This window comes from Vulpes lagopus, chromosome 8 (assembly GCF_018345385.1).
Source record: "Vulpes lagopus strain Blue_001 chromosome 8, ASM1834538v1, whole genome shotgun sequence".
NCBI lineage: Eukaryota > Metazoa > Chordata > Mammalia > Carnivora > Canidae > Vulpes > Vulpes lagopus.
This window is the reverse complement of record NC_054831.1, coordinates 113,704,054-113,773,497: the sequence shown is the minus strand read 5'-3', so window position 1 is coordinate 113,773,497 and position 69,444 is coordinate 113,704,054. Positions and strand designations below refer to the sequence as shown.

Sequence of the window (69,444 nt, the reverse complement as noted above, 5' to 3'; positions counted from 1 at the left end):
ATCCCTCGTATCAACTACTTGTCTTCTCTGCTTAGCTGTAAACTACTTTAAGGCACAAATGAGATGAGGTGACAGGGCTTAAAATAAAGGTGTGGAAATGAAGTTGCAACAGAGGGAGAGAAGTGTCGAGATGCTTCAAATCTATAGAAGCTGGAGTAGGGTTTTAGCAGCCTAGCTGGGCTGGGGGACCCATGGAGCTGGGTTGAGGAAGCAGCCCGTTTCTTGCTCTGGGTCATCCGTGATGCCACGGTGCCCAAATCCCCCTGGAGGCAAAGCACTGCCCATTTAATCCTCATGGTGACTTTGTGGGGTAGCCTTTCTATCATGTCCATTTTACAGATGAGGAAGGTAAGGCTCTCTACCCCCCACCCTCACCCACCCTGGTTTAAATCCAATTCCAGAGGACCTAGGATCCAGCTTGACCAGGGCCCCGTGGCTTCCCGTCTCATGGTGGAATGTGGCATGGTGGGGTGGGGTGTCGAGATGGCCAGAGGACAGGCAGGCCTTCCCCTAGCTGGGCAGCCAAGCCTCATGTGCCACCCGCCACCCGGGAGGCTTCAGATGCAAGGATTATGGAAAGCGAGAATACAATTTCCTGATAAAATAGAAGAGGCGATTAAGTTAATGAAGGATCATTTTGCTGGTTTGAAAACTATAATTAATAGGCATTAATTGTATATTTAGAAGTTTAGCGTGGCGTGGGCTTGGGAGCCGTCTCAAACACAATGACACTGTAAGCGCTGCATAATAAAGACAGGGCCCAGATGGTCCTCAAAGCCCCTAACGAGAGCTTGGCGAGGGGCTGCTGTAATGATAAAAGATGCCACTCGCTGTTCTGCTCTTCCTTTAACGACATCCTTTCTGAGATGATGCTTATCATTGGTACTTTCATCTTCAGTTAAATAGCATATGGCCCCGGCTGATTAAAACCCCCTCCTGGTTTTAATCAGCGGCGCGGGATCAGGTTTCTAATGGTGGCAGTGGTGGCCTTGCTGGTCCCGTGGTAAGCTTTTCAACTACATCTAAGTCTGGAGAAAGGGTGGTGGGCGGTGAGGAGCTGGGAGCGGGCCCTGTCCGCATCCAGAGCGGCCCTTCTGGAATGACCCAAGCCAGGAGCCTGTTCCAAGGATGCCTGGGAGATCAGGCTGGGCTGGCTCAAGTTGTCTTCAGGAGATGAGGCTGGCTGGAGGCCAGGCCTGGTTAATGTTGGCTGTGACAGGGAAGCTGGCTGTCAGATCCCCACATTCTCAGAGAAAGCTTAAAAGGCTTAGGGGCACCTGGGTGGCTCGGTTGGTTAAGCGCCTGACTCTTGATTTCAGCTTGGGTCTTGATCTCAGGATTGTGAGTTCAGACCCCTTGTTGGGCTCCCCACTGGGCATGGAGCCTACTTAAAAAGAAGAAAAAAAGTTTGAAGGAAATTCTGTAGGGACTGCTCACCCAGGTAGGAAGAGGAAGGGCCACTTAGGGGACTGGAAGATGGGAATCAGACAGATGGCATTTGAATCCTGGCCCTAATGCCCTGGGCTGTGAGGGAGAGCTCACCAATCTGAGATTCTTCTCATTTTTTAAAAAAAGATTTTATTTATTTATGAGAGAGAGAGGCAGAGACACAGGCAGAGGGAGAAGCAGGCTCACTGTGGACAGCCCCATGTGGGACTCGACCCTGGGATTCCAGAATCACGCCCTGGGCCAAAGGCAGATGCTTAACCACTTTGCCACCCAGGCGTCCCTTTCACACTTCTCATTATTATTGGTTGATTAGTTTATTATCCCCAAGGGGTGAAAGCTGATTAAATGTAGTTGGCGAGTCAGGAAGGAGGGTGGCACAGAAACGCAGGTCCAGGGAACATTGAGGAGGATCTGCCCAATCTTCCAGCTCTCCACCCTCCATCCATCATCTCCTGAAGGACTGGGGCCGTGTCTGTCCTGTTTATGCCCATCCACATCCCATGCTGTGCCCAGTGCCCAGCTGTCAGTCCTCGTTGGGTGTTTTTGAGGAAACGAGGGATGCCACAGGAGGTGACAGAGTGGGCTGTGGCTGGGGGTGTCCAACAGGTAGGTAGCAGAGATTTCTGTCGATCACCAACTCTTCCTGTGTGTCCCAGGCCCCCTTGAAGCTGGTTGGGGCCAAAGGCTAGTTTTGGCCAGTGGACAACAAGGGTGCAAATGTTTAGCGTCTATGCAGGTCGTCTGTGTGGGTCTTTCCAGTTCCCTCTGCCCCAGAAGGCTTGGACTGAGCACACCCGCAAGAGCAAAGCAGCCTGGTCTGCTGAGACATTGCATTGTCCCAAAAGTCTCACAACTTGCTCTGGGTTTTGTGAGAACAGGAAAGTTACGAGTCATACGTTAAGCCACTGAGATGTTAGATTCGTTTGTTACTGCCACAAAACCCAGCCTTATCCTGACTACCTCGAGGCGGAGTTACTGAACTTGAGTCAGGGACAGAGCTGCAGTCAGGGATCTGACTGGCATATGATCCTAGCGTGTCACAGTAAAGTCCACCTGGTGGACCTCTGCCCACCACTCACGCCCCTTGGGCCGTGCCTCCTCTCTGTGCCCATCCTGGCAGGCTGCTGCCCGGGGTCCTCAGAAGGGGACTGAGGCAGATGAGCCCCGAGGAACTTAGCAGTGGTGGTGGCTACCCCTAGCCTTGCTCTCTGGCTCGGTGCGAGCCCATGGGAGAGGCGTGGAGGTCCCGTACCAGCCTCCGTAGCTGCTGAAGGTCCCTAGGACACTTGTGAGCAGGAAAGATTAGTAGCTGGGTGCTGGGCTCCCCACATCTTTTCTTGATAGTAAATACCTTCCTCTCTTCACCGAGTATAGTTACTTTTTCTAAATGTCCAAACCAGTGGTGCTAAAGCTTTGTGCAGCATCAGAATCACCTGGAGGACTTACGAAAATAAGAATGCTGGCCCTACACCCAGGTTCTGATTCCGTAGGTCTGAGGCAGAGCCTGAGAAGATGCATTTCTAACAAATTACCAGGTGACCCTGATGCTGGCCCACAGACCACACTTTGAGAAACATTGGTCTGGGGTATCTATGGCCCTAGTTCCTAGAAGGCCAGGCCCTCTTCAGGGGCACCTTGTCCTGGCATTTGTGCCCATCCCGTGCATGCTGGTTTTTTTTTTTTTTACCATGTCTCCACATTGCCAGTCTCCCCTCCCACTGCTTCTAGGGGCTCTGACCCACCTGGATAACTGGGGAAGTCCATGGAATGCCTGAACTTTCCATGACAGGTCTTTTTCCTGCCTCTGGGGCTAGGTGGGTACAGTTGTTCCTTTTGTCCCATATACATGGCCCCTCAGAGATTTGAATGCAGCTATATAATCAGGGCTCTTTGGGTTGTGACAAAATCCTGAAATAAATCCTTTTTTTAAAAAAAGATTTTATTTATTCACAAGAGACAGAGAGGCAGAGACATAGGCAGAGGGAGAAGCAGGCTTCTCACAGGGAGCCCAATGCAGGACTCAATCCCAGAACCCTGGAGCCAAAGACAGATGCTCAACTGCTGAGCCACCCAGGTGTCCCCTGAGATAAATCTTGAAGGAGGATTTATTAGCTCTTGAAATTCCAAGAGGTAGATCTAAGGCCTTCAGGCATGGCTGGATCCAGGATCACAATCAATGTTATGAGTGGTCAGTCTCCCTCTCTCCTAGCTAGAAGTGCTGAGTGTGTGTCAGGATAAGGAGATGAGAGTATCACATGTTCCTTGTCCCTGCTGCCTCAGTCTCTGAAACTATAAAATGGGATTGTTAAATTCTGGGAGAGTGATTATAGGTTATAGGAGTCACAAGGCTGTGAGGACTTTTGATCCATTCCTCTAGGCTGTCTCCTGGGTGGGAAGATACCCAGGCAGAGACAGCTCCAGGGGTGGGACTTACCCTAGAACTCTCTGTCTATATAACCCACTTGAGTGAGCCTCAGTTTCCCCAACTGAACTTGTGCCTTCCAAAAGAAGCACAGCAAAGTGTTGGTGTGTGATGAGTGTGAATGGAGCTGAAATTGTCTTTAGAAATGTGATGGAAGAGGGGTGCCTGGGTGGCTCAGCGGTTGAGCATCTGCCTTCATTCAGCTCAGGACGTGATTCCACGGTCCCAGAATCGAGTCCCACGTCGGGCTCCCTGCACGGAGCCTGCGTCTCCCTCTGCCTGTGTCTCTGCCTCTCTGTCTCTGTCTCTCATGAATCAATAAATAAAGTCTTAAAAAAAGAAATGTGATGGAAGAAATTATATCTGTCAGATCCTTGGGGATAGGGAGGGGTCACGGTAGGGAGCAAGGCACCTGAAGGCACATGTTCAGATGATGAAAGATGATCATGAAATGGCCGTCTTTTGTAACAATGAAAGAAAAAACTCAGCAGTTGAAGCAAAAAAAGGCGTTTCCTGTGTTTGTATTCAGGTGTGGTTTGATCTAGGAGCTTAAGCTCTTCATGACTCAGTGGGCCATTTCTCTCTCCAGTTTTGGGCTCTATGTCCTTAGTTCCTCTTGGGCAAACTCCCCGGCAGCTCCAGGCTTACATCCCCATCTCACCAAGACCGGTCACAAGTGCTGTCCTCCCTCCTAGCCCTCGGTCCCCTTGGAGCCCCACGATTCCCTCTCCATGGTTCTGATTGGTTCACATCCCCACTACGGGGCCAAATGAATAGAAGACTCCAGTGGGCCAGGTCTGAGTCACATACACAGTCCATAGCTCCGTGGAGCTGGGGCTGGAGCCATGCCTCCTGAACCAGATCATGGTGGAGGCAGGGTGGTTATTCTAAAGCGAAATTGGGATGCTCTGCCCAGAAGGGGAAACTCATGCTTGGGAGGCCCACCCAACTGATGTCAATCCCTGGCGCCAAATTATCAGCCTGCCTGAGGCCCCCTCCTCCATCCCTGCCCTAGCCTCTGCCCTTATCTCTCCCCTGCTTAAATCCTCAACGCCACCCAGCTCAAGAAGCTCTGCCCTGTGATCCTCCTTCTTCCGGGAGAGAGGAAGGGGGGCGGCAACCACATTCTCTCATTAGTCTTTCTGACATCTTTTGTCACCTATCAGGGGAACAAGCAGGTCCTTTGATCACAGCAAAAGGAGAAAGAGTATTTAAAACACGGCCTGTGAAGATTTGCTGAGCAGAAGGTGGGAAAGGCAGTCAGTGGCAGTTTTCAAAGCAGGAACATGATTTCCAGTCTCCAGACCTGCTTGTCTGAGGATTGCTAAGGAGGATGTGCCTGCAGCCTGGGTTTTTTAATGGGCCAAGGAGCCCTGATGTAAGGGGAGAGGGGTCCCTGAGGGACTTGGTGAAAGGGGGTTTCTGGGAGGAAAGTGACAGCCCAGCCTTTGATTCACCATGAGTCACAGGCGTTATGAGTGGTCAACTGGAGTCACCGAAGGCCCTCTGTGGGACTCCAGACACATCCCCACCCTGCTCTGAGCCTCAATGTCCCTTCTGTATGAGAGCCGGGACCAGAGTTCGGAAGTGTCCCTTTTCTCTCCAGAATCCCCTACAACTTCCGCCATAGCCACTGCCACCTTGCTACCATTTCCCTTTTCCTAACTTAAATGCTTTCAACTGAATAAGAAATATTTATGTCACCAATGTAAATGGGGAAAAAACCAAAACAATAGCAGGTCCATAGTAAGAAAAAATAACCACGAAAAGAAATACAGTGACAAGCAACATGTCATCAAATCCTAGCTGGATCATGCTGCCCGCCGGAAGCAGCAAGAGCACAGCAGCTCCTGCTCTTAAAAATCAGAGCTTGGCAAGAGGGAAGTGGGTTTCGGGGAGGGTTGCTCCTGGCCATGATTAGAAGGAGAGAAAGGGGCTGACATCTCTCTCTGGGGTTCAGGTATTTTAAAGAATGAGTGGGCTGCACCCCCACTTAGGGATACTAGACCCAGTGAGCTAGTGGCCCCTCCTACTGCTGGTGGGTGGCACAGGTGCACAAGTGTGCAGGCCTGCACCTGGCCATCCAGGTGTGCCCTGCACAATGAGTGAGCTCATCATGTGGGTGCCTGAGGGGCCAGGGGAAAGTCAGGGGGGTTCCTGCAGCCCGTCTCCTCCTCCCCCTGCCCCACAGCCCTTCCTGGTTGCAGGGCACTGTTATTGCTATTTCTGAGGTGTCTTCAGGGATCCAGGGGCAGAGGCTGGAGATTCAGGTGGGCTTTTTGTCCTACCCTGCTCTCTACCCCACCCTCCCCAACAATCTCCCCATTTCTGCTTCTCTGCTTAATTAAGATTGGATAGGATCTAGGCCTAGTCTCTAAGAAGGAGATTGGAGGTGGGGGTGGGGTAGGGGAGGGCAAGACACAAAGTCTTCCCCCCACCAAGGACTCCATTCAGTCATTATCTCCTGAGCACTTTCTATCTACCAGACACCAGGACAGGCTACATGATTTAAAAGGCCTGGTGCAAAATGAAAATATGGGACCCTCATTCAAAAAATGTTGAGGGGATCCCTGGGTGGCGCAGTGGTTTGGCGCCTGCCTTTGGCCCAGGGCGCGATCCTGGAGACCCGGGATCGAATCCCACGTCGGGCTCCCGGTGCATGGAGCCTGCTTCTCCCTCTGCCTGTGTCTCTGCCTCTCTATCTCTCTGTGACTATCATAAAAAAAAAAAAAAAAAATGTTGAGAATTCTGACAGTGACAGAGGAGCCTTATACCAAGCCTGGGGCCCTTCTAGGTAGGGGTCACATGGGACTATAGAGGTTGACCACTTATGACACCAGCCCTGCCACGTGCTCCTCTAGATACTGAGGGCCAATGTCTGGTGGGCTGTGCCCCAGAGGGACTCCCTCACAGTAGGGAGAGACAGCAGACCCCAGGGTGATTTCACGGGGATACAGGCTGTTAAAGAAATAAACGGGAGATTAGTAGGGTCTCAAGACAGAGAGGTGGACTTTGAGCCGGGGAGTGAGATGATCCATTTCTGTTTGGAAAGTTCTCTGTGATGACAGGAGGTGCCAGAACAGCTAAGGGGTGTTGGGGCCAGGCGGGAATTGTGGGGCAGAGAAGGGGTAGGGTCCAGGGCATATTTGGAGGGCAAACCGAAAGGATTCCTAGATGGATTCAAGGCTTCTTGTCCACTCGCTCACCCCCCCCCCCAGAGTGGCCCCAGGTGCCCAGGGTGAGATAAGGAAGAGACAGACCCATCCCCATCAAGAGACTAGCACAAAGGACTAGAAACCTGCTTTTAGGGGGAGCCCACGTGGGTGCTGTGGGGTCCCCCGTGGTAGACCTAGTGGGGATGAAGCTGGTAAACTGTCATTTGGTTGGGTTTATTTCACATTCATTTCACAAAAATCCCAGGAGGCCACTACCTAGTATGCACATAACTCATTTATGTTGGGGGGTTGAACTGCATCCCCTGGAAAGATATGTTCAAGTCCTAACCCCTGGCCCTTCTGAACATGCCCTTGTTTGGAAATTGGGTCTTGGTGGGTATGATCAAGATGATATCTTACTGGACTGGGATGAGCCCTGATCCAATGAGCGGTGTCCTCCTAAGAGGAGGGGAATCTGGACATGGACACACACGGGAGGGACAAGGCCATATGAAGATGGATGCAGAGGTTGGAGTGATGTATGTATAAACCGAGGAAGCCCAAGGATTGCCAGAAGTCCAGGGACAGGCACTGCCCTGGTTCCTCAGCACTTCAGAGGGAGTGTGGCCCTGCTGACACGTCGATTTCAGACTTCTGGCCTCCAGTACTGTGAAAGAAGAGATTGCTGTGGTTTTAGCCATCCAGGTCATGGTGATTTGTTACAGCAGCCCTAGGCAATGAATACAACTTAGCAGCAGACCTGGTCCTCTCTGGCTCCCTCTGGACCTGGGGAACACTCCGGAGCATCTTCTCTCATCTGCAGACACCTGCAGCCTGTCCACCCCCCTAGGAGGTAGAGGAGGTCGTGAAGGCACCAGAGCAAAGCTGCTCACATGGGTAGCTGCTCTGCAGGGAGCTAGCTACACACAAGGACTGCACAGCAGAGTGGGAGGGTAAGGGTCAAGGGAGATGATCCCAGGGAAAAGAGGGCAGGGTCCCAGGGGACCCCTAGCTAAACACAACAAATTGATAAAACAGGGTCTTGAAATTTCATGACTGAAACAATTCTGTCCTAGTGATGAGGTGAGAAGCCAAGTGCGCCATTTTGAAAAATGGATGTTAAAAAACATCTGGTTTATGCCTTTCTTTTTGGAATTTTTTTTTTTTTTTTTTAATTCCTGAATGCTTGGAACAGAAGAGCAAGCCCAGGGATGGGAGGCAGGGAATCTGAGTTCAAGTCTTGGCTCTTCTATGCTAGTGCTCTATGACCTTTAGATTCTTACCCATCAGCACAATGACCTGACTGGCTCCCCAAAGTGGTTCTCAAATAGCTCTCCGTAGAACCCCAGGGGTACCCCCAGGTCTGAAGTAGAGCGCCCTGGCCTCCCAGCATGAAGAGCTTGGCTTTGGTCTTCTTCATATATTGGGTTTCTGTATCAAATTTCATTTGAAAAAGACTCTATGGCTTTAAAAAAGACTCTGAAAGTTGAACTGGATTAGCTCTGAAGTCCCTTCCAAGCCAAATATTCCAAGATTCTCTGTCAGAATGACAAACTCTCTTTCCATAAACTTCAGCCTGTTTAGGAGTTATTGCAAAGTGTCCTTTATGCTGTTTCCTATAAATTGGCATCTTGTTTACCCATAGGAACCATATTCTCCTGGGACATGATTGCTACTGAGCACAATCTTCATGCTAAGGTGTCCTGAAATTGGGAAAGTGCTCTTAGGGGCACAGGTTGGGATGGGCAGGAGGATAGCACAGGTGAAGAAAGCACAGGCTCTGATGTCAGATTACAGCTCTCCCTTATGAGCCATATGACCTGGGGCTGGCCAACTAACCACTTGTTCTCAGCCTTCTTACCGTAAAGCAGGGGTGGTAACAGCACCTACCTACCTCGTAGGGCTGTTGCAAGAGTTAAGTGGGTTAGGAGTGTACAATGCTAAATCAAGGGCCTGGCAAGAGTACTCTTTGCATACCAGGCATCAGTAGCCTCAGTGGTGATGATGAGGTGAAGGCTGCTTGGAGCCTGGAAGGGAATTCAGCAAAGGTGGGGGTGTTGGGCAGACTGGCACGGATCACTTCCCAGCCTGGGCATCTCCTTTCAGGACCCTCTTCCAGACCCCACAGCTATCTACAGACAGAGTATCAGTTAGCTATTTCTACATAACAAACAGCGCCCAAATTCAGTACTTTAGAACAATTTATTATTCAAGTTCACAAATCACACGGATGAGGGTTGGCTGATCTTGACTGAGTTTGCCCACATATCTGGGAGTAGCTGGCTCTCCTTTGGTCTCAGCTGCCCTCAGCTCTGCATCTGGAATCCCTCATCCTCCAATAAGATAACGCAGGGCATGTTCTTCTCATGACAATGGCAGAAGCTCAGGAGCACGAACGAAGAACACCAGGTCTCTTGGGGCCAAGGCTTGGACCTGGCCTGCTGTCCCCTGTGTCACATCATACCGGCCAAAGCAAGTGTCCGAGGCTCAAGGGGTGGGGAAACTGACCCTGCGTCTGTACTGGGAGGAGCTGCAGTGTCATATAGTAACGGCATAGAGTCGGGGAGGGGAGATGAACGGGGCCATCCCCCCAGTTGACCACACACTATTATTTTAGTGAGGCACCTGTAGAGATCTCTCCAACCCACTGGCGGAGTTGTTGCTATTCCTGAGTGTCTACCTTTCTCGATTCCTCCCTGCGGCTTAGGGTGAGTGTAGATTAAAGTCAGAGCACCCCACTAGCTGAGTGGGTGTGAAGGGTCTTAGTCTGTGCTGTTCATTAGTCTAAAGTCTGAAGTTCTCGTAATCACCCCACCCTCACCCCGTGCCCAGTGGTTTAGCACAGGCTGGGGGTGGAAGCCTTGGGTTCAAATGCCAGCCCTATGTGCTACCATATTTGGTACCTAATAAATACCGAATCCATATTTGCTGCATCCATCCATTCTTTTATTGAAATATTTTTATTGTGAAATATAATGCAAATGGAAAGCCCATAAATATAAGTGCACAGCTTAGCAAATTATTACAAAAAAAATCCTTATAACCAGCATATAAGACTAAGAACAGAACACGACCCACAGGCTGAGATCCTCACTGTCCACCCCCATCCTCACCCCTGGAAGTAATAACCACTATCTTGACTTTCATATTAACCCCTTCTGCTTTTTTTTTTCTTTTAGGAGTTTTGTGATCTAACGAAGCATCCCTTTTTTTTTTTATCTTACTTATTTATTCATGAGAGACACAGAGGCAGAGATGCAGGCATGGGGAAGAGCAGGCTCCACGTGGGCAGGGAGCCCAGCTTGGGACTCCACCCCAGGACTGCGGGATCACACCCTGCGCCAAAGGCAGATGCTCAACTACTGAGCCACCGAGGCATCCCTAAGTAAGCATCCTTAACCATCATTTAGTTTGTCTTCTTCTTGAACTTCATCCAGTGGAGTCATACAGGCTGTATTCTTTTGTGTCTGGCTGCTCATACTTGGCCCTGCTTGTGACATTCTGCTGCTTCATGGTATATAAGTGCTATTTGTTTTCATGGGTATGTAATAGTCCAGCTTACAAATATAAATATAAATATAAATACACCACCATCTACTGAACTATTTCACTGTTCGTGGACATTTGGGTTGTTTCTGGTTCAGGGATATCCCTGGGAGTAGTCCTGCTGGGAGATTCTGGTTCATGCTTGTGGTGAACTTGCTTTCCTCTCTTATCTGTAGGGCATGCCCCTGAGAGCCTAATCGATAGATCCTCATGCAATAGTTTATGGTCAGCTTCAATCGATGGTCTTTCTTAGTGGTTGTACCCATTGCCACTCTAACAAGCAAGGTAGATTTCTCTTTTCTTTTTGCTCCCATTCTGTCTCCCTCTTCCTTCCCTTACTTATCCATCCAAGTCATTGCATTACCCACCACGTCTGGTCCGGGCCCTGGGTAGGTATCTAATGCTAAAAAGAAGTCTGAGTGCCTGGCTCCTCTTCTCTCCCCTAGTTCAATAAGCAGATGGATGAGAACCCCTCCGCAGCCCAGCCCCCAGGTCTCCAGAGGTCAGAGGTGGCAACCAACCCTTCTCTCCTGGGAAGCCATGTGGCAAGGCTTCTGGGAGGGGCCCCCTGCACCCCCTCCCCTGATACTGGAGAAAGGGCCCTGCCCCTATACCAAGGGAGGCAGCCCCCTCCCTCAGGAGCCAGCAGGTTAAACCTCTGACCACAGGGGGTGCATTCCTGGCCCCCCCCCTTGCTCCTGGAGCTTCTGCATGCTGCCCTGTATTTCTAGGTAGCAGGTGCATTTTCACTGGTTTCCTTCTGATAGCCCCTGGAGGTGGGGGGCGGCCGCAGGAGGCCTCCTTCCGCGCCTTTGGGTCTGTGTACTGCGGGAAGAGGATGCGGGAGCACTAAAGGGAACCCCAAGTGGGGATCCGCCGGGGGACCCCCAACCAACAGTGGCACGGGGGCTAGAGGAGCGGGGAGACAGGTGGCCACAGTAAAGAAGGCGGCGAAACGTCAGAGCCTTCCCAGCAAAACTTTCTTCTTAGTATTACTTCAAACCGCTTCAAACAGTTTTTTTCTAAGTCTTTTTTATTTTTTATTTTTTATTATTTTTTTTTTTGAGAAATGCTCTCAATTTTCTCCTCTTGGCGCTGCGCTGAAGCTGTGTGGAGCGGCCTGTGTGGCAGCGCCATCTGCTGGCCGCCTCTTAAATTGCGGCCTGAGATCCCGCCTAGATCCTGCTTCTCCCCCCGCCCCGCAAGTGCCTGATGCAAGGGGCGGGGGACCGAAGAGGTCAGTGCCCTTCGGTACAGGAGTGACCAATAAGACTCTGGCCCATGTTCATTCTTACTAAGAACAGTGGAAGGTACTTTAAGCCGTGGACACCACGTCTGCTCTTTCCCACTGGCAGTCGTTTCAAAGTGTTAACATCCCGGGGATACAGGAGGTTCCCAGAAATGGGCATCTCTGTGCTCAGCTGGGAGAGGAGGGACTTAGCTCTCCTGGAGAGAATTCAATAACATCAAAACCATGCAAAGTGTTTATGAATCCGGAACACCACAGTTAGTAATTGCCTCGAGGGTGTACACATACAAAAAGACACAGGATCCACGTTTGCAACAGCGCCGCCTGGAATGGGAAAAATGTGGAATGTTAGAAGATGGTTAAGAGAAATTAAAAACAATGTGGAAAAATATTATATATTATAGGGAAGTGCTCATGACATAAAGACAAAATTGAATCATACTCCAGTCATACTTTAATTTTATTATACGCAGTATGACACTATCACGGTGGATACATGTCAAAGGGGGTTACATTCAGCCAAAGCCATAGGAAGCACACCACGGTGAGGGAGCTGTAACGTCAGCTGTGGGCCCCGGGTGATGGTGATGGGACTGCGCAAGTTCATCAGTTGTAACATGTATCAGGCTGGTGAAGGATGTGATCGTGGGGGAAGCTATGTGCATGTGGGGACAGGGGCTATGTGGGAAATCTTGATTCTCTCCACTCCGTTTTGCTGTGAACTGAAAACTGATCTAAAAATAAAAGTCTATTTTAAAATTTGAAAAGCAGATTACAAAACAATATGTTAAGACTTATTTCTGTTGAAGGCTTGGGCAAGCTAAGTATGGTCGCCACACTTGGGGGGCAGGATGTGCCCTGCTGGCCCCTCAGGAAAGGCCCTGGGGGTGTTTCCTACATATCCTGCAGATGAGGGGCTTCACGAGGCCCTGGGGAGGGGGGAGCCACTGGGGTTGCCAAGAAGGGCGCTTGCTCTGAGCCCAGTGTTGCTACAGCCATCTTGTCACCAGGAGGAGGGCTTGTCGGGAGGAAGCTGCGAAGCCAGGAAGCAGAACGGAGAAAGAAAGTGTAAGTGAGCGAGGGACCAGATGACAAGGTTTGATTCTTTGGATCCAAGTTGGCTTGCAGCTCGTCTATTCCTAGACTTTTCAGATAATAAATTCCTCCCCTGGGTTTCTGTTGCTTGTAACCAAAAGGGTCTGTGCTCCCTAAACACAGGCTCCCCGCTTGCTCACTTTGCGATGAGCCAGTCCCTGGAGATGGAGGATGACACACAGATGGCTGGCCGGGCATATCTGGCAGCCCTTGGAACCCTTTCTCACAGGGCAGCCCCGCCAGGGTGGCACATCGGGGAAGGGAGCTCCCTGGGCCTGCCCCCTTTCTGGGCCCGGGGCCTCAACTAAGGGTCCCCAGAGATGGAGGAGGCTCCTGCCACAGGAGAGCTTCTACTTTACCTCGGCCTAAAACTCTCACCTCCCCACGCTCCAGTGACTTCCCCCTTGGCCTCTGCTGTGGCTCCTTTAAACACCTCCTCCTCTGAGGAGCCTTCCCTGATTATCTGGCTGAGTGAAACCAATCTGTCTCAGCTTCCTTTTACTCTGCTCTATGAATGACTCCCTTCTAACCTCAATGAGGTTAGCACTGGGGCTGTGCCATTGCATTGCTGTGTTCTCAGCAGGGTCTGACAAATAGAGTGTTATCAATTGCTGTTTACCAATAAGATGAGACTAGGCACAGATTGATGGATAAGGATGATGGTAAGAGCCTATTCTGGGTGCAGGGCCTCTTTGGAGCAGCAGTATTTTCTTGCTCATACCAGGGGGAGCATGTTGACACCAACCAGAGGACATGCTGAAGGTTCGGATTTTGACTGAGCTAGAATTTTCCTTCTAATTGAGGGTCTGACCTGAAATCGAGAATGAAGCCAGGAGCTGAAGCCTAGGTACTGCCTCCCCAGTGTGGTGTGGAGATCTGAGGATGTCAACCAAAGTCAAAACCAGGCCCCCCACTGAGGAGCTGGAAAGCCAGCAGGGCTAAACACAGGGCTGAGGGTGGGAGACCAGGGCCACTGGCCAAGCAGCAGGGAGCAAGACCCCAGAGGGTAGGGGCAAATGCACAGACAACATTGAATGATCCGGTCCACGTGGTCAGAAACTTCTTTCCTTTCCTCCTGAGTCCGTCAAAGAGAAGGCTCAACTTGGGGATAACGCGTCCCAAACATCCATCTCTCTGTCTCTTTTCGCAAAGAACCTCTGGCAGCCTCACATTCAAGGCCTGCCTCAGACCAAGGCCTGTGAGGTGTACTAACAGCAATAGGTTTCATTGTGTTGATTTTTATAGCGATCTTTCTAACTATAGCAAGTGACTGTGAGTTTCCATTTAGAGTGGTAATCAGTAATCGGAAGAGTCTTTTTCAAATAAATTTACATAAGTGCAAGGGGGACTGCTACCAGGAAAGTAGCAAGTGGATGACAGCACAGGTGGCAGCATTGTGGGCCCCCAAAGGGTGGGGGTATGTGGCTGAGTGGGGAGGATGCTGGGAAGGCAGCTCTTTGCTGTTGCTGCAGGAGGGACAGGAAGCATCTGGAAAGCTCCTGAGCAAGTACCCATCCCCCACTGGCAGGTGGGCTTGGAACTGGTTTTGTAGCTCCAGGGCAGAGTTACAGCCAAGGGAACATCCAGAGGGAAGGGCATGCTGGCCCAGCCCACCGGAACTGAGCCTCCTGGCTCACTGGCCCTGGCCCCAGCCTTGAGATTGACCCCTTGCCTCCAGGTCCAGTGGGGTGTCCTCCCCCACCAATGGCCTCTTGGAAACCCAGCCCGGGATCATTCTGTCTGCCCTTCCTGGAGCTGTCTCTGTCTCACTGCCTGTTTCCCACCTAGAAACAGAGAGGAGTGAAATGATCTCTAAGGGCCCTTTAAGGATGAGAGGATCAGGGACATATATCCCTACCCCCACCTCTCCCCTCTCCCCTCCAGAGTCAGGCTCAGGGAGGAAGACACAGGCTTGGGGTCATCACACAGGCCTGAGTTTAATTTCCTGCTCTCCACATTGTTAGTTGTGGGACCTTGGACAAATCACTTCACCTATCAGGGGTCTGTGTCCTCACTTGTAAAATGGGATGAGTATCTGCTGAACAGAGCCAGACAGGCAGTGATGAGGAGAGCACTGGACACACAGTTGGGCTCCAGAAATGCTGAGGGACCTCTGGGTTTTTGTGCATGGGCAGCCACTGGCAGTGCTGTCTTCCCATCCTGGCTTGGGGTAGGGTGAGAGACCTGCATCCCAGGCACAGAGGCTCCTCAGGTCACCTGATCTCAGCTGACGGGAGGCCTTGCATGGAACAAGCCCCCTCCACTTAGGGCCCGAGTGCCCAGAGTGGGGTTCCTGGGTTTGGGTGAGGCTGGCATAGTGCTCTCACTCGGAGATCCCTGGGTCCTGGGCTGGGGGGCACGTGGACAGGAAGAGGCCTGGGAAGGGAGAAGACAGGTGAGGCTTATGATCTCATAGACTCCTTCTATCCCATATTATAGGCTTTATTTTTTAAGATGTCATTTATTTGAGAGATAGCAAGAGAGTACAAATGGGGAGCAACAGAGGGAGAGGGAGAAGCAGACTCCCCACTGAGCAGGGAGCCCGTTGTAGGGCTCAATCCCAGGACCCCAGGATCACTCCCTGAGCCAAATGCCGATGCTTCACTGACCGAGCCACCCAGGTGCCCCCATATTTTAGGCTTTTAAAAAACTTCTATGTTCTACACACATACCAGGTATATGTGATCTTGAGACACATGCTCCCCCCATCCCACCCTGTTGTACCTCTGGAGTCAATGACTTTCTCCCTCAGTTGGCCTGAATCCATGTTGACTTCCCTCAGAGAGAACCTGTTTTTGAGGTGCCAGGTACAAGGAACACCTGTACTGGAGACCACTATACCATGACCTCTCTGCTTGAAGTACTTTGGGCCACACTGTGTGTGTTCAGATGCCAAGCCTTATAGTTCAAATCCTAGGAGGAAAGTCCCACCCCCTGCCTTGCACCAAATCTGATTTCCTCCATTTCCTGATTGTCCCTTTCTCTGTTTCTGGTTTCTTCCACATTGACCCTTACATTGGGAGCTGCCTCTTTTCTCTCCCAGCTTCTGACTGGAAATCCCTAGGAAACTTCCTGTGATGGGCATTTTTTCCCCTTCTGAGGGCATATTTGGGGCACCTGATAGTTGATGGTGTTTTTCCATTTGATGAAATGACTTACGAAATCAGCAAGGTCTCCTTCACCATCAGAAATAGAGTCACGGCCTTTTATATTTCCACTGAACACTTTAATTTTCTCTATGCCCAGAGGTCCAGCATTTCCCATTCAAAGTGTCTTCCTCCCTGAGCAAATTGAGAGACCCCAGGCTTTCTTTGTCACAAGTGTCAGGCTGTTTCTTGCCTCCAGGGCCGAGCCTGATTGCCACACAGCTGCTGCCACACAGTGTCGCTATTGAACACATTCTGGTGCAGTTTGGTGACTGCCCAGTCACTGCTACAGCAATCTCCTTGCTGAGCTGGATCCCTGTACAGGCCAAACTGGTGCCCCATTGCTAAGATGTCAAGTTACAGGCTCTTTATTTCACTCATAAGCTCAGCCAGATGGTTTAGGTCTTTAGGGACTTCCAGGCTCAAACACATATTGCCCCAAACCAGTCTGTACCATTAGCTCCAGTGTTGAACCTAGGTTATAGGTCCAGGCTCCTGGTATCCTTTCCTGACAGTGGACTTCAGTCAAGGGCAACCCAACCCATCAGAGAGGTTCCAAGAACATTGCCCCTCAAATGGGGAGGCATTAAACATTCAGTCTCTGTTCTGTCCAGAGGCTCCACTGGGTATCATCTCCCACCTCCCTCCGGGGCTCTGTCTACATAACTCAAGGAGCCCCTTCAAGGGCCAGTTGCCTTATAATTGAAAACACACCTGGACAATGACTTATGGCATCCTAGCCAGAGAATTGTTGGCAACTTCCTTTCCTCAAAATGCCTGTTTCACAGACTCTCATAACAGGATGCTGTTCTGGCCCAGCATCTTTCTACCCTTTCAAGGGTGACATACCTCCCATCCCAGGGATGAAGCTGGCTTTGAGGAGCAGTGGGTGAGCTTCTGCTTCGCTGAGCCAGGTCCACAGGCTAAGAGGAAGAGCTGGAATAGTTAGGATAATGATGGGGATCTTTGCAGGCAATGTCAAGGAAGGAGGAACAGAGAGGAAAGACAGGACAGCTGGAGAGAGCCATCTGTAGGAAGGGGGTTAAACTTTGTCCATGGCGTGCAGTGTAAACCTTCCCTCCAGCTACCCACAAAAGCATCAGAAAGCTGGAGCTTACTCTCCAGCGTTTTGCCAGCTGGGTTTGTGGTTTTGCGGTGAAGTGAGCTTGGTATCAAAGGGACACAGGACACAAGCAGAGGCTTCTAAGCCCCCCACACCCCCCTGGGAGGGGCACTTCTGTTCAACACAGATGGGGACATGGAGGACCAGGGGAGGGACTGGGCCAAGGTGACTCAGCAAGTTAGAGCCAAGCGGCTCCTCCCACCAAACATGAACCCCCAAACAGCCCGCTGAGCCATGGTGAGCCCCAATCTCCAGCCTGCCTTCCCAAGGGGCTCAGTACAGATATTCCCGCACGGTGAGTTCCTTCAGGGTGAAGCCCCAGGGGCTGGGCTTGCGGAGCTGGCACTCCTGCAGCTTCTTCTGCAGCGATACGAAGTCCTTGCCCAGCCCATAGGCCAGGAGGATCATGGCCTCCAGCAGGGGGGCGTAGTAGCGGTGGCCCTCCCGGGCCTGCAGGCACTGCAGCGCCCTCTCCCCCGCCGCCAAGGCCTCGGCTGGCCGCTCAAGGTCGCGGTGGCACACCAGCATGGCGCAGAGGGCCGGGACCACCATCACGGGGCAGTGGGCCGTCAGCTTCTCCTGCAGGGGCACGACGCGCACCAGGATGTCCAGGGCGCGGCCGTACTGGCCCCCGCGCAGGCAGCCGAAGGCCTCCCGGAGCTCGGGCCGCGTCAGGAAGTCGATGAACTCGCGGGAGCGCCGGACACAGCGGATGGCGTAGAGCAGGCTCAGGTACTCCTTGAAGGCCAGCTTGCGCTCGGAGATCATCTCCGCCGTGAAGTTGCCCATCAGATGCTTCTTGGGGAAGACGATGTCTTCCATCTCTTCCCGGAACGTCTTGAGGAGGTTTTTCTGGAGCATCTCAAAGTCTGAATAGCGCCGTTCCAGCACAGCTTTGTTGCTGTCAAAACTCCCTGTCTGGATGACGACGATTTGGTACATCTGCGGTGCAGAGAGAGAGAGAGAGAGAGAGAGAGAATTTGACTACATCCTAATAGAAGGTTGTAACTGACAGAGTGAGCCCCGGCAAATAAAACTAATGATGATGATCATTTAAAGCAGATCGGAAAACAGGTTATCGTTACTTGCGATTCTGTTTTAAATTGCCACCAGCTGCTGCTGAGCTATAACTGCAGCTGGTGACAAGAGGCCGCCCGAGAATAACAAACAGGGCAGCATGGAGGCGTCTCAGGGGACCAAGACCACAGGAATAGGTGGTGCCGGGGGCCTGGGGGTGCTCCCGGCTTTCCATCATCAAAACTGGACCTCGGGTTCCTGCACCGGGGAGCTTAGGTTAGATCTGCATTTCCCGAGTGTGTGACACTTGAGGGGTGGTTTTAGGTGGTATGTTGGTGGTGATGTCCCATGGTAAGAAAATGATTGCTTTTTCAGATCTCTTCCAGTTAGAGAATACTGGTTAAGGGCACAGGCTCTTTGGGTTATAATTCCAGTCCTGCCGCAGTCTAGCTGTGTGGTCTTAGGTACGTTAGCCACTATGGGCCTCGGTTTTTGCATCCATGAAATAGAGATAGTAACAATACCTCACTCCTCGGGGTGAGGATGCCATTATAGTTAATGCACTGCAACCACAGGGGTGAGGGGGGCTCTGTTCAACACGCAGTCGGCACCCAGTGTCAGCTGTTGTTATTTCAGTCCCAGTTGAGGGAGCAATGCACAGAGAAGGGTTGAGCGTGGCTCCTACTTGGATGTGAATGCCTTGCCCCAGCACAGGTGGAAATTCTGTTTTAATGAAGAGAGTAGCCCCTAAGCCCAGCGCTTGCCACCAGCCGTGGCCTAACCAGCTGGAATCTAATGACAGCACTTGGCTTTCCTCACATTTACTCTAACGATGACCTTCTCTTTATGCTATGAGATACCGGTTTCCCCTCAAAAGATACTTATTTCATGTTTTTAAAAGGTGATCTGATTTAAAGAAAAATAGGCTAATGATTATTATCTATCATTATGTTAAATAATATGTAATTATTAATAATATCAGTGATTGGTGGTATCAACTATTGTGTTGAAGGGACACATAGATGGCTAGTTCTGGATGACATGGAATTCATCTGGGTTAGTTCCTTCTCAGGATTAGGGACCGTGACTCACACATCTCTGATTGCCAGTACTTCACACAATGCCCAGTGCAAAATCTTGCTTTTTGAAGCCTGTCTCTGTTAGAACTCTGTGGGTCCAAGGGCGTTGGGCCCATGTCACAGTGGGGAAGGCTGAGGCTCCACCGACTCGCCCAGGGTTGGGAGGGAGGTGGTGCAAGGCACACCATCCCCGCCTGATCTTACCACAAACTTGGAGACTTTTCTCTCCTCGATGCGGGCGGACGCGACCTCGAAGAGCAGCTTGACGCGCCTCCAGCAGCGCTTCTCCTTTCGCCAATACTCCTGCAGCTCCCCGGTGGTCATGCTGGAGTTGGGGCTGGGGCTGCTGTGGGCATCTGCAGAGGACAGCACCCTTTAGGCACTTGCACCAGGTCAGTGCATTTTGGGGACTGTCTGGGATGGGGGTGTCCAAATCTGGAAGAGCCATCCTACCCCCTCCCCCACCCCGTCCCTGCCTGCCCAGACTACTGCGCCCACCCAGCTGCAGCACAACCTGATAGCCCATCCTCTCCCCCCCCCCCCTGGATTCTCCATTGAGAGATGCGGTACGTTTCTGTTGCACCATCCACTTCCGGCCTGCATATTGGCCCCCCGTGAGACCCACGCTCCGACACCCAACACCCAAGGATGGAGGTTTGTTGCTTTCCCTCGGCTTTGCTCCCTATGACACTGACACGGTGTGGCCAGTGTGGCCGCTGGACTCCTGAGCACACATCAGCGACCAGTGGAGGGAGCTAGTGAGGATGATGGGCTCCAGTCCCCCCCCCACCCCACCCCCAACTCCCAACTCCCAGTGGGATCCTCCCTACTCTCCTTACCTTCTCGCCACCCCATGCTGTGCTCTTGCTTGCACCTGCTATTCCTTCTGCCTTTAATGCAACCTTCCTATTTGCTGACCTGGAAAACTGTGTTCCTTAGACCTCACTTGGCCATGTGCCACTCTGATCATCTTGGGAAAGATTAGAGTCCTTCCCCAGCGAAATGCACAGATCATTGTGCATTTTATTTTCAGGGAAATGGGGCCCAGGGGCCCTTCTCCACTGTGTCCTTCAAAACACAGCCCAGGGGCCCTTCTCCACTGTGTCCTTCAAAACACAGCCCTATGTCACTTTAACCCCTCGTTTCAGAGTCAGGGCCTCCCACCTTGTCCCTACAACTGGTTTTGTGACATCTCTAATCATTTCTCACAGAGCTGTTTCCCCACCACACCGAAGGGCAGCAGCATTGGATTTGTTTCCGTTTCCCCAGGGCCAAGGACAGAGCAGGTGTTCCGCAGGCACCTACTGAAGGGCTGCATGAATGAGTACATCAATCTGCTCCAGGAGATGACGCTACTGTGGACACTGTCAGCGCTGGGCCATGCTGCTTGGCACTCACTGCTCTGAAATGTCCCACTGGCTTCCTTCCATAACTCTCACTCAGAGGGCCTTCTCCAGCCAAAGCAGCCTGTTCTGGAGCTTCCCTTGGAGGATGAAGGATGGGACTGGTGGGTAGTAGTAGTCTGGCCTCCTTGCCTCTTGGATGGGACACCCTGAGATATGTTTCACACGTCTTGCAAAGGACCCCTGTGGGGACTGAGTCCAGTCACCCCACAGCAGTAATCAACACCTTGTCCTGGCCTCCTCCCCTTCTTTTCCTCAATTTACCACTCCCCTGCTATGATGCCTGGGACCATCTCCCAGAAAAATAATTGGCACCGAATTCTCGTGTCGTTAAGAAAGCTGCTCCCTCACCTGTGGCACCTCTCAAAATGCCCACATTTGTATTTCAAACATCTTCAAACCTCTATCTCTGACCAAGCCCCGAGCCTCAAGCCCACCTAAGTGCCCTTCAGGTCCTGGACACGGGAGGTCTTGGCCAGTGGCTGATGCTTCCTGCTTGGCCCCCACAGTGCACTTGGCTATGGGTCCTGTCCGTTCAGGGCTCCCGGGGTGCTCAGGACTTGCCATGCTCCAAGGCTGCCAGGGAGACAAGAGACAACAGTGAGTTCCCAGTCACGTTGGGGTTCCTGAGGGGCCCTGGGGTGCTAGGGTCTGTATCATAGTCCCTACTACCAAGCCCTCCACTGCCACACTTAGCAGTCCACCCAGCTGCCACACACGAGGCCTGGGTCTGCCCCTATGCTGGACTGATTAGCCCAAGGCCTTCTCTTCTTGTTACGATGCTTCTATCATCAAGTTTTCTGAATCTTAAATGTGGTGATTTCAAGCAAAGGTAGTGGCTTTAGGGATTACTCGGGAGAAAGCTGCCAGCTTGTCCTGAAGAGCATCCCAACACTCCATTTTATGTTCAGGTGTAGATAAAATCTCAGTGCCCATAGCAATGGTACCAGGATGTATCCTTCCCATCTCCCTCTCCCTCTCTAAGCACACCCTTTCTGACGGCTTGTTGCACACACTTCATATTGCACCCAGGTTCTTCATATCCACTTATTTCACACCCACAAAAATCTGTCGTGACTCCTAATCACAGAAGAGGAAACTGAGGTTTAGTTGGCCCCAGGTGACACTGCTGATGAGCGTGTCCCACAAGCAGAGCCGAATGTCTGTGATGTGTCAGCTCGTGCGCTCAGCACTCAACACCCACTCTCTCACTTAACTGACTCTGTGTGCAGAAGGACTTTTATCTCCATCTTATGATAAAGTAACGGAGACTTGGAGCCACCCACGATCCGACAGCTAGGAGGTGGTGGGCAGGACGCAGAGGGAACCATCCTCGGGGTCAGGGGGAGGGCAGCCAGCAGGAGTGCTGGGGCTAGTTTATGCAGGAGCTCTGTCTGTGACCCAGATCCGTGAACGGGATGACCTGGTGCTTGCACTTGAGTGTGCCTCAGTTTTCTATTAAGGTGGGTACAAGAACGGAACCTGCCTTCACGGGGCTGGCGTGAGGGCTAAGTCGGGGAGACCACGCAAAGTAGCAGCAGCTCAGCGCTCCGCACGTCCCAGGCGTGGTACAGTAGCCCCTGCTATTCATGCCTGACACAGGACAGTACTTTGAGAAATATTGGAAAAGGCAATGACTCCTCATGAGGGTGTGAGTTGGAATAGAATTTAACACGTCTGAGACAAATTGGAAACCGGGATGCTGGGAGCGCCCGGGTGGCTCAGGCGGTTGGTTGACCTGCCTTTCAGCTCAGGTTGTGATCCTGAAATCCTGGGATCGAGGCCCACATGGGGGGTTCCCTGCTTAGTGGGGAGTCTGCTTCTCCCTCTGCCCCTTGCTCCTCTCTCGCTCACTCTCAAATAAAATCTTAAACATACACACACACACAACAGGACGATGGAAATACTAGCTCAGGTGGAGTGAAGAGCTGGGGCACTGCTTTGGGACAGAAGTTCAAGATTAGAAGGGTGCATGTGACCTTAACCCCCCTTTTTCACGAGATCCGAGGGAGCCGCACAGGGCACATGGGGCTGAGCTGGGACTTGAACCCTGGTCACCTCTGTCTGCTGCATTCCCACTCCTGTCTGAATCCGTCTGCTGACTGTGGCCTAGAGGGGCAGGACTACTGCTGCTGTAAGAGAGCCCCAGCCCTGTCCCTGAGCTGAGGGCCTCCTGGATAGGCCTGGCCTGGGGAGAGCTGAGGTCATCTGGGAGCTCGGGTGAAAGGAACCCAGGGCCATTCTCTAGGTGGCTCTGTGCAGCTGCCCAGTGCATGTCTCTCCTCCATCAAACCTTACTTTATACAGATGGGAAACTGAGGCACAGAGTAGAGGCATGGCCGGCCCCGAGCTGCACACACTTGAGTCTGCTAGAGCCTACACACCTCATTTGCTGCTTCTCCCCTTAAAGAGCCAGGCCTTCCATCCTGACCAGTGGTGAGTCTGTCTGCAAGTTATTTAGTATCTCCAGGCCTCAGGGTCCCTACCTGGGAAGTAGGGCCATAAGCCCAGTCATGCCAACAAGACTATGGATGATGGGGGACGGTTTCTCTATATCCTGGTAGGTGCCCAGGAAAGGTGGTGAGCGGTCTACATGCTCTCTTCCCTAATGCATGCTGGGTGGCCAGGGTTTGTGGAAGCCCAGTGTTTCCTGTGGGCACTCCCATGTACCTGCCTCAGTTAGCTCATCTGTAGAATGGGTGATGGTGAGCCTCAATTGTCCCAGCCCTTCCAGCTCTGCTATCCTGATCAGGCCACACTAGTGCCAGGTCAGTAGCAGGGCACAGTTTACCCAGAGACCCAGTGAGAGCCCAGGAATCATGGTCTTGGCTGGGTGCAACAGCAAAGCTCTAGCAATGCTGAGTATGAACCCAGGGCTATGGATAAAAATCAAATTCAGCAACCAAAGCCAGTTCCCTTATGTTTTCTCTTCCAGGGTTGGCTGGGAGTCACCATGGGGGGGGGGGGGTGTGAAAAGAAGAATGTTAAGCATTGGTGCACGCGTGGAGTCTTGGGCATCTCTAGGCCTCAGTCTCCTCATCTCTGAAATGGGAAAAACAGTCTGTCACTCCAAAAGCTCTTTGGGGACAGCCTGGGTGGCTCAGCGGTTTAGCACCGCCTTCAGCCCAGGGTGTGATCCTGGAGACAAGGGATCGAGTCCCACATTGGGCTCCCTGCATGGAGCCTGCTTCTCCCTCTGCCTGTGTCTCTGCCTCTCTCTCTCTCTCTCTCTCTCTCTCTCTCTCTCATGAATAAATAAAATCTTAAAAAAAACAAAAAACAAAAGCTCTTTGGAACAACCAGACATGAGGTTCTAAGGTTACTTCTCTCCCCTCTCCATACCCTGTATAGCAAAGGTTTCTAGATTTTATAAGAAAATCCTACACATGTTGGTGCTCTGGGGCGGGGGTCCCGTGCATGGCCCGGGAGACAGAGTGGCTTCCCAGCCCCCTCTCAGTCCAGCTGTGTGCAGACATTCTGCCCCTTCCCTCTCAGGCCCTGAGCACCACTCCTCCCTCCGAGACCTGCCTGCAATGGCCAGCCCGCCTTCTGATGGCAACACTGAGCTGCCTTCAGAGCCCATGCTCCCTTCCTGGGAGGGCTCCACAGGACTTTCCATCAGAGTGAGACAGAAGATCCTGGACACTGTGGGTGGGCACACATTTGGGAATCTCCCAGGGGGGTTGGGGTGCCAGGAGCTTGTAACAAGCAGGTATCCTGGCTCTTGACATCATAGACTCCCCTCTGGCTGGTCTGGGGATGGGCCCTGGATTCCGCATTTTGCACAGGTTCCCCCAGGCTATGCTGACACAGGGGTTCCCTGGCACCACTTTTTGGTGCTGTGATTCATTCCCCAGCCTCAAAAGGAGTTGTAGAAATACCCCAAAAGAACTGAGTGATGAAGGGTCAGGGAGCTGCTTTCTGCTCTACCCCAATGAGCTAAGGAGAGCTCCACACATCGAGGCTGTCACCTACCCTTCTCTGCCCTGCCCTGCTCCCAACAGGTACTAGGGAGGGCCACAGGAGGAGGGTGCTCAGGCCTCAAAGGGCCGGGGCCCCACCGAGGTTAGGATCAAACACTGACCTGAAGTCTGTGGTCCTGTGTGGGTCCAGGAATCCGAGAGGAGTATCACATGGCTGCCTTTAGCTCCCCTCTCTTCTAGGCTCCGGCAAGGCTACCACTTCTAAGTTCCCCGTTTGAAAACAGGAAATAGGCTGTGTGACCTGCTCCTGGTGGCCCCAGCCCATTGGCTGGTGACAGATAGTATACTGAGCCCCACAGACAGGCGGGCCCCACGGGGCAGGGACAGGGCAGGATGGGGCAAGGCAGGGCCAGCCCCGAGGGATCCGGTTCTGAGGGATCCCGTTGGGCCTCACACAGCCTTGCAGCTAGCTTGGCTGTCCCTCAGAGTCCCAGATAATCTCTGGCATTCAAACAGCGTCTCCCACTCCTTTTTAACATTCATTATTCTACCCTATGAGCTAGGCCTGATGGGGGCCCTCATGCCCCATGAACAGATGGGGAGACTGAGCTTTGGAAAACAGAGCTGGTGGGATGCAGAGCCAGCATGTGATGTGGAAGAGAAATAGGGTAAACTCACAATTCCATTTGGTGCCTTTCTCTGGGCAAAGCTGCATTCAACACTCCCAACAGAAAGTACCAGGGAAGGACGCCAGGGTGGCTCAATGGTTGAGTGTCTGCCTTTGGCTCAGATCATGATCCTGGGGTCCTGGGATCGAGTCCCAAATCAGGTTCCCTCTGCCTGTGTCTCTGCCTCTTTCTTGGTGTTTTTCATGAATAAATAAATCTTAAAGAAAAAGAAAAAGAAAGTACCAGGGAAGTCAGCCCAGAGGTCTGTGATGTGATTCACAGCCACTAGGTGTGTATGGCGTGAGGGCAGGAGACTGGGACAAAAAAAAAAAAATAGAGCCTTGCCAGCCCCCAAGAAGGCCATCATGTGCATCATGTGTTTCTTCTGATCTATGACCCCTTCTTCCCCATTAGAGACAGTCACACTCCTAATTCTGATGGGGGTCACTTCTTTGCTTTTCCTTGTAAATTTATGACCTATGAACAGGACACCTCTCCCACTGAAACAACAGAACTTAATTTTAATGATTTTGGAATTTTAGGTAAATTGAGCCTTGCATAGTGTTTGTATGCTTTGGTGTCTTGCTTCCTTCATTCAACATTTCTGTGTATAAGATTCATCAATTTGTGTGTGTGTGTGTGTGTGTGGGTGTGTAGCTGGAGTTTTTTTTTTTTTTTCGTTGTTGTGTTGCTACATTATTTGAATACATCATTATTTCTCCTTTTTTGGGGTGTATGTGGGGGTCTGTGAATACACATTCGGGTTGTTTCTAGCTAGAGCCATTGTGATCGAGGCTGCTGGGAACATTCTTACACATTTATCCAAGTGCACATGTTCATGGAAGGTGAAATCCCTAGGTTTTAGAGTATGATGAACTGAAGAGCTTTCAAGTATGCTGGATTATAAAAAATGTTTCCCCTAGTGACCGTGTCTCTTCGTGCTTCCACCCACCGCAGCGCCTGGGTGTTCTAGGCACTCTATGTCCCCACCTACACTTGATGAGGTCAGTATATTTTTTTTATTATTGTAGCAATTCCAGTGGGTGTGTAAGTGGTGTCTCATCATGATTTTAAGTTGCATTTCCCTAATAAGAAATGATGTAGAGTATCTTTCCATAGTCTTATTTTCTGTTCTTATATCCTCTGTTCAAGTCCATTGCTTATTTTTTTAAAAACAGATTTAATTAATTAATTTAGTAGAGGAGGGGCAGAGGGAGAGGGAGAGGGAATCTCAAGCAGATTCCACGTTGAGCACAGAGCCTGATGTGGGACTCGATCTCATGACCCTGAGATCGTGATCTGAGCTGAATTCAAGAGTCGGATGCTTAACTGACTGAGCCACCCGCGTGCTCCCCATTGCTTGTTGTTTGATTGGCTGATTTTCTTCCTGGTTTGTAGGTGTTTTTCATACTTTCATTTGGGTCAATGTGGTTTCCAGTATTCTTTCCCAACCTGTGTGGCTCCCATTGTACTCTAAATAGGGTCTTTGCATGAATAGAAGTTGCCAACTTTAAAGAATTCAACTGTATCAGTCTTGGCTTTCACAGCCCATGTCCTACCTTAAAACCACGGAGATTTCTTTCCCATTGTTCTTTCTCGTTGCTTCTGCAACAACTTTGCAAGCCACTGAGAGGCTTAAGCTGAGTCACTACATGCAAAGCACTTAGAACAGTGCTGGTCCCTAGCACCACATGAGTGCTGGGAATTCCTGGTGTTCTCAACGCCTTTCCAGTTTGCCTTTCTCTAATTTTTTTTTTTATGATAGTCACACACACAGAGAGAGAGAGAGAGAGAGAGAGAGAGGCAGAGACACAGGCAGAGGGAGAAGCAGGCTCCATGCACCGGGAGCCTGATGTGGGATTCGATCCCGGGTCTCCAGGATCGCGCCCTGGGCCAAAGGCAGGCACCAAACCGCTGTGCCACCCAGGGTTCCCGAGTTTGCCTTTCTCATTTGGGGTTCTCTGATGCCTTAGAGTAGATTTTCATGTATGGTGTGAGGTAGGAGGCTTAATATTTTTCCCTCCATGGTTACCCCCTGGCCTTGTTTGTTGAAATGGCCATCCAATTGCATGGTTCAGTAGTACCATCACTGTTAAAAGGGCATCCACGTATGTAAGGGTCTGGGGTGTGCCAGGGGAGTAGTCTGAGCAGTGTCCCTCTGGTCTGCTGGCCCGTGAGCTGGAGAGCAGGGGCCCTACCTCACTCACCCCTGCTCTGCCCCTCCCCGCAGATGGCCTGGCATGGCTGTGGGATGCTGCGTCTGTGTTGAGTGAGAATGGAAGTCCTTCTCCCATCTCCCCCGGCCTGGAGTCTTCAAGCCTCTCACCCAGCAGCCAGCGAATGGGGGGAGGGGTGTGTGGAAGCTACTGCTTCCTCTTCTGCGGGCAGGAGGTGTTCTTTGGAAACCCCCGAACATGTTGGGGTGTCTGGCTGGCGTGGGAACGACCTAGCTGGACCAGAGTGACCGTGGCTGGCCACTTGCCCGGTGTCAGCTCCTCTGCCCGGCGCAGAACTGTGTATGGTAGAGAACAGGCAAGGGCGAGGGGGGCCCCACTGACATGAGTGGGGGGGCACAGACTGGGCTGTGCCAGAATGTAAGGAGGGGCACCACAGGGAAATGCTGGCATCTCAGGGTCTGGGTGTCTCTTCCAGAATTCAAAGGCCTTGGACTTTTCGGTGATGTCCTCCGGACTCCCTCTGGAGGCCTCCTGACCTGCCACTTGCTCGCTTCCTGACCTCTGTCTGTGCCACTCCCAGCATTGCCACACGCCAGCCAGCCCGGACTGCTCTCTCTACCTCAGCCTGCCCTGCCCTGGCCTGTCCTCGCAGTTCCTCCAGCCAGCAACACCCCTCTCCTGGTTCTTGCCACAGCTGGCTCTTTCTCATCCTGCAGCTCAGCGTGCCTCCTTGGTGCAGCCCCTGACCCCTTGGTGCAGCCCCTGACCCCTTGGTGCAGCCCCTGACCCCTCTGTTAAGATCTACCATTGTTTTGGCTTCTTTGTTTACTTGTTTATTGCCAGTCTCAAGTGCCATGGTGACGAGGACTTGCCTGTGTCAGCATTCTGGCCCCAGTGCCTACCGTAATACCTGCCACACAGAGGGCGCCCGGCAATTGTGCGATGCACGAGTGAGTGGCTGTGTGCAGAGAAGGGGTGATTCGACCCATGACTCACCGTGTGACCTCAGCAGGCCACCACCCCTCTCTGAATCTGGTTTTCCTAATTGCACCATGAGATGAAATTCAGCATCCTCCTAGCACCACCGGGGCAAGTATCTTTTGAAGAGTGGCAAGTACTGCTCACCACTGCACTGGGTGTCTGATAAGCTTGAGAATCCAACACCAACCTACCCCCTTGGATAAAGTCAGGAAGTGATCACTCACGGGGGTGTCACCACAAGTGTGGCAAAGAAAACCTAGGAGGTGTTTGCTCATAGATGATGCCAAATCTGGTCATGTCAATCTTGTTTTTCCACAGCTGAGTGTACACACATAAACCCTTAAAAAACACTCAAAGGTCCTGGGGCACCTGGGTGGCTCAGTCAGTTGAGTATCTACCTCTTGGTTTTGGCTCAGGTTGTAATCTCAGGATCGTGAGATTGAGCCTCGAGTCCAGCTCTGCGCTCAGTGCAGAATCTGCTTGAGATTCTCTCCCTCTCCTTCTGCCCTTCCCTCCCATTTGTAGGTGTGGTCTATAAATGAATGAATGAATGAATGAATGAATGAATAAATAAATAAATAAATAAATAAATAAATAAATAAATAAAAATCTTAAAAAAGAAAACCAAACAACTCTCAAAGTTTCTGCTACCATACGATCCAGCAATTCCATTTCTGGGTATTTATCTGAAGACAATTAAAACACTAACTTGAGGGGATCCCTGAGTGGCTCAATGGTTTAGCGCCTGCCTTCAGCCCAGGGCATGATCCTGGAATCCTGGGATTGGGCTCCTTGCAGGGAGCCTGCTTTTCTCTCTGCCTGTGTCTCTGCCTCTCTCTCTCTGTCTCTCATGAATAAATAAATAAAATCTTAATAAAAATAAAAAATAAAACACTAGCTTGAAAAAAGATCTGCGTCTCCATGTTCCCTGCAGCATTATTTACAACAGCCAAGACATGGAAACAACCTAAGCATCCGTATAGATAAAGAAAATGTGGTATCTACATACAGTACAATATTATTCAGTCACAAAAAAGAATGAAATCTTGCCATTTGCAGCAACATGAGTGGATCCTTCACACGCAATGTGGAATAGCTCAGCCAAGCACTGCACGATCTCTCTTATATGTGGAATTATCGAGGAAAAGAAAGCTCATACAAAGAATTAACTGGTGGTCACCAGAACCAGAAGTTGGGTGGGTGAAATGGGTGAAGGGGGTCAAAAGGTACTAACTTCCAGTTATAAAAGAAATATATCATGAAGATATAAAGCACAGCATGGTGACTTCTGTTGATAATACTGTATTATATATTGGAAAGTTGTTAAAAGAGTATATCTTAAAAGTTCTCATCACAAGAAAAACAAATCTTTGGCCATTTTTCATGACTAGATTTATCCCAGTGATCATTTCACAATATATATACAAACACTGAATCATTATATTGTGCACTTGAACCTAATATTGTCATAAAAATTATTTTAAAAAATCCTTGAAGGTTAATACTGTGGGATTTTAAAGTTTGTTTGTCTATTTACTTACTTATGTAATCTCTACACTTAACATGGGGCTAGAAGTCACCACCAGGAGATCAAGAGTCACATGCTCCTCTGACTGAGCCAGCTAGACACCCCAATATTGTGGGATTTTAAAATTGGGGCTACAGACAGAATGCATCAGGGAGGCACTGCTGTGGTTGTCCTGAGACATAACAGGTCATAAAGATCCACACCTACACTTTCAAGAGTTTTTTATTTTAGCTCTTACATTTAGGTCTTTGATCCACTTTGAATTAATTTTTGTATAGATGAGGTGGGGGACCAAATTCATTCTCATGCATGTGGCTGTCCAATTTTCCCAGCACCATTTGTTGAAAAGACTACTTTCCTCCCTTAACCTGTCTTGGCATTCTTGTGGAAAAGCAACTTACTTTTAAAATTTAGCCATATATTATGGTGTCTTGCCATGCTGAAAAGCATACCTCTGTAGCATCCTTTAAAAATAAATTTCTATTGAAATATAACAAGCGTAAAGGAAAATGCAAATGTCATAAGTGTTTAGCTTGATCAGTTTTCACAAGGTAGTCACATTCATGTAACTGCCACTCAGATAAAAAAAAAAAAAAGAACATTTACTAGCACCGCAGAAATCCCCTTTGTCGCCTTTCCTGGTCACTACCTCCAACCTCTTCCTTAGTTGTAACCTCTGTCCTGGCTCCTATCACTGTAACTTAGTTTTTCCTGCTTTTGAACTTTATATAAATGATATTCGACAGTATAATACTTCCGCATCTAGATCCTTGCACCCAACATGATGTTTATGAGGCTGCAGCTCTTGTGGTCTACAGTAGCTCAATCACTTTCCTTGGTTATTAGATTATAGCATTATTTTTGCTACATTCACTTAACAGATATTTACTGCAAGCCAGGTCCTATTCTAGACCCTGGGACAAGACAGGAACCAAGACAGAAAGGTTTCTGTTACCTTGCAGTTTATATTCTTTTGGGTGAGAGACTAATAGCAAAGACAATAAATAAGGAAATATATTCCATAGGTTGTATACAGATAAGTGTGCTGGAGAAAAATACAAAATAAAGCAGGGAAAAGGATGTGGGGGGAGGGGTTGCCACTGTGCATAAGACTGGCAGGGAAGGCCTCACTGAGAAAGTTACATTTAAGCAAAGGCCTGAAAGAGGTGAAGAAAGGAGCTATGTAGATTTCTAGAAGAAAAGCATTCCAGGCAGAAGGGACAGCAAACAAGAAGGCCCGGCAGTGGCAGCAGGCCTGACATGTTCCAGGAATAGCCAGGAGACAAGTGTGGCTGGAGCAGAATGAATGAGGGGGTAGTTCAATTAGGGCTCTCGGTGCAAACATCAACTGTAAGGACCTCCACTGGGCTTTTACTTTGAGATGGGTCTCATCAGACAGGTTTCAGCAGAGGAGGAATAATACAATCTCACTTTTTTTTTTTTTTTTTTTAAACAGACCCACTGCAGCTGCTGTGTTGAAGAAAGACTGTAGCTGGAATCATGGAGAATGCCTGGAAACTCTTGCCATAACCCAGGTGAGAGATGATTGTGATTTGCACCCAGGTGGTCATGGTGGATATAGTAAGAAGTGACTGCATTCTGGATCTGTATTGAAGGTCAAGCTGGAAAATGTGCTCCCAGGTTGGATATAGGGTGTAAGAGAAGAGGAGTCAGTTCACTTCCAGGTTTAGTTACTCTGGCAATGTTCCTAAGTAATCTGCTATTAGCTGGCATTAGGCTCCCAGCTTTTCACTCTTACAGATAAGATAGTGGTGAACAGTCCTGTAGATAGATCTGTGCACCACCTGGAATGATCTCCCCGGGGTAGATACAGTTCTTTTAACTCAGCATTCCCCAACCTAGGCTACTGTGCACCATCTGTGCAGGTATTTACCTGGAGGCAAGGGGGGTAGTGGTGAGAGCCAGAACTTTGGTGCCGGATGCCTGAGGGCAAATCCTGGCTCTGTTGTCACTAGATAGATAACTTTTTCTGTGCCTCAGTTTCATCTATAAATTTTAAATAATGATAGCCAAAGCCCTGTAGCTGAGATTAATTGTGCAAATGTAGGTAAAACCTGGCACATAATAAGCATCATGTAAAAATGTCAGTTATTTTCCTTTACATGAAAAAATTTCCAAATACCAGAGTTTTAGAAGGAACATTTCTATTAATACCTTCAGTGGAAAACCGGTGTCACTTGCTCAGGAGAATTGGAAACCATAAAATAAAATAAATTTAGCTTAATGGAAACAAAACAGTGCTGTTAGATTCTGGTTAGACACTGCGGCAGAGCCAAGTAGACCCGGCAGTGTTAGAGAGAGGCTCAAGGCCCATTAGTTCCACACAGAGAGGGCTTGCTTCAACTTAAACAGAAAGCTTGCAAGAAAAAGGAAAAAAAGAGGAACTTTAAACGCCCTGTCCACTCTCACCAAATATGAAACCCATCACACTCTGGAAAACACTGTTCTGGGACTTCACAGTATTAAGGCCTTAGATGACTATGGACTTACTGCTGTCAAAGGGCCCAGGGTTAATACCTGCTCCCACAGCTTTCTTAGCTTTTCCTTCCACAGGATGTCTGGGGCGTGTGTGTCTCCAGTGGGGGTCTTGCCCTGAGAGACTCTCTGCTTCCCTCCACTAGAAAGGTGGCTCATTAAAAGTGGGACACACTTGGCCCAGGTCCTATTAGCGGGCCTCCCAGGCCTGTTCCTGCCCGTCCTAACCAGGCTCATCGGCTGCCCAGATGCGGGCGAGGGCAGGGCGCCCTGACCCGGGGCGTGAGGCCCGCTGCGCAGGGGCGGGGCGCCCGGGCCGGAGGGGCGTGGCCTGCCAGGCGCGGGGGGGGGGGGCGGGCACAGCGCGGGGCGTCCGGGCCCAGGGTTTGGGGCCCACTGGGTGGGCAGAGCGCGGGGCTAGGGCGCCCGGACCGGAGCAGTGTGGCCCGCCGGGCAGGGTGGGTGGGCGCAGTGCGGGGGCGGGGCTGAGCCGCTGGGCGGGGTGCGGGGGCCGGAGGGGTGTGGCCCGCCGGGCAGGGTGGGTGGGCAGAGCGCGGGGGCGGGGCGCCCGGACAGGAGGGGCGGGGTCTGAGCGGATTCTGAGTGGGAGTCGGAGCCAGGATATTTGGGGCCAGACCGAGCGGAGGAATTGGGGCGCAATTGACTGTGCGGTGAGTGCCCTCCTGTACCCAGCACGGGGGCCGGGGAGGGCCTAGGCGCCGAGGGGAGCTGCCCTCCCCCCCCCCCCAGTCCCAGACACTTGGCTTTGGACCCGTCCCGGGCGCCGGGCTTGGGGGAGGGGATCCCCTGGTTTTCCCTTTGGGAGTCCCGGGGTCTAAATAGAAGGTAGTAGGAAAGGGGGGGGAGCCGCGAGGTAGCGGACCCCCTCCTCCCGCGGGCAGGGGCTACAGAGGAGATTGAGGGGTGTGAGCAGAACTTCCTGCCCTCTGCCCCCCAGCCTTTGAGGTTTGGAGAGAGGTGATCCCGCCGGGTTTGGAGGGAGAGCCTGAAGGATGAGAAGTCCTGAGGCACGGGGCTGGCCTGGGAATGAGAATTCAGTTCTTAGAGGAGGCTGCACTCAGTCGAGGCTCCTCCTCTCTCTGGGCCTCAGTTTCCCCGTCTTCATCATGCCTGCAAATGGGGGGGAATAGGCGAGAGAGTGCGTGGATGATCTCTAACCCTGTTAAGTCTTAGGGGAGCCTCCTGCGTCCTTCCCTCCCTTGGTGGGTATGGAGACCCCTGCTCATCCCCGTGCCTTCCCACACTGGCCAACATCAGGGCCTGCCCAGCCGCGCATCCGCTGTGCCTTCTTCCCTCTCTTTTGGTCCTCCTGCTGAGGAGCAGCCATCTGGTCCTATTTGCTTTCTAGAAAACTAAAAAGCCTGCCCGAATCTTCCTCTCCCACGGGGGGACTCCTGGGTGTATGTCTGTTCTTGCTTCTCCCTTGTGTGGCATCAGTCTCCCTCTGGGCTGTTCTTGTCTCCATGTCCCCTGTCCCCTTGGTGAAGACCAGAGTGACACTCCCATTGCCTCTGTTCTCCTGTCCCAATCTCTCTGCCTCTAAGTTTGTTCGTTGCTCAGATCCCCTTTGCCGGTCAGGGATCTGAGGCTGGAGGGGACCCTATCCAGTCCACCCACCTCCCACCTAGTGCAGGATCCCTCTGCTGCATATATATGCTCAGTGATGGTGACTTACGGGGTGTACCTGTTCATTGTCCTGCAGCTCGTCACATTTAGCTAAAATCAGCAGCTTGCAGATTTCCACTGCTCTGTTTCACTGCTCTGTTCTGCCTTCTGGAGCCATGCAGAGTAAATTTATTCTTTTATTCATTCAAATGATCTTTATCGATACACTAGGTGAGAGACATGAGGCTATAGTAATAAATAATTAGACAAAACTTCCTGCCTTAATGGAGTTCATATGCTAGGCAGGAATAGGACAGCAATCAAATTGAAAGTATACACATGATCTCTCAGGCAGTGAGAAATTCTGTGGAGAAGAACAAAGCAGGAAAGGAGGGTGAGGGCTGGGGTTGGGTATTGCAGTTTTATATAGCATAGTCAGGGAGGGCCTCTTGGAGGTGGTGACAACTGAACAAAGCCTTGGAGGAGGTGAAAAGTAAGTTATGTGAATATCTGAGGGGAAGGACAGTGCATCCCTAGAGGGAAGAGCACAGAGCATGTACAAAGGCCCTCAGGCAGGGGCATGCCTGGTGGGAGCAGGTCCAGCTTGTTCTGGAACAAGGAGGAGGTCTGTGTAGCTGGAGCAGGGTGGGTGAGGAGCCCATGGGGGTTTAGTAGGAGATGAGTGCAGAGAGGTAAGAGGTGGGAAGGTGGGGATCCATTGCATGGGGCCTTGAAGGTGGCTGTGAGGACTTGGCTTTGTACTCTGAGTGCAGTGAGAGCCACTGAGGAGTTTGAAGAGAGGAGTCACCTGCTCTGACTCAGGAGTTAGCTGACCTAAGTCACATTGTAGGGAAGTCAGGGCAGAAGGTGGCGGGGGTCAGTGATGGGGTCACTGTTGTCATTCTGAGGAGGGACCCTGGGAGCTTGCACCCATGGCATAGAGGCCATGGATTTTCCGATTTGGGGTGTAATTTGAAGGTAGGGTTGGGAGGATTTGGATATGAGAGGTGGAGTCAGGGATGACTTGAAGGTTTTTTGGCCTGAGACTCCGAAAGTTTGGAGCTGGCCTCTCCTGAAATGGGAGCTGTTGGGGGAAGATCTGAACTGCTGGTTTATGCTTGTTATGTTTGAGCTGCCCATTAGGTGTCCACAGGAAGATGCCTAGTAAGCAGTTGGGAAAGTTTAGTGGGGAGGTTGGAACAGGAAGTAAAATTTGGGGCTGGCATTTAGAGCTGTAAGAGCAGGTGGACTCCCTCAGCGGAGAGGATGGTATGGAGGAGAGAGACCCAACCCGGGAGCTCTGCAGCTCCCAGCATCAGGAACCAGCCAAGGAGACAGAAGGAGAAGCCCTGGGATGGGCGGAGGAATCAGAGTTGGGGTGCCCCCTACGGCAGTGAGGGGAGTGGTTCAAGGGTGGGGGGAGCCGTTCTGAGAGAAGTTTTTGGCAGACCCAGCTAGTCCTGGGCTGAGAACCCAGCTGAGATAAGAGCAGTATGGGGGACCCCCCAGGGAGACACGCCAAGAGGGGATGGCAGGGAGGAATTGAGGAGTCCTGCCATGAAGGCAGTCAGAGAATTGGGGTTGGAGCCGCCAGAGGAAGAGAGGGCTCTGCTCTCCTGATGGAGACAGTCCAGTCTGTGTGCTGGTGGGAAACGGTCTCCCAGAGAGAAGCTCAGGGAAGGAGGGGGAATTGAAGAGGCACAGGGATGGATCCAGTCCCTGGGCTCTGGAGTAAGGGAGGGCCCATGTGGGCTGCCCCCTTCCACTTGACTCTGTTTCATGCTTCATTCTTGGCATAGGCTTCACCTTCCTCAAGGAGAGAAGGCTGTGTGGACTCCAAAGTTGTAACTCAAGTAGAGAAGAAAAGACAGTGGATATGGACTGATTTAGTCAATCTGAAGAGGGAAGATCTGAACAGGTGATAAGGGGGCAGGAAGCAGGATTTTAGTGACAACATTTATGAAATAGGGGATGATTGGTCATCTGTTTTCTCTCATTCCCAATTGAAGCTATAGCAGGAGAAACTTAAGTTAGATATGATGAAGGACTTCCCAAGCTGTTTGTTTGAAGACCGCAGCGAGGCCAGGTTCTCCCCCTGGGTGTTTAGACTAAGAAAGGATAATGCCAGCTCAGAGACAGGGGTCAGACCAACTTTGTCGTTGAGGACTTTTTCCTGCTCTGAGGTTTCTGGAAGGAGGCCAGGGGAAGAGCTGGGACTTTCCAGCTGCTGGTAGGGGGACAGAGCACCAACCCTTAAGGCTCCACAGATCCTTGATGTCACTTGTTGGGTGTGTGTGGCTCGAGCATGTGTTGGCTACTCTAGACTCAGTGTGTTTGGGAAGGGCCCCTCCTTACTCACAGCGTGGCCTCTTGTGGGTGAGCACAGCTGAGGGCATGTCTCAGGTCCCGGGCGTCTCTTGGTGCAGGTCACGGTGATGCACCAGGCTTTGCACCAGAACTGATGAAAATTTCCTAGTTCTGCACAGTAGCTTGGCCAACTCTGGCTTCCAGACCATCCTTTGGGGACTTCCCCGGAAGGTGGAGCCTGTGGGCAAACCAAACACCTGCCAGTCCCGTGCCTCTCAGCCTTTGCCTTCCTGCTCAAGGCCTGCCCACAGGTGACTTGGCTGTGCCTCCCCGACTCCAGCCTAATGATCTTTGCGGGGGAGAGGGTGGTCTAGGTTCTCCCTAGAGATGGGGCAGTGGTCCATCCTCAGGCATCCTCAGGCATGAGAGGTGTAGGTGTTGTGTAGTCTCATGCTAACTTCGGCCACACACATGCCCTCCAGGCTTTGGGTCAGAGGGAGAGCGCCCAGCTCATATCTGGGCTGTTCCCAGAGGGAGGGGCTGGTGGCTCTTTTCCCCAGGTCCTGGGTGGGGGTGGCAGGGGGGCTGGGGTTTCCAGAGCCAAGAGCCATGCCAGGGCCAAGTCCAGAGCTTTCCTACCTGTTCTCTCCTCTCCCCCTCCCCATATCTACTCTCCTGACTCCTCTGCCTGACAGTGGGCACAGGGCAGAAGCCTGCTTGGCCAGAGAGAACTGCCTTAGAGCAGCCTCTGCATCGGGGATGCCCTCATAAGCTGCCTGACATACAGGCGACCTTGCCTTGCCTTTCTTTGTCTCCTCACCTGGCCAGCCCAAGGCTTCCATCCTGAGTGCTGGCAGCAGTCTGAGTCGGAGATGTCTCCTTTCACTTCCTTTGGCTGGCATATGAGGGCAGGCACAGAATGTTCTAGCCCCTCCCTTTCCTCGGTGGATTTTTGATTCATGAGCATTCCCACCATGCCTCCCTGAGGCTCAGTCCTGTGCCAAGCTTAGGGATGCCAGGATGAGTAAGACCCAGGCTTCTACTTGGGCCAAGAAGGGGGAGAGACACATAAACAGCAAATAGGAGAGATGCAAAATCTCTAAGCGCCTTGGCATCTGCTCCCTTGAGTATTTCAGTGTGTCCGTATTTTATAAAAAGAAGGAGGTGTTCCTCTTTTTTTTTTTTTTTTCCTTTTTGCTTTCACTTTCTCTGGGCACTGCACTTGTTCACCTCCCTGGGTCCTGTGACAGTTGCAGAAGGGACTCTGCTGAGAGATTTTCTGTCCTGCTTGGGGACCCTCCTGGGGCTTTGAGCTTGCAGAAATCCCTTCCCCTCAAACTCACAGAGCCCAGAGTCTGAAAGCTGAGCCTAGAGCAAGCCAATGACAGAGGTGACAGCATGTAAGCCATAGTGGTGAAGGAGTGGGAGGGAAGTGAGGGCCTGGGGGCTGTTGGGAAGGAGGTGGTGACAATTGGGGTCTGTACTCCCTTGAGCTTTGAAATGACTTAGGGTGCACTCTGATTTTTGCTTCACCTGAGTTGACATCTTTATAGCAATGATCTGGTCTGCCCTTGGGGGTCGCAGGGGGTTACCCTAGCAGGCATGGGCTTGGGGCCCCTGTGGGGGAACCCAAATATGGGGGAATTACGAGCATGCATTCTGGAATCGCACTGCTTGGGCTCAAACCCCGGCTCCACCTCATCTGGCTGAGAACCCTTGTACAAGTCACTTGGCCTCTCTGTGCCTTGGTTTCTTCATCTGTAAAATGAGACTGATCTAGTACCTATTTCAGAGTGGTTGGGAGGGTTGAATGAATTCTCATGTGGAAGCACTTAGAATGGGGCCAGCACGTTGCAGATGCTTCAGCTGTTATAGGAAAGCACATGGCCATCAGCCTGAATCTAACCAGCAGTGGGGAGCCCTCTCATGAGGTCCCAAAGAGAGTTAGTTTCCAGATCCCTTGGGAGACACTGCCCCGACTATCAGCTCAAGCCTTACTAAGCCTTTGTAAGCCAGGGATGAAGTGCGGATGTGGAAACCAGGAGCCTTGATTGAATTCCTGGCCACTTCAAACTCTCTGTGGGACCTTGAGCCAATTTCTTTCTTTCTTTCTTTCTTTTTTTTTTTAAGATTTTATTTATTTATTGAGACACAGAGAGAGGCAGAGACACAGGCAGAGGGAGAAGCAGGCTCCATGCAGGAAGCCTGACGCAGGACTCGATCCTGAGTCCCCAGGATCACGCCCGGGCTGCAGGCGGCGCTAAACCGCTGCACCACCGGGGCTGTCCCCGAGCCAATTTCTTGCCTTCTGTGGGCCTCAGTCTGAACATCATACAATGAGGAGCTTGGACTGGGGAATGTCCCAGTAGATCCATGGCCTCTTCAGACTTGGGGTGGGCTGACTTGTTACTCACCCCCCTCCACTGAAAGAATTTCACTTTCTCTGGGCACTGCACTCATCTACCTCCCTGGGTCCTCCCTGGGTCCGGCACTGACCACACTCTCCTCCCCAGGTTATGAAATGTGCACACAGGAGGCTTTCCAAACTCAGAGAAGCCAGCTGGTGGGGCTCCTGGTTTCGGGGTCCCTGGAGGGCTTTGAGAGCATCCTGGACTGGCTGCTTTCCTGGGAAGTCCTCTCCTGGGAAGACTACGAGGGCCTCAGCCTCCTGGGGCAGCCCCTCTCCTACTTGGCCAGGCGCCTCCTGGACACTGTCTGGAATAAGGGCACTTGGGGCTGTGAACAGCTGGTCGCAGCTGTCCGGGAGGCCCAGACTGACTGCCACGCTCTAGAGCTTTCCAGCTGCTGGGACCCCCACTCACCCCACCCAGCCCGTGACCTGCAGAGTCACCGGCCAGCCATCGTCAGGAGACTCTACAGCCACGTGGAGGACGTGCTGAATCTGGCGTGGGAGCAGGGTTTCATCAGCCAGTACGAACGTGATGAAATCAGGTTGCCCATCTTCACATCCTCCCAGCGGGTAAGGCACTTCTGTCTTGGGTAATCAGAATTCATGGGAAAAAGGTGCTTAGTCACCAAGACTGGTTTGTTTTTGGGGAGTCAGCCCCATGGGGAGACAGAGGTGATGGCATTCCCCCTAACAAGATAACTGGCAGATACAAGTTGTTCAGGGCCTGCTCTCTGTGACTTTGGGGCTTCTCTATGGAAAATCTCCCTCCTTAATGTCCCCTGTCTCTTTTTCTCATCTGTGAAACATCAGTAAGGTTCTCGGGAGGAGTCAGGGGGTTGATTCACATAAAACAACAGTGTCTAGCACAGAGGAACCACTCGTTCACATTCCCATTGGCCACCATCAGTTGTGTTATCAATGGTATTCTGTATTTGTATGCTTTTTGGCATCTTAAATTAACAGCTCAACAGATTAAATTAAATTGTATTTGTATTCCATAAATAATTATTACATTGTTTTTATTTTTATTATTTTTTCTTTTTTAAAAGATTTTATTTATTTATTAGAACACAGAGAGAGAGAGAGAGAGAGAGAGAGAGAGAGGCAGAGGGAGAAGCAGGCTCCATGCAGGGAGCCTCACGTAGGACTCGATCCCAAGTCTCCAGGATCAATCCCTGGGCTGAAGGCGGCGCTAAACTGCTGAGCCACCAGGGCTGCCCTATTACATTGTTTTTAATAGATAACTTAACATTGATTTATTAATCATTAATAATTAGTATATCGTGGACTAATGTTTAAATGTATGTTTTGGATTTCTGATACGAACTTGCATTGGCTCATAGACATTTCAGAGTTGGGGTATAACTCCCTCTAAAAATGCCATTCCATGAGACCAGGAAAGTGTCTATTGGGTGGTTTGGAAACTCTTTATTCATTTTACCCCAAACAGCCATCCACAGGGCTCTTGTGATAAGATGAAACAGTCACTGACATCCCACTTTATATATTGGAGAACTGGTGCCCAGAAAAGTGGTTTGATGGCATGAAAGTGCCCTGTTGGACCCAGCACCTCGACTATTCACTGATAATTTATTCATTCATTTATTCAGTCAGAATCTATTTATTTATTTTCATGTTTTTAAAAGAGTATTTATTTGAGAGAGAGAGAGAGTAAACAAATGCAGAGCAGGGGGCAGAGGGAGAGGGAGAAGAAGACTCCCTGCTGCGCAGGGAGCCTGATGTGGGGCTTGATCCCAGGTCCCTGAGATCATGACCTGAGCTGAAGGCAGATGCTTGACCGACTGAGCCACCCAGGTGCCTGTAGGTCAGAATCTATTGAGATACCTACCGTGTACCAAGCTCTTAAAGTTTCTTGTGCTCAATAAATAGGCACTCAATAAATACTTGCTTTTTGGTTTTTTTTTAAGTTAATAAATACTTGTTAATGAAACACATCAGTTATTGAATGAATGAGTGAATGAGTGAGTGAATGAATTGGAATTAAGTGGCAGTGTTAGGATGGGCTGGACTGGGGGACTTTCTAGTTTTTATTTGTCTATTAAAAAATGTATTTGGAAAAAAAAAAATGTATTTGGTGTTTAGGTGAGTCTACGTTGAGACAGACAGAATAAGCTAGTGTGTCCTCAAGGCTGTTTTAAAGCTGACTCGAGGTGGTTGGGTATTTATAGAGCACATGTGATGTGGTCCCCTTTGTTACTCATTAGTGCACAGGAAGCTTACAGTTCTACCCTGAGCACCAGCTCCTTGAGCCTGGCCCTGTGGGGATTACAGAAAACATACTAGTTGTTACACCTACCCTGATGTCTTTTGTTATATGTTGTGGAGATCAAATCAGCCCATATGGGAAGGTTAAGGATTGTGTCTTGTCATCTTTGATCAAGTGCTCAACAGTGTGGTCTGGTCTGGATGCTCTGAGCAGTTTAGGGAAGGCAGCCTCGGGCCTAGGGGCGATAGGGCATGCACAGAAGAGGTATTTGGATTAATGAAACAAGAAAACAGAGTAACTCATAGGCCAAAGAAGAAATCATAAAGGAAATCAGAAAATATTCAGAACCAAACAGTAATGAGAATCTGATTTATAAGAATTTATGGCATACAACTAGAGTAGGGAACATACAGGAAAATTTGTAACCTTAAATGCTTATATTAGGAAAGAAGAAAGGCTGTATTTCCATGAGATAAGACTCCATCTTAAGAAAGGGCTGGGTGGGGGGCACCTGCGTGGCTCAGTGGTTGAGCATCTGCCTTCAGCTCAGGGTATGATCCTGGGTTCCTGGGATCAAGTCCCACATCGGGCTCCCCACGTGGAGCCTGCTTCTCCCTCTGCTTGTATCTCTGCCTCTCTGTGTCTCTCATGAATAAATAAATAAAATCTTAAAAAAAAAAAGGTCCAGTGGACAGCAGAAGTGCCAATGCCTGGGGCTGAGCAGAGCATGTGGTCGGCAGTAGATCTGAAGGTTGCAGGGGTTTACAAAGGGACTGGGATGGCTGAGGTTTACGTTTTTGGAATCCAGCTGTCTCTGAGCCTTTTTTGAGGCATTGTATGGTTCTCTGGCATCCTGTGGTTCTCTAACTTGATGGCTTTCCTTCAGTGGCTGAATTTCTGATTTAGTGTGGGTGGCCCTTGTGGTATGTCCAACTAACATATCCCCCCAACCTGGAACTGCTTTGTTTGCTCTCATAAACTGACCTTGTCATCCATCTCCTATAAAGAGGTGGTTGTCATGGATTAGAAATTGGGGATTTAAAAATGCTGTGGAATGCAACAAAATGCAAGTTGAAGAACTATATCCCTAAAATCCCCACTGAGGATTGTGCCTGCCACATGCCAGGCACTGCCTGTAGCCCTTTACAGTTATCTCTAAGCCATACCACGACCTTCTAAGGGTGTAGTGTTGGCTATCCTGTTTCTTAACAATGAACAAACCACCCATCTGGGAGGTGGCCCAGCTAGAGTTTGAATCCAGGCCTGATTGTCTCCAGAGTGAATAATCTTCTCTTTCTGATATGAAATGTGGGGATTCATGTGGTGAACTCTCACAGGTGGTGTAAGGGTTGCTAGCAAACCTCAGGCTAATAAAACCAGCTGCCCTTCTGTTTCCTGCACCTGCTGAAGTTGTTAGGGCTAGGTATCAGACTGAATTGCTTGACTCTTCCAATATTCCCTCTAACACCTTTAACTTGGGAAGTATAGCATGCCTGCAGAAAAATTAAAATTTCCTATGTTGTGGTATAAACATGTTCCCATAACCCACACGAACACATAGAATGTTACTAGTACTTTTCTCCATTGCCACCACTAGCCTGACCTTTGTGTTCAGTCATTTCTTTGCTTCTCATCATAGTTTTAACACCTTATGCAATAATTTTCCAAACAATGTGTTTTGTTTTGAAAAGCTTCTTGCAAGCAGAAGCATAATGGTGGCAGGAAAGGGTGGTCCTACCAATCTTTCTTGGATGCAGGCTCTGGGGAGCAGGGAAGCTGAACAGGGCCTCAGGGAGTTGGTTTTGGCTCTACCTTTTGGAGGCTTTATAAGGGCTCATGCTGGGAAGTCAGTGGGCAGGGTTATTGAGTGAGTCCTGAGAAATAGAGTATTCACTATAGCTGGAGGATCTGGTACGGTGAGTATGAGTCAGGGGCCGGATGTCCAGCAGGAATACAGTCAGAGGAAACGGGCTGCTCTGTATATTCAGTTGTAAGCTTGTCAAAGGCTCTCCAAACTGCCAGGAATAGGGCAAGGTCAAACACTTCTGCGGGATGAAATGGGTGTCCTTAGCTGACCTAGGCCACAGGGATTGAGAGAAAGAATGATACTAACTTGTGGTACAGACAAGCCAAATATAGATAAATATTAGAGCTAGGTCTACCTGGATATCTAGGAAATATTTGCCCTTGTCTGAGTCTTGAGTCACTTTGCTCCAATCCACCTCGACTGGCAGCCCTCTTATAATAGAGCAAACATACTGAGATTTCCCTTCATAGTCCTTTTTTTTTTTTTTTTTTACAAGATTTTATTTATTTGACAGAGAGAACAAGCAGGAGGAGTGGCAGGGAGAGGGAGAAACGGGCTCCCTGCTAAGGAGAGAGCCTGATGTTGGGCTTAATCCCAGGAGCCTGGGATCAAGACCTGAGCCGAAGGCAGATGCTTAACCAACTGAGCCAACCAGGTGCCCCTCCCTTCATAGTTCTCTTACATTGGTTTTCCTCTATCCTGAGTGATACGTCTTCCTTTTTCTTGATTTGTTGTTCTATTCTGGAAGATAATATCTCCCTCATACTGTAAAATGAGTATGTTGGAGCTAAAATTTTAAGCTAAAAGTTTCCTCATATTTGATCAGTTGTTTGGCTGGGTATAAAATTCTAGGTTGGTCATCATTTTCCTTCAGAATTTTGAGATGATTACTCCCTTAACTGCCCTCTTCCATGGAAGAATTGCTAGAATTCCAAAACTCTTTTTATAACTCTTTCTGGAAACTTGTGAAATTTTCTTCTGGCCCCCTAACATTCTGAAATGTCACAGTGATGTGCTTTAATGTTTTTCCATTGTACTGGGCACTTGAGGGGTGCTTTCAATCTGAAAAATCAGATTCTCTTGTGTTCTGGAAATTTTTGATTACTTTATTGGTGATTTCTTTCTCTTTTCTCTTTTTTCTCTTTATGAAATAACTATTTGAATTTTAGGACTCCTGGACTGGTTCCCTAATTTTCTTCTCTTTCTCGTCCATTTTTTATCTCTGTTGTCTTTTTGCATTACTTCATCTATAACATCTTCAACGTAATCTTTAAACCCTTGCATTTTTCATATTTGCTATCACTTTTAATTTCTAATAACTATTTTTAGAAAAGATTTTATGTTTTTATTCATAAGAGACACAGAGAGGCAGAGACACAGGCAGGGAAAGAAGCAGGCTCTCTATGAGGAGCCAATGTGGGACTCAATTCTAGAACCCTAGGATCACACCCTGAGCAAAGTCAGACTTTCAACCACTGAGCCACCCAGATGTCCCACCAAGAGCTGTTTTTAAATGTTTCTTATTATAGCATTCTGTTCTTGTTTTATGGATGCAATTTCTTTTCTTACTTAAGGACCACAATGATACAGTATTGTTTGTTTGTAAGTGGAGGGCAGATTTTTTTCTACCTTGCATAACCTTTTTATCCTACAAGTTGCTTTCCCCTTCCTCACTTATTTGTCCTCAGTTTTCCATATAGATGCTTTCTTTGGGCATATGACCATCCTTAGTTGGCTGCTCATGACTGAAATAGACTCTCTGAAACTTACTGGAACTCAGAGCCTCAGGTAAAACTTGTCTACCTTGAGTTTGAATGTATACATTTTGGGAAGTAAGGGTATTTGTCTCCTAGGTCGGTCAAGTGACCAGTGCAGACTTCACAGACCTCCAGCCTGGAGGTAAAGGTCTGATTGCCAAAGTTGCAGGAGCCCAGTGAGTAAGAGGGCTGGGTGGTGGTAGTGGTGGGGAGAGGTCTCTGTGTTCAGCACTCATTTTGCACATGGTCATTTAAACCTTCTTTTGGGGAATGACACCCACTTCTTTTACTGTGCTTGGTGCCTCCCAGTCCAGGGACCCTGTTTTAGCCTTTCCGGGATATAAATCTCCACACTTTGCCATGGCAGCACAGGGACAGTTGCTGTTGGCTTGGAGTGGGTAAAGGGAACCAGAGATCTGTTTTACAAACCACTCTGACTCAGCCCTCCTTAATTTAACATCCCTTTTGGTTCCGGAGGTACCCGATGCTCTTAATTCCAAAGATCTTTATAGATTATGAGATTATATTATGTGGTTTTCAGCCTGCCCATTTGTTGGTTTAGGATTTGGTTTTCTGGGCTCTTCTATTACTATTCATTCATTTATAATTCCTTGAATGCATGCTCTGTGCCATGCAGTCTTCTAGGTGTTGAGGGTATATCAGTAAACAAAACAGACAAATATCCTTGTCCTGAAGGTGGACAATAAGCAAAAGGAAGCAAATGACAGAGTACATTGGAAGGTGACAACATGTGCTGTAGAAAATAAGTAGAGTGGGTTTGGGGGTTGAAAGTTATAGGAGGTAGAGGTAGCGATCACAATTTTAAGTAGAGTAGTCATGGAGTTCTCAAGTAGGTGATATTTAAGCAAAGGCTTAAAGGAGGTGAGGGAATGGGTCATGTGGATAGCTGGAGGAAGGGCATTCCAGGCGGCCTTGAGGAGGGGACAGCCCCAGCAAAGGCCCAGAGGTGGGAGCATGCTTGATATTTCCAGAGAACCCAAGGCTGGTGTTCTGAGTAGAATGAGTTGGGGAAGAGCAATAGGATGTGAGGGCAGAGAAGCTAAGCAGAATCCTGATGGTCACAGATAGTACTTTTGTCTGTTTGGAGCCTTACTGTTGAACTTGGCTTTTTGCTCTGAGAAAATAAGGGAGGTGTTGGGCCATTTGTACACAGGGGAGGTATGATCTGGCTTTTATTTTTGAAGAATAACACTCTGCCTGCAGTGTTGAGAATAGATTATGGGGACAGAGACAGAAGCAGGGACACCAGTTAGGCAGCCTTTGCTATTTTCCAGGTGAGCAATGATACTGGCTTGGATGGTGGCATAGAGGAGGTGACAAGAAGTGGCAGGGCTCCCTAGCTGTGCATTGAGTATGGTAGACACTGGCCTCATGTGGCTCTTCAGCACTTGAAATGTGGCTGGTCCACATGGGATTCTCTCCCAAAGACTTAATATGAAAGAAATAATGTAAAATATCTCATTTTTTAATACTGGTTACCTGTTGAAATGGTCATATTCTGGCTTTATTGGGCTAAATAAAGTATATGATTAAAATTGATTTCATTTATTTTTTACTTTAAAAATATGGCTACTAGAAGACTCAAAATTACAAATACATCTCTGGTATTTGTGTCTTGCATTATCCTTCTATTATGCTGTTCTGAAAATGCATTCAAGCCAACAGGATTTGTTGGTGGATCGCAGAGGAGAGACTTCAAGGGTCATTCTGAGCAAGTGGAAGGGTGGAGGGTGGAGTTGACATTAACTGGAAGGAGGAAGGCTGCAAGTTGAGGGGTGGGTGTAGATTATGAGTTTGGTTTTGGGTACGTTAAGTGGGAGGTGATTAGGGGACATCTAAGTAGCGATGGTGGGTAGGCAGTTTTAGATGTGTATGTCCAAGTTTCAGGGCAACTGTTCAGATTGGAGATGAAACTGTGAAAATGTGAGACTTGTGCTGGTATTTTAAGCCTTAGGGCTCCATGAAATCATCTCTCTTCCAAACGATTTCTAGCATCCAGCATTGTTTTTTCTATCCTTGCAGGTTTATAGATTTATGTCTTTTTTTCTTCCTGTTTCAGTGGGAGCCAGACCAGGTAAGTGTGTACCATGCAACACCATGGTGACTTCTTCAAACTCATCTTGCTGTTTGGGTGTTTTTCTGTCCTTTTGTTGTGGTGGAAAGGAGATGAAATTGTAGTAATCGGTAGAAACCTTCCCACTTCATCTCCACCAGCCTTTCTGGAAAGATACTGACTCTTGATCTCCCCATAGGCAAGGAGGCTCCTCGATCTTGCCACAGTGAAGGCAAATGGGTTGGCTGCCTTCCTTCTACGACATGTTCAGGAATTGCCAGTCCCGTTGGCCCTGCCTTCTGAAGGTACATATATATGCATATATATGTTCTCAGTTCATCAGAAAGGGGAAGAAAGGCTATAGGGATTCACAGTGAAGAGCAAAACTCCAGAGCAAGATGCATCCATTAGAATTCCACTTACGGGCTGTGCAAGCCTCCCTAAGACTTAGTTTCCTGATTTCAAGGATAACAGCACCACTGACTCACTGGGCTATTGGGAGGATTGAAAGGATTACCATGTGTAATATTAGGGTTAGCTTTTATGACTTCCTGAGCTGCACAGTGATAACTGGAGCCGACTGCGCACTGAAGCTAATACAGCTGTTCCTCGCTAGCCAAACTCTTATTATCTGTCCTGAAAAGGATCCACTTTTGAGATAGGGTTGTTATCTCTTGATTTCTGTAATTTAGCTACTCACTGTCAGAAACTCCAGGACCAAATGGATTTAGATAATGTGGTATCTCTCATTGCACATGGTCAGCAACCCAACCCAGGAATCGTGTGGGGTGGTGGTGGTGGGGGCTTGGATACCACAGCTAGAACATCGCAGGCATCCTGCCAGGTGCTTTATTCACGATATCTGTCCTTTGTGGCAACCTTGACAAATCGGTGTCATTTTTTTCCACTTTACAGTGGAAACTGGGGCAAGGAGGGTGGGCAACGAGGTGGGAGGATGGATCTGGTTTTATACTGTCTCCACTGATGCTTTCCTTTTCTTGGGAGAAGAGATTGTCAGTTGTAAAGAGAAGGCGCAAGCCTGGCATATCTCACTCCTACATCTCTGTAGGGATTGCTTATTGGCAGTGGGCACCCCCCCGAGTTGTGGGTGGTGCTGGCAGGTAGATTTACCATCCTGGGCTCTACCCTCTGGGCAGCAAGCATGCCTGTGGGAAGGATGGCCAGAAGCCAGTGCTTGGCACTTTGGTGTGCACCACCTCCCTGAGAATAGAGCACAGACGTCAGTGTCCCAGCAGGGGCTCCGCAGCACAGAGCACAGCGCTTGGGTTGGCCCTTGGTTAAAGTTTGCTGTTGACATCATCAAGCACAGCCAGCTTTCATGTGTTGTAACTCTATGACACGGTGTCAGATTCCCCAGGGTGACCATTCCAAAATTGACAATTGACGTATGCCTGTTTTTAAAATGAGAGAGATTTTTTTTTTTTTTTTTTGGAGAATTTTATATTGGTGGTGGTGTCTGGAAAACCTGCATTAGAACTCAGGGTATTAGAAAGGAAAGTGTATATTTTATGGTATCCATTCAGGGCTCCTGGTATCTCCAGAGGGCATTAAGAGCAGTGATAATCATCAGCCCTGAGAACAGAAGATGGAACACAAACACAGGGCAGGTGCTTTGGATGACCATAAATATAGCTTTGGGATATTGTGTGCTCTGTGAGAATTACTTGTTAGCTTTGAATATTTGTTTGGAAACAGTGAGGCCATGATGCTCTAAGGTCCCCCCCACCCTGGGGGCTCTGGACTACTACTTCCCCATTCCCTAAAAGGGGAACTGAGCCCTGACACAGAAAGTGGTTTGCTCACATTGGTTATTAGGATGGTAAAGAAAAAACAGCAGGCCTGTGGACACACCCTGTGCGCAAGAAGGTTGCCGAGGGTTACATGAAGGAGATGGGGAAGTGAATCTGGATGCAGGACTCTTGTCCAAGTGCTTGACCCTGGCACCCTGGTGACCCTGAGACCCAACAGGGCTAGGTCGACCTGGATCATCCAGGATAATGTCCCTGTCTCTTTAGTTTAATCACGTCTATCTAGTCCCTTTTTTTGCAAGTAAGGTAACATATTCACAGATCCTGAGGATTAAGACATGGTGCTGCTGTTGTGCCTACCAAACATGTTAGTAATCATGATAATAAATACCATCTTTTTTTTTTTTTATAAATACCATCTTTTGAGAGTTTACCACACGTCAGACATTCTTCTAAATTCTATTTTATCTCATGTCTTTCTGTAACAGTCTTTTCAAGGTATGGATTGTCCCCAATTTTGGAGCTAAGTAAGTAGGAAGGAAAGGAAAGGAGTGACTTGTGCAGGCTAATGACAGAGCCAGCTTTTAAACCCAGGCATATCTGACTTCAGAAACTGGGCTGCTAGGCTTTCACACCTGTTTTTCTTTAGAAAGACACAGTTGAGGTTGAGTGGTGAAGTGGCTTATCTAAGGCCATCTAACCAGTATGGTGAGATGGGCATTGGCATGCAGGTCTTCTGATCCTAGCCTGGTGCTCCTTCTAATTTACAGCTGTTCTTGATGTCAGTACTAATAATAATACCACTAGCTAACATTTAATCTAAATGCCTAAACACTGAATGAAGCACTTGACATGAATTATCTTAATTGATCCGTGGAAACCCTATAAGGTAGAGACCACCATTTTTCCACTTCACAGCGGGGAATCCCAGGCTTAGGAATGTTATAGCTTATATGTGGAGAGCCAGAACTCCCATGCACTGGCTCTTCTCTCCATGCCTAAGATCACATTTCCCTATGCAGCCCCCTCAGGTCCCGTCTTGCTCACCATCCTACCTCATTGACCTCTTCTTCGGTCTTCCAGATGCCGCATGTAAGAAGTACATGTCCAAGCTGAGGACCACGATATCTGCTCAGTCTCGCTTTCTGAGCACCTATGATGGGGCAGAGAATCTTTGCCTGGAGGAAATATATACAGAGAATGTTCTGGAGATCCGAACAGAAATGGGTCTGGCAAGATCCCCGCAGAAGACCCCTGCTACCCTAAGCCTGGAGGAACTCTTCAGTACCTGTGGCCACCTCAATGAAGATGCAGACACTGTGCTGGTGGTGGGTGAGGCGGGCAGTGGTAAGAGCACATTGCTGCAGCGAATGCACCTGCTGTGGGCTGCAGGGCGTGACTTCCAGGAATTTCTCTTTGTCTTCCCATTCAGCTGTCGGCAGCTGCAGTGCGTGGCAAAGCCGCTCTCTGTGCAGATGCTGCTCTTTGAACACTGCTGTTGGCCTGACTTTGGCCAACAGGATGTCTTTCAGTTCCTCCTTGACCACCCCAACCGTGTCCTCTTAACCTTCGATGGCTTTGATGAGTTCAGGTTCAGGTTCTCAGATCATGAGCGTCACTGCTCTCCGACCGACCCCACATCTGTCCAGAATCTGCTGTTCAACCTTCTGCAGGGCAACTTGCTAAAGAATGCCCGCAAGGTGTTGACCAGCCGTCCTGATGCAGTGTCGGCATTACTCAGGAAGTACCTGCGCTTGGAAATCAACCTGAAGGGCTTCTCGGAAGAGGGCATTGAACTGTACCTGAGGAAGTGCCACCGTGAGCCAGGGGTGGCCGACCGCCTCATCCGCCTGCTCAAAACGACCTCAGCCCTGCATGGTTTGTGCCACCTTCCTGTTGTCTCATGGATGGTGTCCAAATGCCACCAGGAGCTGTTGTTGCATGGCGGGGGGTCCCCAAAGACCTCCACGGACATATACCTGCTGATCCTGCAGCATTTTCTGCTGCATGCCTCCCCGCCAGACTCCGTCCCCCACAGTCTGGGATCCCGCTTGCTTCGAGGCAGGCTCCCCACCCTCCTGCACCTGGGCCGGCTGGCTCTCTGGGGTCTGGGCATGTGCTGCTACGTGTTCTCTGCCAAGCAGCTCCAGGCAGCACACGTTGATGATGAGGACATTTCTCTTGGCTTCCTGGTGCATGCCAAGAGCGTGGGGCCTGGGAGCACCACCCCCCTGGAATTCCTGCACATCACCTTCCAGTGTTTTTTTGCAGCCCTGTACCTTGTGCTCAGCACTGACGTGTCACCGTCCTTGCTTAGACAACTCTTCAGTTGTCACGGGCCACGCAGCTCGCTGCTGGCCAGGCTTCTGCCCACAACGTGCGTGCCGCGCTCAGAGCGCAAGGAGGGCAGCTTGGCAGCTTTGCTGCAGGAGGCTGAGCCGCACAACCTCCAGATCATGGCAGCCTTCCTGGCGGGGCTGCTGTCCCGGGAGCACCGGGGCCTGCTGGCCGAGTGCCAGGCCAATGAGGAGGCCCTGCTGCGGCTCCAGGGCCGGGCCCAGGGCTGTCTGTCCCGCAGCCTCCACCAGCACTTCCGCTCCATCCCACCAGCTGTGCCAGGGGAGGCCAAGAGCATGCACGCCATGCCCGGCTTCCTCTGGCTCATCCGGAGCCTGTACGAGATGCAGGAGGAGCGGCTGGCCCGGGAGGCGGTGCGTGGGCTAACGGTGGGGCACCTGAAGCTGACGTTCTGCGGCGTGGGCCCCCCCGAGTGCGCTGCCCTGGCCTTCGTGCTGCGGCACCTCCGGCGGCCTGTGGCCCTGCAGCTGGACCACAACTCTGTTGGTGACATTGGCGTGGAGCAGCTGCTGCCGTGCCTCAGTGTCTGCAAGGCTCTTTAGTGAGTGTCGCAGGGCAGTGCTGGCGGGGTGTGGTAGGCAGGCCGGCACTGAGGTGCGTGGTGGGAGCACGGTGCTGGGTTCCCAGGGTCTCGGCCTGGAGCCAGCCCCGCTGCCACCCCTTCCCTGGTCTGGGCCTTAGCTTCATGGCCACAGCGACAGCCAGGTTTATTGAGTGTCCTGTGTGTCAGGTGCTGTGTAACACACTTCCTGGAATTAATCCCTTTATTTTTTTATTTTTAAAAAAAATTTTAAAAAATATTTGTTCATGGCGGGGGGGGGGGGGGGGCGGGGAGGCAGAGATGGAGCAGGGAGCCTGATGTGGGACTCAATACCAGGACCCTGGGATCACAACCTGAGCCCAAGGTAGTTGCTTAACCGACTGAGTCACCCAGGCACCTGAAATTAATCCCTTTAATCTCTGCACACGCCCTGGGCCATTGGCAGGGACGTTATTCTCCCCGTGATCCTCGTTTGAGGCCCAGAGAAACAAAGTGACTGGTCTAGAGTGACACAGGAAATGGCAGACCTGGGATTAATATATCTTTCTGGTGCCAGGTCCTTGTTCCCACCAGCAACCTGCCTGTGGCTATGTTTCAAGCTCGATGAGGGCCTTGAAGTGACATGCAGAGTTTTGTGCAAACATGTGTGTGTGTGTTAGGAACCACCCCAAATTTAAAGGTGACTTGTGTCCCATGAGAGATTTTAAAATCCCAATGAGATGAGAATGTCAGGATGCAAGAGCTAGAAAGCAGCTGCAGAGTTGCACCTACCCTTTCATCCCTTGTGCAGTGTGGCATCCACATGAGGTTTTGCCGTCACCTGTACTGCTTCTAGCACTGCATCTGAAGGTGTGAGGTTCCCCTCTTTGGAACATCTGTTCCAGCATCTGTGGAGGTCTCTCCACGTCTTGGGCCAGATGAGAACAGAGGGTTTAGCAGCCAGCATATTTCAGGCTCCTCAGCTTCCCTTCCTGCCTTGAAAGGGGGATGTCCTCCTCCCCATTTAAAACCTCAGAAAGCAGAAGGGGTCACTTAAAGTTAAAATCTACTCCCAGCCTTCTGGGGCTTTTGGTTTATCCCTTACTTGGCCCTCAACAAGAAACAAGCCTCTCCTTGAATATATTAGGATGGTATATCTTCTTGGGGCGGAGCAGCAAGGTTTATTTTTCTCTTTGGAACAAACATATGCATATATTTTTTTAAGATTTTATTTATTTATTCATGAGAGACAGAGAGAGAGAGGCAGAGACGTAGGCGGAGGGAGAAGCAGGCTCCATGCAGGGAGCCCAATGCGGGACTTGATCCCAGGAACCCCGGATCATGACCTGAGCCATGCTCAGGTCAGCTGCTCCACGCCAATGTCACCAACAGAGTTGTGGTCCAGCTGCAGGGCCACAGGCAGATGCTCAACCACTGAGCCACCCAGATGCCCCAAACATATGCGTATCTATTAGAAACTGTGATGGCCTGTGTTATCCCTTTTGTAAGGCCCATGGCTGTAAGTTTGTAGATATAATGTAATAATAACATGTAGCATACATCACATAGTTAATGTGGATATTATAAATAATATATGTTATGAAAATATCCAGAGGAAATAGTTGACACATTTAAGTTGGGTGATTTGCAGAGAGTTTAGTAAAAGGACTGTTTACAGAGGCTTGAGCAGTAGTAGTAAGGAAGAGCGAGAAGGGACAGTGCAGGGTCCTGGAGCCAGTGACTGTGGCGTGGGGGTGGGAAGAGGGCTGTCTCTCCTTAGACCTAGAGGGGCAGAGCTGGGGGGCAGGTGTGGAGAAGGTTGCCTGATAGGAACTGAGGCTGCAGAAGGCTGGGAGAGTGTGGGAATAAACCCTGGTCCTGCCTCCCCTTCCTGCTCTTGCCTTGACCACCTAACAGGGGGCCAGGGCAGGATGCCTGCTGCTGTAGTCCATGGGCATCACCCGCTCAGGACAGAGATCCAGGTAGAGAGGGGAAAGTGGATCTGGCCCGGCAAACAGAAGATGGCCTGCACCATACTCTATTTCCCCAGGAAGGATGAAACACCATATTTTCACTCAGGAAGCCTGAGACCTGTCTGTGAGACATTTTCCTGACATTAATATGAACATGGGTTTCTCTGAATAGTGGACCTGTTGCTCCCAAAGGGGTCCTAGAGCCCCAAGAGGTCAGGAACCACTGGCCTGGGTGATCCTTACAGACCAGTCAATCCCTAGAATGAATGGACCCCCTCTCCTCAGAAAAGCCCAGGTCACTCCCAGGATGTGGCTGAGGGCTGTTTGGGGGAGGGGCTCGAGGTCTGTCTCTATTTTCAGAGGATGGTCTGCTTCCTGTGCTTGGCCTATAGGTGCAAAGGAGCTTGTGGAAATGCAGATTCTAGGACCTGTCCCCAGGGATCCTCAGTCCCTGGGTCTGGGGAGGTTTGTGGGAACCAGCTTGATTTTCCATGAGCGATAGAAGGCCTTGAGCTCTCTATACCGAAATTGCCAGCAGTGGGAGGGAGGGGAAATGACTCGTAGGTTGCTGCTTGGGCATTTCCTGTGTGTGTGTGTGTGTGTGTGTGTGTGTGTGTGTGTGTGTGTAAGAGAGAGAGACAGAGACAGAGACTGGCAAGGGGGGCTCCTCTGCCCTAGAGCAATACTGCCTCTCCCACTTGAAATGTTTCCATGCCAACAGAAACCCTCAGCCCCCAGGAAACCTGTCTACAAAGTGCCCCCATACAGGTTTCTTCAGGCCCTGGCTCTGACTCTAGGGTGCTGGCTTTCAGAATGTTTTGACTGTGACCCAGCGTGAGAGAGAAGGTACAAGCAGGCACACAGGCATCTAAAACTGAAACAGAAGCTTCACAGAATGACTTTGCTGTGTAAACCCTGATGCATTATGCCATCCACTGTTCTTTTTCCCTTCTAAAAATGCTGCTAGCACCTTCAGAGTCGGTTTCCTGACCTGCCTACCGGTCGCTGACCTGCAGCCTGAAAATCACAGCTCTCGAAGCCCGTAGAAGGCCTTGGGGGAGAGGCATCAGATGTGCCATGCTTCGGGGTGGGCTTTGGAGCCAGACCTCCCAGGCCAGATGCTTTAGGCGCTGTGCAACCTTGGTGCGGCCACTTCACTTGTCTGTGCCTCAATTTCCTCCCTTTAATAGACATCATAATAGTACCTATGTGATGGGCTTTTGTGAGGACTAAATACCTTTACTATCGAGAAGTCCCTAAGTCTAGTGTCCACACAGCAGGTGCTCCATGCATGCGAGCAGTCGAGCAGTCGTGATTCCAGGTAGCTTTTACCTTTGCCAGGTGCTCTCAGGGCTTTCTGTGCACTGGCTCTTTAAATTTTACTCTCCAGAGCCAGGTAGGGTTGGAAAGACCATCCCCTCCTTTCTACAGATGAAGGGAGCAGCAAATAGCTGGGAAGGGGCTGCTAAGGACCAGAATTTCCACTGAGGGATTCCAGAGCCCATGTTGTTAAGCTTTAAGTTAGGGTCTTCCCGGTGTCCTGAAAATGAGGAATCCGGGGCACAGCTGGTAATATACACAGATCCCTGGGCCCCGCCCCACACATACAGAATTGCCAGCTCCAGGGCAGAGGCCTGAGAATCTGTATTTTTAAAAAATCTTTTAAAAAGATTTTTATTTATTTATTCATGAGAGACAGAGAGAGAGACAGGCAGAGGGAAAAGCAGGCTCCATGCAGGGAGCCTGACGTGGGACTCGATCCTGGGACTCCAGGATCACAACCTGGGCTGAAGGCAGCACTAAACCACTGAGCCACCCAGGCTGCCCGAGAATCTGTATTTTAGAGATGCTTTCTGAAGATCTTGTGATTAGGTGTGTCTGGGAGAAGAGTGCTGGGCAGGGTCTGCCTGTGGGAGTGACGTCACTGGGGTGAAGTGCTGGACAGCAGGACATCATTAACCACAGCCCACATGCTGGTTTTCCAGAGTCTTGGCCACTCTTATCTAACTGGTCTACCATCAGGTACCCACCATCCCCGCCCAAGGGGGCGGGCGTACTGGCTAGTTCCCAACACACCATCCCACCTCGGAACCTTCTGTGAGGCTGCTATGGTGATCCACTCTATGTTACAAAATTGGAAACAGTGCCTCAGAGTAGGTCAGTGACCCCCGAGGATGCCAGTGTTCTCTAGCAGGAGCTCTGGGCCCCTGCTGGCTGAGCTGTCCCCCACCTAGGGCATGACATCAGCATTCTGACCAGGAATGGGGGTGTCTCCTCTTTTTCTGAGGTGCTCAGTCCTTGAGGTGTTTTCCAAACACACAGATGCTGGCACTTAGGGCATGAATGAAAGTCTCTTTGGGGGGCCTTGTTTATTTGATTTTTCTCCCGTCAGCTCCACTTTCAGATTGATTTATTTTGTCTTTTTTCAGCTTGCGAGATAACAATATCTCAGACCGAGGCATCTGTAAGCTCATCGAGCATGCTTTGCACTGCGAGCAGCTGCAGAAGTTAGCGTAAGTCGGGCTGGGGCTGCAGACATTGGGCCTCGCGTCCCCCCAGCCACTCTCCAGGTCATGGTACTTGGGCAGCAGCTTTGAGCTGGGCTGGGGATGTTTGCAGGGTCGGAGGTACGGGCAGTTCCTGTGCTGAGGGACCCGGCTACCCTGGGCTCGGGTGGTCACTGACTGATGTGCTCTGTCTCCACGGCTCCTCTCTTTTGGAACTTTCCAGGCTGTTCAACAACAAATTGACCGATAGCTGTGCACACTCCATGGCGAGGCTCCTTGCGTGCAAGCAGAACTTCCTGGCATTGAGGTGAGCCTGGGGCTTTCCTTTTCCCTGGAAGCTGTCTTCTGTGCAGCTGAGGCAGCTTGGTCTGGTCTGGGCCCTGGCTTGGCCTCTACTGGACTCGCCATCTCCTGGCTGCATATGGGGCCGGCATCTCCCTGGAGCAGGGTTGTGCCAGTGCTCTGACATCCCAGCAGACTCTGGACTGGCTCTGCTGAGGGCTGCCTGCCCTTTGGGCTTTAGCACCCAGGGCTGAAGAGGGTCTCCAGGACCTTTTCCTTCCCGGTGTCTGAGTGTCACAAGCTCTCTGGGGTTACTGAGCTCCCTGATGTACACTGAGCGGGTGCTGTGGGCGGAGGCATGCAGCAGTCACCTGCCACCGCAGCAGTGGCAGCCAGTCCCCGAAAAGCTCTCAGACGGTCCTTTCACCGCTTGGTGGGTGCCAGCTTTGTACTCCAGTCTGCCCAGACTGCGTTTCTGCTGCTCCTGGTCCTCCTGGCTCAACTGGAGTCTCTCTCCTATCTGACACCATTACGGCACTTCTCCTGCTGGCCCCTGGCTTGGCGTGGCCTCTCTCTCTCTCTCTCTCTGTGTCTCTCTAACCCTGGGATCATCTTGTCTCCTGGATTTATGTGGCAGTGAGAGAAGACAAAGCGAACACTTGCTTTCATCCATTCTTTCTACCTGCTGGGCTGGGTTTGGGGATAGGAGCTGCCATTTTTGCATTGCTAACCACGTAGCACATCTCAGGCAGAGCTGCTGCAGCCAACCCCAGAGGTGCCACGCTGTACGAAGGACCCGCTTCTGCTGTGCCCAGAGAGGACTGTGTGGTAGTGAGAAGGTGCCACACTCAGAACTTGAGGCCTGCGTTTTGGACGAGCATAGCAGGATCGTTGAGAGCATGGGGCTCTGGGGCCAGACCAATCGAGGTTTGGGTCCAGGGTCCCTGAGATTCATTTGCTGTGTGACCGTGGGTCAGCCCAGTGTCTGTGACTCTGTTTCCCCTCTGCAAAATGCAGATAGTAATTACAGCGTCCTCATAGGTTGTTGTGATGATTAAATGAGTTAATAACCTGCATAGAAAGCTGGCACAATGGAGTCAGTGCTTTATGTCGGGAGCGCAGTGGCTAAAAGATGGTGGATAATCAAGCAAGTTCTCAGTATGTTTGTCCAACAGGAGTTCAGGCCTCTGAAGAGGGATTAGATGCGCAAGAAATTTGTTGGGGGGAGATGGTTATGAGGGGCACTGGGGGAGGGCGCTGGGGGAGGCTGGGAGCGTCAGCGGGCTGCTGGGCAGGTTTCACCCTAAGTGAGGGGGAGAGGGAAGCAGGGATGGCTGGGAGGAAGCATCGTGGCCTTCAGTACAGTTCTGAGAGCACGGATGGTGGCAAGTTCCAGACAAGTTGGCCCAGCAGCATCTTGAGTCTCCCTGTCGCTGGCTGGAGCCACCTGTGGGAAGCCGGCCTCCAGACAGACCTTGTGTTTCCCAGCACGGCAGCAGGGGCCCTTGGTTACATGGCCTGTGTGGTCAGAGGTATGAGAGGCCACCACATTCCTTCTCGAAGGGGATAATGGGACCTGCCCTACAACATTGTGAGTTAGAGTAGCTTCAAGGCTTCAAGGATCTGAAAGTTCTCTAAAAAGAAGAAAGTGTGTTATCCATTCCAGGAAGCCTGGGGCTGTGAGTAAGAGTTCTGGGGAGCTCTCTGAAACTCTCTGAGGTATCTGGATGTGGTTGGAGCCTCCTGCCTCCAGCTCTGGCTCAGCAGGATCCCCTCCCCTCTCCCAGTGGTCGGTCTGCCCTCTTTTGGAACAGGAGAATGCTCCTTGCACCAGTGGGGGGCCCAGGAAAGCTGCAGGGGAGCTAGAGCCTAGCACTAGCTGGTGGCTGACACAGGAGGAAAAGGTGTGCAAGTGACTCACCCTCCATCCCCTGGGGAAACCACCTCCTGAGACACCTGCCTATTTGCCTCCTGCCTGTACCTGTCGCGCAGCTTTGCAAAATAGATTTCCCCACTTCTTTCCCTTTGCAACTGGGAAATGAAGTAGCGGGAGCAGGAATCATTACTGAGGAGGTTCCCCCAAGCAGGACTAGAAGAGCACACACTGAGCCTCTTGGGCGGGCAGGAGGGAGAGAATAGGCATCTGCATCCTACAGAGAGGTCCTCAAAGCTTTTCTCCGTGTTTCTGTGTCTGGGACATGCTTTCCCACCATCACCAGCCCCGGGCTCTCTGGGTACTCACATCTCCCTGTGCCTCACTGACTTGGTCTCCTGCCTTCCCTTCCAGGCTGGGGAATAACCATATCACTGCCGCAGGAGCCCAGGCGCTGGCCAAGGGGCTCAGAGCCAACACCTCCTTGCAGTTCTTGGGGTAGGTTGGATTCTGGGGCAGAGAGACCCTCATGGGGAGGTTGGGGGATGTAGAGGTGGGTGAAATGTTTCAGCGGGAAGTTCCCCAGAGTCAGGGGCAGAGAGTGGGTGGCCCTTGGCTGCTTCGTGATTGCCTTTCACTCAACAAACAGGAAGTTCAGGATGTGGGGGGTTGGGGGGCAGTGCCCATGAGGTAAAAGGAAGCCCTCCAGTCCTTGCTGGTGCTAGGGCTATGCTTCTCCCCTTCGTGTGCACATTGGAACTACTTGGGAGCTTCTGAAGAATGCCATTGCCTGGGCCCCACTCTGAGGTGTGGGGCTTAGGAATCAGGCATTTTAAGAAGTCCCCCCAGAGGATATGCAGTGGCAGCCGAGGACGAGAAGCCAGAGAGGAGATGCAGGTGGCCCCGGGAGGGAAGGGGGCTTCACCAGGTCTTTCAGAGCGCTTGTTGCTGCAGGACTGCCAGGCCTTTCAGGGAGGGCAGCGATTCAGACACAGGGTGGAGGGCAGTCCCACAGACCACAGATCCCCAGAGAGTGTTGGAGTGGGGGTGGAGGGGCGTCCTCTGGTTGCTGGGCTGAGTGACCATCCCCACAGTGGCAGCTGCCTCTCCTGTCCCTTCTCACCTGGTGTGAAGTATGGTCCCTTTGATGAGAAATGGGAGTTTGAGAACCCAAGACTGTAGGAAGACAGACTAACCTTAAGACTCAACCCATTTCACTGGTAGGCAAGCTGCCCTCAAGCTCCGTGTGAACCAGAGTGGGACCATGTTGCTTGAAAGGTCAGCACCTTTTCCAGGCTGCATTATCAGCAGCATAGAGTTCAGCACCAGGGTGGCCCAGCCCCCCTAAGCTTTCTCCTGCTCGATTCACAACTAGTATATGCAGGGTGTTCTCTTTCAACACATGTTTATTAAGGCACCTTTCTAGACCAGGCACTGTGCTAAAACCTCCAGTTACTATTGTCTGATCCAAACTGTTCTGAGTATTGTTTTTTTCCTTCTTGCCTAACAATATATCTTTCGTACCATAATGACTTCATTTTTCAGAGACAAGCTGCTTAGTATTCCACTGGCTGGCTGGCGGTCATCTATTTGAAGGGCCTCATGTTGAGGCACACTTAGGGTTCAGGTTTTTTTGCTGTTACATGGTTTTTTGCTCTCTCCCTGGGGCACAGAGCCATGTTGGTACATAGCCAGAACCCCATAAACATTTACCTAATGAATGAAAGTGCAGTGAACCTCATTCCTCGACCAGCTTTGCTCACTTGTACACATACAGGTCCAGGCGAACTTCTTATGTGTAAACCAGCCCAGCCGCAAGGTATGAGCTGGGTGCCACCTTTGCAAAGGGAAACATCCATCCAAACTGCAAGTGGGTCTGAGGGAGATGACCCTGGAAGTGAAGGAGTTTGATGCCATGAAGGAATAGGGGATTTAAGGAAGGAGCAAGAGAGAATGCTGGCTTGTAGAAAAAGAGTGACACTTGTTTCAGGTGGTCCCCAAGGGTAGCAGTTTCCCAGGAAGCAGATCTGACCTAAAGGTCAGGAAAAATGTCACAACTGTGTGAATTGCCATTGAGAGTGAGTTCCCTGAGCCTGAGGTCATGTGCTAGGTGGGCCTCTACTATTCTGTAAACCTGACTGAAAAATATGGGTGCAGTTTGGCTGTTCCTCCAAAAAGGGGGAGGCAGGTCCACTTTGCTGGGACCTAGGAGACCCACTGAGACCTTTCTGGAATTGGGTGGTCCTGCCCCTCTGGTCTGGGACACAGAGAGGAAGGGCACTGTTAACACATGTCTAGGACATATAGCAGTAACTTACTGACTGACCCAATTTGTTGGCCTTTTTAGGTTCTGGGGCAACAAGGTGGGTGATGAGGGGGCCCAGGCCTTGGCTGAAGCCTTGGGTGATCACCAGAGCTTGAGGTGGCTCAGGTAAGCTTCTGGGTCTGTTTGGCCACAGGGAGCCAGCAGGAGGGAGGAGCCTGGGCCAGTTTGGGAAGTCCTTCATTTGCTTGAACTTTGTTTTTACCCTGCTGTGTTAGGCAGTGGGGTGAAAGAGAGAGCCTTAGCTTTGGAGTCAGGACATTTGAGTCTTTCTGGGTCACTTTCGAGTGTCTCTTCTTCCTCTCGAGGATCTTGATTCCCAAGGGTGCCTAGGTGGCTCAGTCAGTGAAGCATCTGACTCTTGATTTCAACTCAGGTCACGATCTCAGGGTCCTGGGATCCAGCACCACATCAGGTTCCATGCACAGGGAGGAGTCTGCTTGAGATTCTCTCTCTCTCTCTCTCTCTCTCTCTCTCTCCCTTTTCCTCTACCCTCCCCTTTCTTTCCCCTCCTTCCCTCTCAACTCTCACTAAAAAAATAAAACCAAAAAAATTCATAAAAAAGGTCTTGATTCCTATCTGTAAATTGAAGATTTGTGGCTGGATCAGATATATTTTATCTCCAGGACCAACAGCAATCCATGAATAGTGGCTGCCCCTATTCATCATGCCAGGAAGGAGTTGAAGGCTGCTTCTGGGCTGAATGAAAAAGAGCACTGTGGTCAATTAGTAATGTCTGAAATGACACCCACGGTGTAGTTGGGCTCTAGGTGTTGTGCCTTTTGCCTTCCTTGGGTTAGCTTATCTCTGAGGACCCTCTGTGCCTTGACATGTTTTTGTTCCTTGATTCCATTCAGCCTGGTGGGAAACGGCATTGGCAGTGTCGGGGCTCGAGCCTTAGCATTAATGTTGGAAAAGAACGTGGCACTGGAAGAACTCTGGTGAGTTGGGGGGATTTACAGCTCTTTCTTTATTCCCGGGCCTCATCTGTGGAAGCAGATAAAACAGGAGTGGATAATTGAGCGGTTGGCCTTTGAGTTTGTCTTTCTGTGTCCCAAGTGGCATGAAGCCTATCGAGCCTGGCGTGAAGGTCCTAATTCTTTTTGGGTAATTGTATTTGTGGGTTTGTATACTGCCTCCATACGGCATGATGGTTGAGAGCAGAGAGTCTGGAATCAAGCTGGCTGAGCTTCAAGGCCTGCTGTGATCTCTGGCAAGTCATATAATACTCTGTGAATCCTGGGTTTCTTACCCATAAAATGAGGGATGACTGCTTCCAACTGTAAAGCATACGTTACTCTATCAGAATGTTTTATTTCTAAGTCAAGTTGAGTGCCCAAGAACACCAGAGAGTAGAGTGAGGGTCACCCTGGAAGGTGGAGTGGGGTTTGGAGGAACTGTAAAGGGGAACCATAAATTGTGCTTACGTTGTTGACCTGAAACTGATTCTCAGTTTCCCGTCCTTTAGATGCCTCTAGTCTGGTCTCCGTATGACATGTTCTGGGCAGTCCCTGATTCTGTCAGGGAGATAAAATGTTGAAACCCCTGATCATTGTCACAAAATGGATATTGTGGTGGCCTTGGCTGTCAGCAGGGCCCCCTGGCTCTGCCAGTGTCCCATTGATTATGTCCTGCTTGGGCTTTACCACTTGGAAATTCTTGTTAGAGACATGTCTCCCCCGTTGGTCTATTGGTTATAAATACATTAGGCTGCAGATGATGGCGGGGGAACCTCGCATGTCCCGTGGCTCAAACCAGTAAAGGATTTATTTTCTTCCTGTTCAGCCGGTCTGCCGGCAGGCCGCATGGGGTAGTGTAATGGCTCCATGAGGCCAGCAGGGGTCTGATACTGTCTCTGTCCCTTCACATGTCTGTGGCTTCACTGTCCTGGTTGGGTGCCTCCTGGTCCCAGATGGCCGCTGTACCTGCAGTATTTCTGTGTCCCCACATTCAGTCTGTATATCCAGGAAGGGCAGGAGGTACAGGCCAGCGAGGCCTCTCTCTTTTAAAGAGCATTTCCAGGGCCCCCATCTGCCAATTTCCCCTTATGGGTTCACAGCTGAGTAGATGTTACTGGCCAACCCCGGCCAGAGTGGAGGGTGAGAAATGCAGCTTTATTCCCCCCACCCAAGCCCATGGTTGCCCAAATGGAATGAGACTTCCAATAGTAAGAAAGGGAACATGGATATTCAGTCCCTGGGACAGGAGGAAACCTCTCATGTAGAGGAGGCCTGGGGTGAATTCTCTCCCAAAGACACCCCTGGAATTAAAAACCCTCATACCCTACTCTTCCAGTTCTCACTTTATCTGTAACTGTAGATTTTCATTTCAGATTTTCAGATGTTGGATTTTTCTAACTGGGGGAGCAAGCAGGTACATTCTTAGAATAATAAATGTTACCTCTTCTATAATAAATGTTACCACATCAACTGGATTTTCTCTCTTGTTCTTGCCAGCCTGGAGGAGAACCATCTCCGGGATGAAGGTGTGTGTTCTCTGGCCAAAGGACTTGAGAGGAATTCAAGTTTGAAAGTTCTGAAGTAAGGAGCCTGGCAGGAACCAGGACGATAATGATGGGCCCGGTGGGGGTGGGGCAGGGAGGGGTGAGGGGGTGTATGTGGGCAGCTTCCTGCCTGGCTAACTCCCATAGGGTGACTTGGCAGTAGTGTCAGGGTTTCCTCCCAAGCACAGACGGAGATTCCAGGGCAAGCTTTTTACTCAGGAGGTGGTCCCAGCACACAGTGGTGAGAGGTCACGGAAATGATGTAGGGGAAGACAGGGACCCAGTATCAGGTGTGGGGACAGTAACAGGTGTGTCATCAAGCAGTTATCACCCGGGGTATCACCCAAGGCAGCTGGGGCTCAGACCTGCTGGGAGGCTCCAGGAGCCCCTAACCAACTGGGGAGCGAGGCAGCAGGGGTATTTATCCACTAACTGCCTGTCCTCACTGGTGTGCCTGTGGGGATATGAATCTTCCAGCACTTCCAGTTTGCCCTGCACACAGCTGAGCACGCTCCTGGGGTCTGTAGCAGAGAGCAGAGGTTTTCCCAATGAGCAGCCCTCAGAGGTAGACGGGGAACCTGAGCACATGCGTAGGGGGTTGCTGATGGCATCTACTAATGGGGCTTCTGGGACATGTCCGCCCCCTTTCCAGGGGGCCATCTCTGGCTCCAGCAGACCTCTTCTGCCAATCATCTTTAGTTTCTCTCGTGTTATGCAGGCAGGCGTGCTTGCATTTATTCACGTGTGCATTCATTCATTTCTTTGTTGTGCATCCATGCGTGCATTCATCCATTTATGTATTGATGCAAGAAATATTTCTGGAGCACTCACTATGCCAGGCATTGTTGGATGCCCCGAGGATAGAGTGGTGGAAAGAACAAAACAGGCCTCAGCCCCCTAGCTCTTAGATTCTAGGGGGAGAGGCAGATAATGAACAAGTAAGCAGATATACAAGATTATTTATAATAAAGGCTCCAAAGAAAATTCAAGAGGGAGATGTGTCAGGGAGTGTCTGGAGGGGCAGGGTTGCAGGTGTTTGGGCAAGGCATCTCCAAAAAGGTGGCATTGAAATTGAAACCTGAATAACAAGAAAAGTTACTGTTCTTGTAATGTCGAGGTCTCAGGACCGCGCACTCCAGGTGGACCGAACTGCAAGTGCAAAAGCCCTGAGACAGAAGCAAGCTTGGGGGTTTTGGGAACAGTGGGCAGGGCCTGCGTGGTTAGACTGTAGGTAGGGAAGGGTAGAGGGAGAAAGAGGCAGGGTAAGGAGGCCACATAGGCCGCAGAGCCATGGGAAGGATTTGGGGCTTTTTTCTAGGGGCATTGAGAAGCCTCTGGAGGATTTTAATCAGGGCAGTAACATAATCTGATTTACATCATAAAAAGATCATGCTTGCAGCTTTGTGCAGAACAGATGCGAGAGGGGTAAGATGGAAGTGGGGAGACCAGTCAGGAGCTCCTGCTGTCTTCCAGGCAGGAGATGAAGGAGACTTGGATCAGGCTGGTGGCAGTGGAGAAGGCTGGTGAAGGTGGGCAGGTGCTGGCTGGAGGTTCTGTGGAGGGTCCAGGAGCTGGAGGGCTGGATGGTGGCAGTGTTGGGTGGAAGTTGTGGTGACCACTGCTGGCGGGCTCAGTGGGCTCAGTGGGCAGGTTCCCAGGCCACAGGGTCAGGGAGGGACAGCAGATGTGAGGAAGAGCCCAGCTAGTGATCATCATGGGCTTGTGTCTGGGCTCCCCAAGGCTGGTGCCACACCTGCCAGGGTGCCAGAGGTCTCACTTGAGAGGGATGTCAGGGCATCATCAGATGGTTCCTTGTGCTACAGGAAGGGTGGCATCTGCCCTGACAAATGTGGCCCCAGGGAAAACACTTGCCTTCAGAGGCAGGCAGACAGCTGCCTCTAGGAGAGTGTCTGCTTTGCTGCCAGCCCGCCATCCACTCTGGCAACACTTGTTTGTGTTGCTTTGCAGGGGCGAGGAAGTTGCCAAATGTTTGGGGAAAACACTTCCACTCGTCATTTGGGTGAAATGGGGCTGGGAGGCCTGGGTGATGCCTGGATTGTCTAAGCTGGGATGCCAGGCTTTGCACACCGGGGCCTTTGGCAGTACCTGGTTTAGTATTAACCGAGTGTGGATATGGCACGTTTGTCCTCCCTCGCCGTTGCAGACTTACCCCAGTTGACCCCAAGGGCTGCCAGGTAATAGCAGCAGGGGCTGTCCCACGCTGCCTAGCCTCGAGTCTTATAATTAAGCACTACTGAACTCTAGCATCCCTCACTGTTTCCCCATGAAAACCAAGCTTGTTGGGGTGCCTGGGTGGCTCAGTTAAGCATCTGCCTTTAGCTCAGGTCATGATCCCAGGGTCCTGGGATGGAGCCTCAAGTTGGGCTCCCTGCTCAGTGGGGAGTCTGCTTGTCCCTCGCCTTTCCCCTGCTTATACTCTTTCTCTCTCAAATAAATGAATAAGATTTTTTTAAACCAAGCTTCATATATATATATATATATATATATATATATATATATATATGAATTCATATATATATTCATATATATTCATATATATATATATATATCCCCCCACATCTTTCTTTTTCCAGGCAGAGTGACTGCCAAACATTGCTTAAATGTGTGGGCTCTGAGGGATTGGGTTTGGACCCCAGCTCCACAATTACCCACCATTTCTCCTTGGATTGTGCTCAAATAACCTTGAGTGTAAACAGGGGTAAAAAGGACCCTGCTTTTAGGGTTGCGAGCACCACTGAAATGATAGAGGTATCAAGCTGGCACGTAGTAGGATTTTAGCTAATATTGGCTGTTGTTATTATTAGTACTAGCTTAGGGTCAGCTTCCTGGATGTTCCTGAAATCATGGAGGGCAGACATGTACGTAGTGGAGCTGTCTCAAGAGCCAGGCTATGAGCTAAAGGACAGCATGAGGTGATGGCTCTTCCCCTGCTGTCCCTGACCAGGTGCTTCTCCCCGCCCAATTGCCAACCTTGTATTTTCTCAAATCCATATCCCTGTTCTCCCCCATCTCCCCCCAGATGAAAATATTACTCTTCATTGATTATTTCCTTTCAGTTGAGTATGGTGCCCAGTGTACCACAGAATATGCCATCCTTTTGTTTAATTCTTAGACTCCGTGAGGTAGGTACTTTCATAGGTCTGTCTTACAGAGGAGGCAATTGGGACTAATTTGCCTGAGATCAAAAAGGAAATGGAATACATTGATTGGAACCCAGGAAGTAAAATGCACATACTTAACCCCCGTGCCATAGCAACTTCCTAAGGCAGTAGCTACTTAATTAGATACATGACTGTGGATAGCGGAGGGGACAAGGGTGAATTTCCCTTAAGGCCTTGAGCCTTTGTAGATGAGCTCGTTGGGAATCACAGACAGGAGAGGGACATGTCAAGGGGACAGGTGGGCTTCTGTAGGCTGGCCAACTCCCAGAGCCTCCTTTAATGGGACAGGCCCAAGAGGAGAATCAAGCATCCTTGAAGCTCACCTGTCCATCTTACTCTCTAGGCTGTCCAACAACTGCATCACCTACCTTGGGGCAGAAGGCCTCCTGCAGGCCCTGGAAAAGAATGATACCATCCTGGAAGTCTGGTAAGGCCCCTGGGCAGGCCTCTTTACCTCTCTGAGCCTCACTTTTCCAATCTGTAAAATGGAGCCAGGAGAGAGGGATACCTGGGCATTTTCCCTCTGGGCCCTGACATTCAGTAGCATTCTGCATGCAATGTATCTAATCTCTCTCTGGGAAAGATGTTTTTATATCTCCAAGCATGGACCAAGTGGTTTTTTTTTTTTTTAAGCGATTTGTTTTTAAGTCCTGAGTATTCAGGAATACTTCAGTTCCAGGTAACAGTGTAGGAGGGGGTGTGGCGGATGAGTGACAGGGCCACAAGAACTCGGGGCCATTACACCTGCCTTCCTAGATCAAGGCTGTTGTATCAGAGCCTTTGGATGGAGGTGACATCGTCAGTGGGAGGCAGGTACTGTTGCACAGTGTTTCTAGATCTTTATAATTAAAAGCCATGTTCCTTCATGCATTTGAAAAAAGCAGTGAGTCACAACTTGAGAGATTGATCCTCCTTCTTTCCAGGGATGTATTTATCACTCACAGAGTTAGTAAAAAAGATTTCCTCTGGCTTAACATGTTAAGAGTGAATGTCCCGCTATACCCATTTCAGGCTCTGGGCTAGAAGCCAGCCTTTTAAAAGTAGGAGATTTCCCCATGGAAATCTGTTTTTTTGAGGTTTCTCTTAAAAGCTTCCAACTCTGGGTTCCTACACGGAAAATGCTGGTAAGTAAGCAGAGTAGAGAAGGACTGATCCCACTCAGCTGGGCAGACTGGCTCATGCTGACCATAGCACAGCCACCAAGCCTGTCATCTTGGACCGGCTACTTGGACTGCTACATATTACCTGTCTCATCCCTGCGAGCTTGTGACCCTTGCTTTGCATATGCAGACTGACTGCTCTCTCCCTCAAAAATCCTATCAAGGCAGCAGCAACAATACATATCGCAGGATGAAGTTAAAAATAAAGACTTGTAGGAGTCTGTCCTGGGAAGAGATTTTTTCCTTTCTGGATGATTGTGTAATCCCTGTAGGCCATGAGGTCCTCAGGGCCTGGGCAGTGTGTGGGTTTTTGTTTTTGCATTTGTTTTAAACCATCGCATGGTTATAGGAAATGTCACATTCTATGTCCCCGGGGGAAGGAAGCCAAGATCAGGTTGATATTTTAAGGGTTCTGATGTTATTTGCTGCCTGTTGGCAGAGCATGGGAGGGCATCACGGCTTGCTCACTGCATTCTTGATGGATTCTGCTGTTGCCTTAAAAAGAATCGCTGGCCTTGGGGAGTTGGGGCCGGCTGGGTCTGGTGTGGATTTTCTCTGCAGAGTCATGGAGGCTTGCTTCATCACATACAGTGATTCACGAGCCACCTGGTGGACCGGTGGACCGAGCTAACACCCACATGGGAAGGCTGCAGCTGGGCTCAAGGGGCCAGGCCATTAAGGCCTGGGGCTTAGAAAGTAGCGGCTTCTAATGAAAAGCACCCCTCTGGCTCACTGCTCATCGAAACCCCTCTTTGCATTACCCCCTTAGGCTCCGAGGCAACACTTTCTCCTTGGAGGAAATGGAGAGGCTCAGCCAGAGGGACACCAGACTGTTGCTCTGAAGCCGAGGGGGCCAGCATTTATCTCAGTTTGTTTGCGAACAGGCTGTGGGTGTGGGTCCTAGAAGCTGGATTACATCTGGCAGCAGCCCATTCACGCAGAGCTGCATCCTGCCCAGGGCAGGGCTGGCACAGTGGGTCATCTTTGTTCTGGCAGAAGAAGGAGCGACAGTGCCCCTCAGAATGGACATTTCTGCAGTCTACTTCTACATCCAGTTGTTCCCAAGATTCCGTCCATGGAATGCAGAAGAGGGCCAGCTCCTCTCCACCTGCAGCTGGTCTGACGTGGGTCAGTGGGGCCCATGGGTGTTACTGCATCACTGTGTGCCTGTTGCTGTAGAGACCTAGATCCATATGAGAGGCCCCTTTCCACCTGCTTCACAATGAGGAGAGGGAGTCAGGAAGCAGCTTTCTGCTGTCTTAACTCGTGGGTCGTCATCTATCCAGGCTGTTCCCCACCTCTTGTCCCTCCACCCATCCTGGACCCCTGCACCTGGCACTTCCTTTGTGAGTAAGGATTCAGAATACCGGTGTCGTCAGCTTTGATATTTTGAGCCTCCCTCCACCACACCCCTACCCCCACCCCTACACCTGCGCAGAGTGGGAAGGGCTCTAATTTACCTGCCGTCCTTCCTAATACTTAAGACATTATTAAAAGGGGACACATGACAGCCATTTGTTCCCCAAGACATTTTGGATTGTCAAGAAAAATAAGACCACGCTACACTGATATCACACACACACACTTCCATTTCCAGTGAAGTCAATTAGTCTTCATTCAGTTAAGCCTTTGGAAACTACTCCCACCAGAATGTAGTTTTTAGATTAGTCTGGGCCAGAGTTTTGAGCAGTCCCACCAGGTCTCCCGTTGATGCCTGGGAGCTGGACTCTGACAGCCGACTTCCAAAAGACATGCATAAGAGACGGTCCAGTGTTATGTGACTTAAAGTTATGGATTAAACGTATACAGGGGCAAAATCAAAGCCTTTTCCTTACAAGGCACGTGTTTTTCTGCATTTTCTCCAAATGATGCGTGAGGCTTCAACCTCTGTAATCTCAGGTGCTCTGCAAGTGTTATTATTTAAACACTATTATTTGTGAAAACTGGTTAATATTTATAAACCGCTTTGTTATATTCACTCTGTTTTTTTTTTTTTTTGTAAAAAACACAACCATGAATGTTATGCTGTAAATAGTCACAGAGAAGAAATCTGTGGAGTCCCCAAAGCTGTCTTCATTGTGACCAAACATTAAAAAACAAAACAAAACAAAAAAAACGAACATTCCTGAATGTTGTCAAATATAAAGCACAATTTTCTACTTAGAGGGGGAAGAATGCTGTTTTGAGCAGAAAATGTATTGTTTGGGGCAAAGGCAATTCTTAGAAATGGGCTTGCAAACAAAACCCTTTGGGCTTCCTCTCAGAAAGGTTTAACCCTGCGTGAAATTTGAGGCTGTGCAGGGAGGAGCCTTGTGGTGCCCCACATGGC

At 50.2% G+C, this 69,444-nt stretch overlaps 2 protein-coding genes across 6 annotated transcripts; one reads left to right on the top strand and one right to left on the bottom strand.

Annotated features, from left to right (window-relative positions):
* Positions 1-15,461: 15,461 nt before the first annotated feature.
* On the bottom strand, positions 15,462-24,869 carry SNX20 (sorting nexin 20). Its single transcript, XM_041767080.1, has 4 exons — positions 24,769-24,869; positions 21,122-21,260; positions 19,486-19,637; positions 15,462-18,127 (listed from the first exon to the last, which is right to left on the bottom strand). Exons 2-4 carry the CDS (start codon positions 21,249-21,251, stop codon positions 17,459-17,461), a joined length of 951 nt encoding a protein of 316 aa, XP_041623014.1. The 5' UTR covers positions 21,252-21,260; positions 24,769-24,869; the 3' UTR covers positions 15,462-17,458.
* Positions 24,870-32,862: 7,993 nt separating this feature from the next.
* NOD2 (nucleotide binding oligomerization domain containing 2) lies at positions 32,863-69,212 on the top strand. Of its 5 annotated transcripts, none has more exons than XM_041768149.1 (13): positions 32,863-32,915; positions 38,904-39,370; positions 46,672-46,686; positions 46,865-46,970; positions 49,518-51,333; positions 55,715-55,798; positions 56,016-56,099; positions 58,362-58,445; positions 60,295-60,378; positions 61,128-61,211; positions 62,727-62,810; positions 66,299-66,382; positions 67,885-69,212. In XM_041768149.1, exons 2-13 carry the CDS (start codon positions 38,912-38,914, stop codon positions 67,955-67,957), a joined length of 3,057 nt encoding a protein of 1,018 aa, XP_041624083.1. In that variant the 5' UTR covers positions 32,863-32,915; positions 38,904-38,911; the 3' UTR covers positions 67,958-69,212. The 5 variants fall into 5 exon arrangements, with proteins under 5 accessions (XP_041624083.1, XP_041624086.1, XP_041624085.1 ...); XM_041768151.1 differs by lacking the exon at positions 32,863-32,915 and adding an exon at positions 33,012-33,128; XM_041768152.1 differs by lacking the exon at positions 46,672-46,686.
* Positions 69,213-69,444: the final 232 nt, after the last annotated feature.

Excerpts from the sequence above, each read along its gene's own strand:
- SNX20 (XM_041767080.1), bottom strand. The coding sequence starts at position 21,251 with ATGGCAAGTCCTGAGCACCCCGGGAGCCCTGAACGGACAGGACCCATA. Across the intron at positions 19,638-21,121 it reads AGGACCTGAAGGGCACTTAG|ATGCCCACAGCAGCCCCAGC; the intron begins GTGGGCTTGAGG and ends TGTCCTCTGCAG. Across the intron at positions 18,128-19,485 it reads GAAAAGTCTCCAAGTTTGTG|ATGTACCAAATCGTCGTCAT; the intron begins GTAAGATCAGGC and ends TCTGCACCGCAG.
- NOD2 (XM_041768149.1), top strand. The coding sequence starts at position 38,912 with ATGTGCACACAGGAGGCTTTCCAAACTCAGAGAAGCCAGCTGGTGGGG. Across the intron at positions 46,971-49,517 it reads GTTGGCCCTGCCTTCTGAAG|ATGCCGCATGTAAGAAGTAC; the intron begins GTACATATATAT and ends TCGGTCTTCCAG. Across the intron at positions 60,379-61,127 it reads CAGAGCTTGAGGTGGCTCAG|CCTGGTGGGAAACGGCATTG; the intron begins GTAAGCTTCTGG and ends GATTCCATTCAG.